Below are 72,089 nucleotides of genomic sequence, written 5' to 3' on the forward strand. Positions count from 1 at the left end.
TATGTGCTTATGTTCAGTATATTTTTACAACTTTAACTAATTATAACTACACAAATGCTTGCCCATTTAATTCCAGAGAGAATTGTTGCAGTCTTTAATACAACATGACAAAGAAACAAAAACAACAAAAACACAGAAAAAGAAAAGGTGAATGTTTGGGCCTATAGTTCATTTCAGTCATTGGTTATTTCAAAGAAAACTCCTACTGGAACCCCTTCACCGCTGAGTTATGCACTTTTCCCGTGTTTTTTCGTTCTGTGAATGGATTTCAGTAAAATGACCCTCAGGTGAGGCTGAGGCTCCGCCCCCAGCAGAGCGAACGCTCTGATTGGCTGGTTCGAACAGCGCTGCCCACAAACATCCAGCAGCAGTGGCGACTCTGGAGAAAATTAGTGGCGAGGAGTCATTCACAAGTCAACATTTCCACAAGGAGTAGAAGTTTTTCGTCAAGAGTCTGCTTCCTACTCAGCCGCTGGTAAGTCTGAAACTGTTACTTTCTTTGTCACAGGAAATAAATAAAAGAAGGAAAATGTATCCGAAAGTTTTCGCCTGTGCAGAGGTTGTCTGCGGGTCCTCCCGAAAATCTTTGAGGGAGCCTCGTGGACTGTGCTAACACGGTTCCGAGTAAAGCGCCGTTATTTTTCCAGAACCAGAGAATATAAACTGAATTATATATGGGTTTTAATAGGTCTCTGAATTAAAATAAAATATTCAGACGTGTTCCTGACTGTGTCTATTTTGTATTATTTTGTTTTTTTGTTTGTTTAGAGAAAATTCTGTTTTTGAAGCACACGTCAAGTTTGCTTTTTAAAAGTTGGTTGCCTAATTTTTTTTTTTATTATCGTAGTTAACTGTTCGGTAGGACAGTTGCTTTTCTCTTCATACAGACTGTAATTATGTTTTGAGGCATTTTCCAAACCATTTCGCATCCTTGAACTGTAAAGATTCCTCTTGACAGGTCTGTGCGTGCTGATGCGGTGTGTGTGGCGACGCCTCCCGTTATGGAGCAAGGCCAAATTTAGGGTGGGAATAAATAGTTAAGAGGATTAGCAGTTTACTAGTGCATATCTAACCTAGGAGACTGTGTATGTCGAGGTGCTGCAGGGGTAGAGGCTGAAGGCGATGATGTGTTTGTAGAGGTGGGTGGATCGATATCAACACCGGTGTTGGTATCGAAACTAGCTTGATAGGATCGATACTTTGTTTCTATCCCCTAATTCAGTATGTAGCCAGCTGACCTGTCTTAAATAATTACATATTTTTAAAATATATTTTTTGGAAATGCAAAAATACACTTCAAACATACGTTATGTAAAATGTCTGAACTTTTTGTGTTGACTGTAAGTTCTGTTTTATTTTAAGCCTATAGCACGTTTAGACATAAGACGTTGATCCAAAAATGTGTGCAGAATGTGGTGAACCTGGCCCTGTATTTATTTTGTATTGGATCGATACCAACATTTGCAGTATTGCACAGTATTATGTGTTTGTTGACAGTAGAGTAATATAAAGAGTAGGTTAGATTAGCGGCTCTCATGCAGCTGTTTTTGGATCAAAGAGCGCCCGCTGTGCCCGCACAATGAAGAGGGAGTACTTTTACATGAAGTCTCGGGTCCTTGACAATCCTCCTTTCCTGCTGGAGGAAGAGGGATGAAGTAAAAGACCTGCAGGTGTTTCCTGCAAAGAGTGTAACAAAAGGGAAGGACCATTCACACATTGCACTGTAGGTGCTGGCAATCAGTTCATGGTTGTTTATTTTTGTCTCACAACAACAAGACTTTTTTCTTTTTTCCCCTGCTGCCTTTAGCTCGTCAGCCTCAATAACAAAAAAGAGGCAGTCTTTATCTGTGGCTCATGAATATTTTAGCATTTTATAGACAGATCCTATATAGTACATCATATCTGTTAATCTCACCATAATTGCTGGGTGTGAACATGCCGCTGGTTTGACCTGCACAGTCCGTTTAGAAAGTGACTTCAATCATTAGGATTAGCATCAGTGATCAGGTTAATGTACTTGTTGTGCCATGTTTAGATCTATTCACACTGCTGCTATTCTTAGATGCCCAGATGAAATCCTGTTATCAGGCTGGACTTTATCCAGCATCTGAAAGTTGAGCCGCGCAATCCAACTGTTAATGTAGTGCTTGTTTAAAAAAACAAACAAAGGGCTTCTATTTTTTTGCTCCTCGTTGGACTTGTTGAAACCATTACTGTTCTTGTTAGCTGAAGTCTGTATAGTTGTCATCATTGGTGCACCACGTTAATGAAGGGAAAAAAAAGTAATAGTTTTATCTCAATTTTGTTCTTTTCACAATCATTGGGGGCATTAATTTTGACTTGAAATTAAATTTGAATTATTTGCATAGCCATGCATGAACCCCAAACTGCTATATAATTATCACGTTATGTTTTTGCATGGGAAATGCATCTTTTTAGTCCCCCCAGCTCGGTCCAAAGAGGTCAAAGCTCCACCAACACGTGTAGCATGAAGAACAGCTTTATTATTTGACCAATGCATTTCAGCCTGTGTCCTTAATCAGGGTCAAGTTTCTGTAGTATGTCTAAATTCTGGTGAGCACTGCAAAAGGGAAGGGAAAAAAAAACAAAACGTCTCCACCTTGCGGTGGTATTAAGCATTGCAGTAGAACCACAAAAACTATTAAAACTGTCCGACCCCGACCGGCAGGTCCTTTGTATTGCATGCTTGTCATTAATTGCGCTTTACAAGTTGTTGTTGTGGTTTTGTTTGTTTTGGTTTTTTTGTTTGTTTGTTTTGTTTTGGGGTTTTTTTTTTCTTCAAGACTTGAATTGGACTCACAAACGCTTACCATTAATCACATCATTATTATGGTTCGGCTTATCATATTCTTATAGTTTGGGGTTTGGGGTTTTGTTTTGTTTTTGTTTTTTAGGTTGTGACAAGTCCACGCCATCCGAGGCTGACATGTAGCTCTCGCTGTCAGATGTTCCTGGGCTTGTCTCGTAGCTGGGTGTGCTAAGAAAACATAAATGCATGGCGTCACTGATAACGTAATGGAACACTTTTCTATCTCATAAAAATTCATACCTGTGTTTATCATTATTATGGAAGACGTGATATGCCCCACCCCTACCATAATCTAAGCTTTGGTATACTCTGCTGGAGGAGACCAAAAGGAAGCAAAAAGGAGACTGATGACTACATTTGTTTGCAAGGTGGCCTCAAACACAAATCCAGATAATTTCTAATGTTGATTTATGTCTGATAAATGTGTAAATATCCAAATGTTTGAAAATGCGTATATGAGTGGTGTGTTCACAGGTTTCTTTGCTGAAAAATTGCTAATCCACAACAATTAAATGGCTGGTTTTTGAAGTCCTCTAGAACAGAGGTCCCCGGGCCACGGACTGGTACCGGTCCGTGAGTTGTTTGGTACTGGACCGTAGGAGTTGAGGCTCAGGTGTGAAATTTATGGTTTTCAGGGTTTTATTGGTTTTAAACAATAAAAAACAATTTTTACTTTTTTTAATCGTTTTTATCATTAACTCCGTTTCCCTGGAGCTTTTCCCGTGTGTTATGAATAAATCTTCCTTTTTTGGTACTGGTTTTATTTTGTTGTATTTATTTGAGACACCTTATAGGCCGGTTTTGTTGAACTTGTTGACTACTTTTTGTTTAATTTGATTATATAAAATGTTTGTGGTTTTTTTTTTAAATTTTATTTTATTTTTTTATCATTTATCAAGCTAAATGTAACCTTCCCTTGTCACTGTGCTCTCATCTAGACTGTAATCTGTCTCCAGATTGACAACAATACAGTGGCTCACTTTGTTTCAGACATGGCTGTCGTTGGCCTGCTCTTGATAATTGAGTGCACACATGAGCAGCAACCTCATTTCCAGCTATCTTCATAATCACCATCTGCTTGATCTTTGGCATCAGGCCTCATGTTTTGGACCTGCCAAGGCTCCCTGAAGCCCCTCATCCCCTTCCTGTAAGCTATATCCTAAATAAATGAGGGCTAATCCAAGATTTCATTACCATCTCTATTGTGTCCACACACGCAGCATCTCAGCCCATATGTGCCCACAGCATGTTTAACTCATTAAGGCCTGCTTTGTCTTGTGTGTCCATTTAAAAAAAAAAAAAAAAAAAAGTAAAAAAAAAGTAAGGGATGCTGGTGTTTGATAGGTGGAGGTCTGTAAATGGTGCAGAGTGCAGCTGACATGCATGCATTATTCATAGGTAGTGTTTAATATCCAGAGTTGTTCAGTTGTGCAGTAATTGGAATGGTGGTGGGATCAGCTGGAGCAGCAGTTAACCCATTAGTGTCTGCAAGAAGAACTTCATTGATGATTGTCTTCAGATCTATTAAAAATCTACAACTACTTGGTCCTCGGTTGAGAAATTATTAAATGATATTGTTTGTAAGGTGCCTTTCTCTAAAAATATTTAATTCCCAATTACATTGTTTGTAATTGGTAGTAATCTTCTTTAAGCCTCTTGCAGCTTTAGTGGGTGCAGCGTAGCTCAATGTGAACTTTCACTACGCCTGCTGCACGCTCTGATTAAACACAGGGCCCGCCGGTATTACTGCTTTCTAGCATGTGAACTGTCTGAACAAGGATGATCATTTGTTAGTAAATCTGTTTTATCAGATAACAAAAATTGTCTTGTTTCAGTTGCGCCGTTTGGGGCTCACCTAAAAATGTAACTTGGTGTGAGTTATCTGGCTTGGGACGGGCAGTAGGAGTGTCGGGGCTGGTGACCCAGTGGGCAGGCTATACTATATAATATAACTGTAGGGAACACAGACTTTGAAAAGGTGCATGTTTATGATGTATCTGAGAGGGAACTTTAGATTTGTATTTTTTTTGTTAAAATTGTGTACATACTATAGAAATCTGGAACATTCAGCACTCTCTGAACTAGCTTAACTCAATAATTTCACAGTTGAGTTAAACTCATTTGACTAGTTCATTTTTTTTAAATGAAATGAATAAAGGATCAGCTGTAAATAAAGTTTTGTTTTAATGTATAAATTAATGTATAAACATTTAAATATACTATAAATGTAAATGTGTTGTAGGCAAATCATCTTGCATTCAGATGCTGTAGCTGCTTCTTTTGTTTTTTTTTTGTTTGTTTTTTTTTTTTTTTCCCCCTCCTGATCAGTACTTCCACCTCATCTTGGCACCAGTGAGGCTCATTATGTTAAAGGTGCCCCAGATTTTAAAAGCTTCATGCCCCCTTAAACTGATTTGTTACTGAACAAAAATGTGGCTAATTAGGCTGAGCTCAACAACCACTCGACCTTTTACATCTCTCTGGCCTTACTCTGTGAAGAATTGATAATGGCCAAGATGGATGTTTTGGGCTATAGGGACTTATCTGAACTGACCCTGATAAGGCCTGTAGCATAGCAACACTGAGGCGCTGTGTGTGATTATTGACAGATGTCGGACACGGCAAAAGATAATGGCTGTGTGCCTGATTTTTCATATTATCAGTAAGGAAAATGATTAACATGTTTACAGAGGAAAAGCTGAGTCTGAGTCTGGCCACATTTCTGCAACTGTTTCCTTCCAGGTTTAACTTTCAGTACACAACGTCACATCCCAGGTCACTATTAATTCAATGAACTCATGGTGTTGTGCTTGTTCTAGCATTCACTAATAAATCTGTTTGGCTCTCTATTCTTCAACTGTGGTTGAATTGAAGAGGCCAGTGTAGTTGGTGTACACGTGAGGTCAGCAGACACAGCTCAGAGTAGGGATCTTGCCAAGTGTGGTGCATTTTAAGTGTTGCCTTGCCTCGTTAAACACTGGTGATTGACGCAGCCAACTGACGGCTGATGTCACATAGGAACTTAATTTAAAAAAACAAAGTAGACTGTGAAATTGGGGGAAAATGTCTGTTTGAACTGATGTTTGAAGCTTTGCAGCTGGTGTAGAACTTGGTTAGAGAGGGGGCTTGTTGCATTTTGGTGAAATCGGAGTCTTGACCAAGAATATTTAATTTATTTTTTTTTTAGTAGCTGTTAAAAGCTTAAAGCTCACTACAGATGAACAGAGTTGTTTGTCCTACAGCGGCCACTATAGGTAGGATTATGCACTTGAATTGGGAGCGATAAGAAAACAGAATTCAGAATCAGAATACTTTATTGATCCCTAGGGGAAATTATTTATTCATACTGCAGTCTGCAATCTACCGATCCCTAGTGGTGGTATTTTACACAATGTACTAAATAATGATGTGGAAGTCGGAAAGGTTTTTCATAAATATGAGATCTTTTTGAATAACTGAACTTGGTGTGTTTTGGATAAATACATGACTGATTATATCTTTTGTGGAAAAGTTTGACTCCTAGGATGATTTTTGTGGTATTCCTCAGTATTCCTCTTTATTGACCTAGAATTGGCTTCCATAATTTTCTTCAGTGGTCAAGGTTGTGGAAAGCTGGGTAAAAAGCCTGATCCTGAGTCAGCAGAAAGGGGTTTTGAAATCCTACAGTTGACCTGGTAACATGTATTGAGCCATGGATTAGCATCAACAAATCAAAATGGATTGGCAGGTGGCTCCCACTCATTTGAGCCTTTAAGATGGGCTTTGCTCCCACTGACTCACCTCTAAGGAAAGGCTGCTCCAACGAGGACAAAGGAGTCAAGTCCAAGAAATGATTTAATCCAGCTTGAAAGGGGACGAGTCTTTTTACTGTGGAAAACCACGATTAGCAAGCCCGTACAGGCTGGGGGGAATGGCTTTAGACAGAATAGTTTAATTAAAGATGTAGGGCTCAGTTAACTCACAGACTATTGAAGTATATTTACTTTTTCATTCTCCTCAACTGAATGAATTTCCTTCTGAACACCGTGCAGTTGGGCCCCATCTGTAATGAAAAGGAGGGAGGCCAGGCTCCAAATGAAATGCTCCTTCGACAGGGTAATTAAGTCCAGACACAAAGGGCTCAGCAGGAAAGAGTTTAATAGGGGAGGAGTTAGTATTCTCTTGGGGTTAGTCGGGTCCAGCAGAACTTCTTTGGACTGCAGGAAGGCAAGGCCGCAGAGGGTTCACTGGCCCACAGCCACTTCACACTGTGGGTAAAAAGGACTGGGATATTACTCATCTATTCTCTCTGCTGGTGGTATTACATTAAACAGGGCATTGCTTTCACATTAAAAACATCTTAACTAAAACGATGTCGAGTAGAGGGGGATGTCCTTGTAGAGGGGATTTCAGGTTTCTAATTTATAGAAGGCCTGAATATCATAGAAACAAACTGGCTTGTATGATTGGTATTACTGGTATTGGTCTGCTTCAATCAATCTCTATGGATGTCCAGGCTGACGTCCTGATTAGACATGTTAGCACGTTGGAGAAAAGAAGGTATGTGGCATCCATAACACATTTTTAATTTTTTTTAACACTGATGGACTTAAGTCATGCACTAATGAGACATGAGTTTTTCTACATCTCAAGAGATCCCTCGAGGACTTTTGGAGTTCACATGGCTAACTTTTCCTGTATCTTTACCCATGTTTACTCCATTTCCACCCCCCACCCACCAACACGTACACAGTGTCATATAGTGGAAAATCAAAAGGACATCACCTCCCGAAACATTCTACTTTTAACTCATTACGTAATCCGCTCTCATTTCTGTTTTGCACTTATGCACGGGTGATCGCATGAATCGCCGGAGTGCTGCAGGCAGCATGTGTGCGCCACGTGCTGTGTGTGTTGTGGTGACGGAGCGTCGTGGAGGTGGATGCGCTCTGCTGTCTGGAATAGCGTTGATCCTCTTAAATGATTACTGGCTGCGACTGGAGAGAGGCGATCTGTGTTGGTAACATGCGGACAGATGCCTCACCCCCACCCTCAACAAAATGTGCACACAGCAGCTATGTTGAGTTTACGCTGCAGGGAAGCTCCAGCTAGGAATATTTCCTTTAAGTCCTATTAAAGTCTGAATATTACACATTGTCTGAAACTGCATACACACTGAAGACTGCAGTGGTCATGTAGATGGACCATCTTGAAAGAGCTTCTTTCCACCCCGAGGGAGTCAAACCTGTAACAAAGTTTTTCTTACTCATAGCTAAGGCTGGGCCATATCATACTGTTCACGGTAATACTGGTATAATGCTGGGCAACGATAAGAAAATGAAATATTGCGATAGACTATGGGTGAAACGCGCATGCGCAGTGCCTTTGTTTTTATACGCACATGGTGGAAAAAGCATGGCGGCGACGGAGAATGAGAAGGGCGAAAGTAGGGCTGCATGATTTTGCATAAAATGAGAATCACGATTTTTTTGCTTAGAATTGAGATCACGATTCTCTCACGATTTTCTTTTCCAATATAAATATTTATTGCACTTATTAACTGCACATCAACTTCGTAACAGTTGAAACTGAACATAAAAACAATAAATAAACATAAAAACAATAAATGCCTCACATTTTGTGGTTGCCGCAAAATGTTGTACTGCTTGAAATTCCTCCTCCACCGTTGCTCGACACTGCATGTATAGAGCAGGTAGTGCAACAATAGAAAAATAGTTGCAGGACGGCACTGTGTAGCGTTTGTCTAGGGTGTTGATCATTTTCCTAAATCCCTCGTTTTGCACAGTGTTGATATATCTTTGGTCAGGTGATAAGTAATAGCCTCCGTAATTTCTTTGTGCCTGCGGGAGTTCGAGGGGTATGGGGAAGCGCTGTATAAGGTTCCCGTTATTGATGTTTGGGTGGTTGACCGGGACGAATTTTCTCCTGTCACTTTCTCGTCATCCCTGACGTGTTCTCCGTTGTTTTTTCCCTGCCAATTTGAGCATCACGGCACAGCTTCTGTATCACGTGGTATAAGGCTCCGCCCTTGTCATTTGTTGAGCAGGAAGAGTGAGCGCTTGTTTTCATGCAGATTACGTCCCGGATCAAAATGCGGTACAATCGTTGTCGTCTTTTTTTTTTTTTTTTTTTTTTTTTTTTTTTTTTTTGAAATCGTTGTCATTTGGAAATGAGATCGCACATAAGTATGAATCGAGATCGCGATTTTCTAACGATTAATCGTGCAGCCCTAGGCGAAAGCGGATCATTGAATGAAATGGATGAACCAGAATTGGTTTGTAAAAATGCTGCAACTTCAGTGGTGTGGAACTGGTTTAGCTTTCGACCGTCAGATACACAACAAAGCACTATTTTTGGTAGAGCATGCTAGCGGGCCGTCGTTATTACAGTGTTTTTTGGAAAATACGGCACACTTAAAATCAATCCTTTGATTTTTCTGAAAATCGACAGTTCCCCTTATAATCCTGTGTGCCTTATGTATGAATTCTGGTTGTGTTTACTGACCTCGAAACGATTTTATGTGGTACACGGCGCTCGAAAATCTGTCAAATGTTTTAGTACGACTTTGGTAAGCTACGAACCCGCACCGCTTGATGGATTGTCGGAGCATTACGGCTATCGTAGGCAGGAGCCTCACGGAGTGATACATACTGTGCTTCAACATAATGTTACCGTAGTGTGTGTGTGTGTGTGTGTGTGTGTGTGTATAACCTCTTTCTAAGTTTTGTGGATATTATACATGGTTATGCTGAGGATATGTCGGCCAATTTCCACTGGAAATGCCTTTTGGTTAAACTGTCAGCAAGGAATTTGCATTTGCACTGTTAAATTTTTATATAACTTTAATGCACATTAAAAAAAACAAAACAAAAAAAAACAGCTGCTTGTTTAAGTGAAAATACATTGATGTTTTTTTTGTTTTTTTTTTTTGTTTTTTTTTTGCACTAATAAAGTTGTGGAGTTGTAAAGTATTTTGTCTAGTGTCAATTATATTGTCAGTTATATCGTTGTCGCAAATTTTCAAATGTATATCGTGATAAATATTTTTGGTCATATTGCCCTGCTCTACTCATAGCTAGTAAAACAGGTTATACAAACAATCAAACCTGAGCCAGAGTTTTTTGTTTCCCTAGTTTCCATGTTCTCCCTGTGTTTGCGTGAGTTCTCTCCAGGCACTCTGGCTTCCTCTCACAGTCCAAAGACATGCAGTTAGTAGGGTTGGGTTAATTGGTAATTCTAAATTGCCCGTGATAGTGAATCTGAGTGTGCATGGTTGTCTGTCTATATGTTAGCCCTATGACAGACAGGCGACCTGTCCAGGCAGTACTCTGCTTCTCGCCCTAAGACATCTGAGATATGCTCTAGCCCCCCTGCGACCCTGAAATTGATAAGCGGAAGGGAATGTATGGATAGACAATTTTAAGAGCCAGGATATTGAAAAAATCCTGTCGACAAGAGCTGTAAGGTGATGAAGACGCATTCCATATGGATTGAAGAGTGCTGATGTTGTTCCCTTATGTTTTCCTCTTATCTAAATGTGAATAGGACATTATCACCAGCCTGAACTAGTCCGAGATTGATAAAATTGATCCCAAATCATTCCTACCCTTAAGCTTTACCCCAATGATAAGTATACTGTAGCAAATGCACTAAATTATATGGAAACGCAGTTTCAAGAGGGGAACAGACCGGGCTCTTTTTTTTTTTTCTCCCCCTCAGACGACCTTGGAGGAATGTGCGTGGTAGTTCTCAGTGTCATAGAGTTAAACACTGCCCTTTCTAGTGTGCCACACCAAAGTTCACCATAGTGAAACGTGCTTTGTCTTCGCCTCCCCATTTTTTGACTTCAGCTCTCGCCCTCCTCTGTGCTTGACATTTGACTGTGTGTGGGTGCCTTTGGTCTCTACAGGAAATCGTGCTCTCAGGCTCTGCTGGAGCCCCAGATGCACACAACTGGAGTCCAGAGCCAAAGATTTGCCCTTTGTCCAGTGTTGTTGAGCGTGACCCGTCACGAATGCATGTATGCTGAGAAGAAGCAGAGCCATTCTGGATCTTTAGAACTCTAAATGTCGCCATGTTTTTCCACTGCCTCTGGGTATTTTGCTTGGTACCCCTGAGGTTATGTCCAAACCGTGCTTTAAAAGACTTCACTGAAATCCTCTTAAGCTTGACGTAGATGTCACAAATCATGCTTCTCAGTGCTCTCTCTGACCTAATCTGTCAATTATTGCCAGTACCCATACTGCAACTGTCACACACATTCCCCTGAACTTTATCTCAAATCTAAAAAAAAAAAAAAAATGTTGTTTGATCTTGAGCAACACCAGGAATTACTCTGAGCATGTTGTGATATCTTGCAGAGAATTAGACAATCTACAGATGCTGTGGCAAGTCAACAATCTGGGTTTGATTGTCAGTCAAACACTGAAGTCCTTAGAATGAAGCTACTTGAAACAGCTGTGTCAGACCAACATCTGGGCATCTCATCCGATGACGTCATGTGTTCTGCTTTTGCCGCCTTGAAGTTTACTCTCTTTGAGGCAGTTTTCTTGAAGCCCTTTCTACATGGATGCCAATGTCATTTTCCTTTGCACCTGCAGCCTAACAACTGGAGAGGTTCTTACTGTTGGCCTGCCTCTATCCTCAAACACTCTGCTGGGTACTGGCTTGGAAGATTGTGTGGATGCTCTGGTGGGACAAGCCTGGGGGGGTTAGGGTTAGGCACCCTGATTGGAGAGTTCCTCGTTTGGTTACTGGTTTTGAGGTGTGTGTGTGGTAGGGAGAGTGGCAAGCTAACAAAACAATGGATGCTTTGTGAGAGGGGTCCCACCGTGACAGGATTGTTGGGGGAGGAAGCAAGGGGGTGGTCAGGGCTTAGCGAAGCGTAGCCACTTGATTAGTCAGGGCTCTCCCTTTGCACCTCCTCCCATCCATCTCTCCTCCCACCCTCCCTCCTTGTCATTCTCTCACTGCCCTTCCCTCCCCGCTAACTCGTGGAAGCAGAGACGTTGGAGCCGCTCTGCCCGGACACATCGCAGGGTTTTCGGCTCGTCATTGAGGATGTGTTTTGGAGGTTGATCAGAGTTGCTTGCTGCAGCATCTTCCCTGACTGTCCGAAATGTTTGTTGTTCTCAGGTAAGTTGTCTCGTGTTGTCATCCTTTCTAGTCCATCCCGACCTGTCCTTGGTCGCTGACTTGCATTTCCTATCCCCTGGGCTGCAGTTGTGGTATTGGGTGACTGTGCACAGCACTGTCGGGCTGGCTTCTGATGAACAAATCATTTCACTGTCAGTTGTAGCGGTATTTTTATGTAAAGCTGCAGGAATGTATCTTTTTATGTCAGTTTTATCAATCTGTCTATGACAACATCAGTGGAAAACACCAGAACAGTGAAATACTGCAGTGTAGAAGTTTCACAAACCCATTTCACTTTCCATTTTGTGGTGGATATAAGCTGAGGTTTGTGTGTCCAAGGAGAATGTAGGGGTATCGTTGGTGTTGACAGACTATTGCCTCAGCTGCGTTGACCAAATTGTCAGTGTTATTAGGATCTCCATGCTTGGGATTGCTTTCTCACCCCACCCACTGTCTTTCTTTGTCAAACACACACACCCTCGGGGACATTGGAGGGTCAGGGTAATCCCTCACATCCTGTGTGGGGAAAGATGCAGAGCAGCACTCCATCACTCCCTTTGTGAGAAAGTTTTATTCCCCCTAAACTCATTGCATGTCCTGCAAAAACAGCATGGACCTCCTTTTTAACACAGAAGGTCGTTTGTGGTTTATATCTTCTTTAACTTCCTTCTGCTATTTAACTCAGCACAGTCACATTTGGCTTTCCTGTCTAATTCGTTAATAAAACAGGCCCTCTGTGACTGAGAGATGAAGGAAAGCTATGAAGATTAAGTTTGGGAGAAGAGCCACATGGAATGGACTTTATGAAATAATCAACATGTGTCCAAATGGAGCTTAGAAATCACTGTTCTCATATGGCTCTGCCTTGTCTCCAGAGTCCGCGTGTTCCAGTGTAGGGTTGGCCAATAAGCAAAATTTATTGATTATAGTGCTGCACCTTCATTATTTGTATTGATTTATTTTTTTTTGTACAGTCAATGAAATGTCAGAAAGTCCTGATTGCTAACAGCACACATTATCTACTCTTAAACTGATTTTTTTTTTTTTTTTTTTTTTTTGACTCACCAGCAAGAAATAGCAGCTCATGATTGGCTACATTGCCATTTCCACTTTGGATAAAGTTTGTAATGATGTGGTCATGTCCAAGGTTGTCATACACATGAAGCGGTAGTATTGGCAATACTTTCACTTGATTTTAACCTAGCTAAATTACCAACTGTGTAAATTCTTCCAGGTAATACAGAAATTGTCATTTTATCCTCACCTTGCTTTTGCTGTATGGGGGTTTGCCAAAGTACTAATTAAACAAGTAGTCAATTGATTAATTGCTTGCATCATTCATAAAAATTACATGCCAAACTTTTTCCAGCTGTATTTTATGTTCATCAAATTAATGGATGCAAAGATGTCACTTTGGTGTTTGGGAAACTGTGATTTATTATATTGTTATTTTTAGGCTCATCATTAAGCAGGTTTAGCAACAATGAGTGGCTGTCTAACTTGCAGGTCTTGTTGGGACACACAGTTTACATGTAGTGAAATGTGCTGTATAAATAATATTAGCTTACCTGGTTTTTACCCTGCTCTGAATATTAGTGCAATTTTTTTTTTCAAACCCTCAAAGTTGGATAAATGAAGAACATTTTCCCCCTCTGTACGAATACAGAACGCCATATGTTCTCAGAATGAGTTTCATGGTGGAACCAGTTTTTATAGAGAAAGCGGTTAGTCATCCACCTCACACTTGTGCAGCATTTCTCTTTGCTGTCCAGCAACACCAAGGTCTCAAGACTCTTAAGTGGATACCACTCCCGCTGCTGTTTCAAAAGAAACGCCTAAAAAGCATGTCTTTTCATGCTGTGCTAAAGTCGTCTAATCACCTCCAGATCCATATTAAATGCATCAACATGTTGTGTTTATGCAGGAGTTGGCTAAAACGGTGAACTGTTCCTTTAAAACTCCCTTAGGTAGCTTTTAATCAGATACCCTGTGCATCTTGATTAGCAGTTTTCAGGAACGCAGATGCAGCTCTCTGGAATTTCTTGTTCGCATTCTTTATGTAAAAGGTAAATAAAAACAGCACAAGGATTTTTATTAAATTGAAAATGGTGCAAAGACAACACAAGATGTTTAAACACATTGTTCTTATTAGAATTTGATGTTACGTTTTGCACTGTTGTAACTTTATTTAGTCTGAGACCTGTTTCTTTTCTCTTTTTTTTTTTTCCCCCTCATGTTTCTACAGAATGAAAAGGGGAATCATCTAGGATCAAAGCAATGGCTGTCCAGGCTGGCATTCAGGTAGGCTCATCCCCCATCTCAAGTCTGATATACATGAAGCTCACAAACACATGGATGTTTAGTTTCAGTTTAAACCAGTGCTGTCCTCATTCTGGGCTTGTACAGCCGCTATATATTTTAGCACATGCTGTAGGGCTAACTTGATTTTGAGTCCTTATCGTAGCGCCCCCTTTGGGCTAGTCAGAGCCTCAGTGCCATGCTGAGGGAAGAAGTTCCCACATACTGCACGTTGTGGTGTTCAAATTAAAGAAGTGCAGACATCTGTCTTTCCACTCAACAACTGTGGTGAGCCCACCTGTGTTGCAGCATGCCATCTTGTTTTTGTTATGCATGTCTGACGTTCCACTGCGAGGACCCTGAGGAGTTTCCCTGCACATTTTTAAGGGGGAGTGGGTGGAATGCACAATGGTTTTTATATATTTGTTTTTTTTCTTTCCCCCTCTCTACCCCTCCCAGCAACGAAGTGTTACCCATCCTAAAAACCAAAACAACACATGTATCATATTACAAATTTGTCACATGGCAGCACCTCCCTGCTTTTCTCTGGTCTGGAAAGTCCTGGCTCTCGCCGCCCGTCTTGGACTGAAGATATGCAAAATATGTATCTCAGTGCTATGTGGATAACATGTGGCAGGAAAGCTCTCTGGCTAATGCCGATGTGTTGATGAGGCTTTTGGGAGCTGTCGATGAACTGCGGTTGGATACTGCAGATTAAGAAAAGATTACATTACTTAGGTTTGCCTGCGCCAGATAATATTCAGTTTCCTTTGTAGTTTATGTAGCACAGTCTCTTTAAGTTTTCTTTTGTTTTCCCCAAATAATGGTTTGGTAGCACCAAACTATAATCTCAGTGAAATTTGGAATGTAAAAAAACAAGCTGGGTAAATGAGAGTATAAAGGAAAAGATTTTGCTTGCCCAAAAAATGCATCGGTTGTTCACATGTGAAAGGAAAGTGTTTCATCCTTCTTTTTTAACTTTTAACTTGGATTATCAGACCTTTAGTAGCATCTCAAGCTTCTTCAGTGCCACAGAGCAGACCAAACAGCGACCAAACAGACCAACGTAGATGGAGAAGAAGGATATTTAGTGGGTTTTATTTTCCAAATATCAATCAGTCACGCTGTGAGGTTATTGATCCGTATCAGATTGTAGTGATGATGCAGACTGTAACACTGCAGCGACTTCCACAGCTCGACTCAGAGCTTCACTGCCCATGTAGAGCACCGTCACATTCGATAATCGGTCACACACTGACTGCTCTGCTCACTCATGCTGAAGATGTTATTCACTCATGGAAGTCTAAGCGGCATATGCGTTCATCTATAATAGCGTCAGTACAAATGCAGTGATTATCATATGTAATGTCTGAGGCTTTGTTGCCCCTGAAATCTCTTGTGATAGTAGCTCTGGGTTAAAAATCACACCAAGATAAAAATAGATGGGTTTTTAGCAGAACTTTATCTTTTTGGTATTTTCCTATCACGTAAGAACACAAGTCAGAAACTGAGGCTTTTTTTTATTCTGCTTGTAATGAATGAGTGTGTATATATATTTTTTTTTAAATGTATTTTTGATGTTTGATTTTTGGGTGTGCACTGAGAACAAAAGTAGCAGGGGGGGCAGCAACATTAGCTTGAATTTGTAATGACCATAGTCACACTTTTAGCTCTGCTTTGGTCTCCACCACCTCCTGAGGGGCGAAAAAATATCAAATTCCTCAACTGCCAAATGCTCAATATGCTGGTTGTTGCTAAAACAGAAAATAGATTAGCAGAAATGACTACAATCACTAAACAGACATAACAGACAGGAAAAACCTGAAAAACTTTGGTAAGAGGATAATGGTCACCTATAAACTCAACCAATCAGAAAGCTCGTGTCATTCTGAAAAGAACAGAGTGACTTTGTTAGCTTAGCCTAGCCAAACCAATCTGCTGTGGGTTAGTTATAATCCTAAAGGGTTTAAAGGTCAGTCAGGCCATGGGAAGTAAGGAAAACTGTTACATTGGTAAATTATCCTAAAGATCTGGTTGAGCTACACAACAATTATCTTGATAACGTTAGTTGAACATTGACAGAGTTCAATGTTCAACTAATTTCTTGTTTTCAATGGACGTCTTTTGCATGAGTCATTGAAATAAAGATTAAAAAAAAAAGTTTTGCATTCACGTGACTCTTTCCTAGCTCGGTGTGCTCAGAACACTCCATAAAGACTCTTATTCACCCATTTACACACTGCTGCCATTGGGAGCAACTTGGTATTTAGCATTTTGCCCGAGGACACTTGGAGGTCAAACCACAAATGGTTTAATCAGGGGACAACTTCTTTTACCACCCTCAGGATTAGTTAAAGAGAACACATCAAGATATTACTAGATGGAGAGAGATGTATAGATGTATCTCAGTGTTCCCCTTTGACCTTCTTACTATTTGCTATTGTTTGAGGGAATTTAATTGCCCTTGGTGTAAGTGGCTTAAGGTAAGAGTATCAGAAACTGGTAATTCAAGTAATTGGCAACATACAGGCACAAAGCCCCCCCCCCCCCTTTTTTTTTTTTTTTCTTTTTTTCTCCCCCTTTTGGATTACCAATACGCAATCCTGTACCTAATGAGTAAATAGAGAAGGGTTGTTTGGGGAGGGGTCAATGTTGAATTCCTCTATACTCGCCTTCATTAAGCTTTAAAACCTGAATGTTCACTGAGCCTGCATACAGTCAGGTGCAAGTACTAGTTTGAGAAGTGACGTAAAAGGCGCTGTGCCGATTAGAAATGCTGCCTGACCACTGGGGATAATCCAAAGTTGCACTACGCTGCATGTTGCAAAAAATAACATGCGTTGTTGTGACTGTAGAGAACACCGCAGGCAGGTTAAGCTTCTGAGCTGTTGCGTAATCAGTGTCTTTTGAAGCGAGACAACCTTGAGACAGCGGGACCGTTCTGAACATCGGGCGTTTTGCCACTTTCCCGTGTTTTTAAGCTCCTCAACACTTTGGGGTCAAAGGTGATATGACATGGACGAACATGGGGCTTTATCACAGGAATGCTATCTCCCCTCTCGGTTCAGACAGATCCACTATCACCAAAGGATTATTTACATCTACCCTCATTCAGGTTTACCTGTACGAGTCTGTTTTGGCTCTTCCAGCTCTTCAAAGTGCAGACATTGGAAAGCTGCAGGCACATCAGCTTTCAGCAAAAAGAAATGTGATGATTGTTAAGTTAGAAATAACAAGAAAAGAGGTCCTGTTTTGGAGGTGGGTTGCAAAGTGGCTTGTATGTAGGCTAAAGCCTCAAATAGCACCTCATATGGCATCATTGTATCATCTAATTTAATTGATGCATGGAAGTTCATCAGCTGAGCCATCAACTTGTATGAGCTGGCACTGTTCCAGCTGAACCCAACTTTATGACTCGTCTAACACTGTGAGATCAGATGTGATTGAAATCTCTCACTCTACAAACAGGATTCAAGTTGGATGTTCGAGATGTATGGGAAACGTAGGCTATGATGGTCGTGAATTTTGACCCTTACTGGTTTAAAAGTCAGAAATTCTGGGCCTCTGCTGCTTTGATAAGCTTGTCTCTTGAGAATCCCCCAGCTTAATGGCTGTGCCGTATTAAATCACCGGAGCAGAACCTCAAAGTCAAAATGTGATTTGCAAAAATGGAGGGCACACCGCATGATTGTGTTTTTATGCAGTTAATCTGTATAGGAAGAGCGTGTTTGTTTTGTTTTTTTCCCCCACTTTTCTCTCTGGAATCCTCATTATAAGGCTACATATTGACATTGAAGGTTAAAGACCAAGTTCACACAGTCCTAATAAGTTCTTAATGTCTTATAACCTAAAATGAGGTACCATCATAAACCCAGTTCCTTGAAATTCCCTTTTCTAATGTAGTTTTATTTACTATAAAGATAGCTGCATCTTGCCAAAGACTTGCTAAAGATTCAATATCCCTAATTCAGTGCTTCATTGTTTACAAGACTACTCGAAGCTTGCACATACAGTATCCTGAACAGTGTCTGGGATAGCTCAAAGTATCAGTACAAGCCCATTACTGTATAACAGTCTCTCTGTTCCGCTGCCCGGAAGGTTTCCTGTTTGTGAATTAGCGTTTGCTAAGCGAATGCAATTCATTCAAGGCCTCAACAAGACTGCGGTTTGTTTTAAGCACAGTGGACTCGTGTCCCCTTTTTGCTCAATGGTATGAGATGGATGCAAAGATTAAAGACTGTATCCTAGACAGATGTCAGCATACAGGGTAGGAGGGGGGTGGGGGTGTCATCCTGAAGTGAGTTATGTAATGTCTGGACGAGCTGTCACGGTGCACATCTGCTGCTGGTTTCTAGATTACATGGTCGGCTGCCTGTAAACAATCAAAAACTTAAGAACAAAATGGGGTAACTAGTTTGTGCACGTGCATCACACACACACCATACAGACCACACACACTTGGGGAGAAGAAGCTTTAGCTTTGTCTTGTGTCTTTTACGTGACCACATTGCTAATGCTCTGACAATCAAGGTTAATGCTATACACAGATGACTTTGCAACCCCGTCAGATGTTGTCTCAGGAATATTTTCTTTCTCTACTTTCTTTTTAAAGATTTAGTGACTTAAACCAGTGACTAAAAAAGTGAGGGAGAATGAAAAGGGAGTGTGTGACAGAAGAGATGAACATGACGAGACATCACTGTCTCGAGCTGGGGTCAGCAGCTCACTCCAGGCAAAACATGTATTTATTTATTTTTATCATTTTTTCCTGACAGACCTAAAGCAAATAATGGCTTTTAGTTAGACATGATATCAATTAAAGTAAAACTGAAATGCACAAACTGATGATGGAAGGTTTAAAAACAGGTTGAGCTTCAGTGGATCTGTTGGAGCGTGTTGTGTGGAGTGTGTGTTCACAGAAGTGAAGTGTGTTGTGACGGCATCCCTGACGCGTCCTCTCTGCATGGATGGCTCCCATAAATTCCCCTCATTCTCTCAGTGCTGGGCTGAATGGGTAGGTAGGCTATCATAATGTTGCAGAGAGCCGGTTGTGGAATGATTCCTAATCTTTAGTCGTTTTTCAGTGTTTTTTTAAAAAAAAAAAAAAAAAAAAAGTCTGTGGACTTGGTGTTTTCACAGACTGTGTGCTGACTGAGGCATGCTCAGACTTATCTTTTCCATGAGGAGCTGTGTTATAATATTTTCTGTGCGTTTGTTTGAACAACAAAAGCCTGGAGGTAAAGGGAGTAAAAGAGTCGGAGAACAGGTAGCCTACCTGCTTTCAAACAGGACAAACTCTGCTCTGCTGTACCTCTGAAGTCCACTTGTGTTGCATTCAGCTGATTGGACATGACTTGGAAAGGCACACACTGTCAATACAAGACTCGATAGTTTAGTTTGTGTCAAAGCACAAACCAAGCCCTGACAGTTGGCAGTATTTAAAACCGTAATCTGTGTTCTTGATTTTATTTAATTGTTTTTCCTACATGTGCGATTCTTTGTTTCCAGGTGTGGTTTGGGGAGAAGTTTGACGCCCCCTCACTGAGCCCCAAGAGCCCGCGCAGCCCATTAGTGCAGCGGCACGGCCCCGGCCTCACAGACGTCTTCCAGTATGACCAGTGGCTGGCGGTGCGGCACGAGGCCACGCTGGTGCCCATGCAAGAGGACCTGGCCATATGGCTCACTGGCATGCTGGGTAAGCATCAGCTGTTCTGCATCACTTTTTTTTTAATTTTTTTTTTTTTTTTAACTTTTCCAGGCGTATTGTAGAACCGTGCCTGTGTCCAAACCTGTGCGTTTGGGAATTAACAGCTGACGGTTGCATGTGAACAGTTTCCACCCCCAGGCTAGGAAAGTACTGAAGCGCTATTGACACGGGTTTCCCATGTAATTGGATTTGAATGCCGCTATTCCCAACCAGCTCATAGCAAACCACTGAAACCACAGTGGAACCAAATCTTTCATTTTGTCTGTGTGTGCTATTCTACTGACATCTATTGTCTCTTTTAGAATATAGGAGGAAATCAAAGCTGACTGGTAACTCTGTTGTTGCTGAATATGTTTGTGTTTTCAGAGGCAGACTTTGAGTTTTCTCATGAGGAATGTGGGCAGGTGCTGACACTAAATGTAAATTATTGGTACCATGACCATAAAGACCCACATTATAAGATTTGTTTTAAACTTTTGACCATTGATCATCAATCCTGAGAGGCTGGACGCTGCAGAAGTAGGTGGCAAACGGTGGGTAAAGTTCCAGGCCTCGGGGGCTCACTGTTGTTGGTGGAAAATAAACTTTTTCAGAGCAATCGTTCTCACTTTGCAGGACGGTATCGTGGATTTTGTTCCCTTAGTAGCCTTTGTAGAGTTGCCTAGAGCGGTGATTTTAACAATAAAGGGTCGTGGGAACGCTATAATTCCTTCAGTAGGCTCTTGCTGAAAAGCTGAAGTCTTTCAGTGTGGTATCTGTTTAAACAAAAGGACAAACAACAGAGGGAAAGGGGGGGGGGAGGCTTTTGTTGTGTGAATGTGAGCTTTTCAAAGAACTGGAAAAAACCAGGTAAGGTAGGCTGTTTTTGCATTGAGCTCGGTTACTGTGAGTAGCGATTATTCTGTAATTTAGAAAATATAATAAACTCCTCTCTCTTTTCCAGGAGAGGAGGTGAGAGCCGAGGTTTTCATGGAGGACCTGAATAATGGTGTGAAGCTGTGCAAGCTTATCGGTGTGCTGCAGACCAAGATCGCCGAGAGCTGCCCCTCTGCGCTTAGCAAGGTGAGTCACACGGCTCAGCTTCCCTGCTCTCACATGGGGAATGTTTGGGAAGACCTATGAACGCCCTAAGTATGATGAAACTAAATAAATTTCCTGGACATACAATCCTTTGTGCCATGTGTTTGGTACACGTTTTAATAGAATTTGACCAGATTATATTCAGACTGCAGGATTTCTGTGTATTGAAGAAACTCTTTTCCTTCGTTTGTTTGACATAAATCGCCTCGATGTCATGGTTTGTAATGATAAAGGTTTACTTTCTATCCCCATGACAGCTGTTTCCTACAAGGAAGATAGCATGCAAGCGGGATGCCTCTCCAGGCTCCTTCTTTGCTCGCGACAACACCGCCAACTTCCTGGCCTGGTGCCGACACATCGGTGTGGAGGAGACCTACTTGTTTGAGTCGGAAGGCCTCGGTAAAGACCTACAACACACTGCAGCACAAACCAACAACAAGCTGCTTGCTTTCTGTGGTGGAGTCCTGTTTGTAGCCATGTGTTTGTTACCTTTTAGAAGTAAGAAATCTTTCAGTTCTCTTGTCGTCTATTTTTATACAAGCTCGTGCACTGCAGCTTGAACTCTGACCGCCATCTGACTTGCACTTGGGCCAGATTCTGGGCTGTTGAGTTACCGTAAGAACACAAAGTAACTCATTAAAATTCTTCAGTTATTAAACAAAAAGCTTTGTTCTCAGTCTCAAACTTTGGCACAGGACAAAAATGTAATCTTAGTTGATAAAAATCTTTTAATCCGGGTGATTTAGATGCAACTATGTGAACACACAACATGTTTTCTATCAGCTGACTCCTGCTTTTGGATTAAAAACCTTAGAAAAAGGTTTGAGTTTTCCTGCACGCTTTCTTTTTTCACCTCAGTGTTTTGAGGTTTGTAGATTTGTACTAACTGCTATAACATATGTAATTATCCTCAACTTCCAGTGTTAGGCTTCATGTTCAGGATGCTAATGGGATGAAAAGGACTAGATCCGGGCTGTAAGTTGAGTCTGCTCTTTAAGCTGTACTTCTTAATGGTTTAATAGGATCTGTTGAGGAGAGCAATCACTCTGAGTACTCTCTATGGGAGATCACTTCATTACAAATAAAAGGTTCCCCAGCAAACTGGATTGGGGTGATTTGGAGCACAGCATGTGTACATGTAGATAAATGTTTTTGTTAGTGCCCTCGAGTGACTCTAAAGTTATGCTCGCCGAACCCCTCATCGTCTCCTCGGGGAATAATTAACTTTAATGTTGCTCTCGTCGCGTCATGTTTTGGAGTTCAACACGTGAATTCACTTTGTCGCTCCTGTTCTGTCTGCTTCGCCCCATCCAAAGGGAGCAGGAGCGTCAGCTGTTGTCGTAACTAATCGGCTTTGTTTTCCACCTTAGTGCTGCACAAGGAGCCTCGACAGGTTTGCCTCTGTCTGCTGGAGATCGGTCGCATCATCTCCAAGTAAGTCTTTAAACACCGAAGGCACTTTTAGAGGGATTAGAAATGGTTTAAGATTGAATTTCCACTGTAATCTCTGTGCGTCTCAGGTACGGCGTGGAGCCTCCTGTGCTGGTGAAGCTGGAGAAGGAGATCGAAATGGAGGAGACTCTGCTCTTGACAGAGGAGCCGCCTCCGGCGGTTAAAACCTTCAGCGTGTGCTGCCAGCACGGCGGCCTCTACCAACCCGGGGTGAGTTCAGTGATGAAACAAACTGAAACAAACATGATATGAGGTTTTTCACCTTGAGGCAAAATCTGTGGCCTCCTTTAGCAACGTTGCTGTGTTCGGAGCACGTGTCGTCTGGATTATGATCCTGAAAGGTTGCGTAGAGATGAGGAGAAGATGTTTGGGAATTTAAAGCACACATTGGCGTGAGGCTGCTGAACATGTGGTATGTGTGCAACTGCATTGATGCTGAGCCAAGATGGCGCCAGACTGCCATCGGCACCCCAGAGGGTGCATGACGCATCACAGCCGACCATGTGATGCTCTGTCGCCACTCGAGGTCACGTGTGACGGCAAATGACACGTGACCTCCAGGCTACACATGTGGGCCGTCGTACATATGTACTCGCAGTGGGTGGAAGTGGTCCATCTCACTCTGCCTTACTGATGGAGATTGAGGGTGGTGTTAGGAGGGTTTGGCCCTCTGTGTGGTTCACTGGGTAAAATGATGCACCAACACCGTCACAGTTGATAGTTTTATTCCCAGAGGAGATGGCTGTGCTAAAAATAAACTGCACTCGTTGAAGTGGAAGGCACTTTGGATAAAAGCATCCACAATCCCAGTGTGTTTATTCCCAACTGAGTCTGCCCATTACATTTGAGCAGCAACAATCAGCTCTTTGTAACCTGTGCTGCCTGACAGGTGCCTTCATCACCCGGTCATTGGTCTTATCTTTAGAGAAATTTTAACATAAAGTTGACGTGTTGGACTTCAGTGACACAGAGGATGTAGTTAGTGGATGGATTACTGCTCGCTTAAGCAAACGTGAGGTCATTAAAGTAGGGTGACCATATTTTGATTTGAAAAAGAAAGAGAAAAAAAAAAAAAAGACACTTGGCCTAGTCATGAAGAACTTTAATAATACTGTTTGAAAATGTTAACATATTTAAACGATGCCTTCTCTGTGCGGTTAATGAATGGTGAAATAAAAAATAACATAGGCTTCTACAAGTCAACAAGTGCAAAAAATATGAGCGTATGGGCTCAGGTAGAGGCAGCTCTGAATAATTGGTCTGCAGCTACTTTCTCAGCTCTTGTGCTGAGCTGACATCAGTTTGGCCTTATTTGATCATCTCAGTCACAGTCATGGTGATGAGATGGGTCTTAAAAATACTGAGCCAGAAGAGGGGCAGCCAATGAGGTGCAGCTATTTTCTGGATCACTTCAGAATCTTAAAAAAAAAAGCCTTTTCTATGCCTTACAGTTTGAGAGTTTCTACTTTAGAGATGGATAAACCTAAGGTGCTTCCTAATTACCTTCTACTGTATCTTTCCCTCCCTCATTTAGGAGCATGACATGGACAACCCACCCTGCAACTGCTCTAACAGAGTGTCCATCGAGTACCTGTCTGAGGGACGCTACAGACTCGGAGATAAGACCATCTTCATTCGGGTTAGTATGAACGCACACTGCAGCTGAGGTGGGCAAATGCTAAAATGAGTGGTCTTTGGCTGTTTCAAGTATGTACGGTGGCTGTTGCCAATGTGTGCATCCCCTGGCAGTCGCAGCGGCTTTAACTGTAACTGAACATGTAAGCTCATTAACCAATTGTGGCTGGATGTGATGACATTATAAACACGCTGCTGTCCAAAGAGCCAAACTACATCTGTGTGTCTGCAGTTACTGAAGGACTTGTTGGTGTTGGACTGTCCAAACTGAAAATGAGTGAATTTTTACAGCAGCCCTTCTTCTGCTTTGTGTCCTCAGATGCTTCATGGCAAACATGTGATGGTGCGCGTCGGTGGCGGCTGGGACACCCTCCGAGGTTTCCTGCTGAAATACGACCCGCTGCGGGTGCTGCAGTTCACCACTCTGGAGCAGAAGATCCTGGCCTTCCAGAAAGGCCCCCCAGGCCTCGGGGGTCATCATGGGAGTTCAGCTCCTCCTCCTGACATGGACCCGCTCGCTGCTGTCACTGATCTCATGTCACCTTCATCCTCCTCTTCATCTTCTTCTTGTTCTACCTCTTCCACCTCTTCAACTCAAGCCTGTAAGCCAGCGTCTGTGTCCGCCGTAGGTCAGACGTGTCGGTCCTACAATGCCTCTCCAGCCTGCACGCCCACAATGCCCAGGAAGGGTTCAGTGTGTGCACCTAAGAAGAACCTCCAGATGACTGGGTCTTTCCCCAGGAAGCCTACCCAGCTTCCTCTGCCTGTGACCCTCAAAGGTTACTCCTCTAAGCCCCACGCGCCTGTGGGAAGCACTTCCAGGCAGTCTCCTAGCCCTGGGTGTCAGGGTAGAGCTCTGACTCCTGCCGCAGCTCCATCACCTGCTGCTGTGGATCCAAGCTCCACCTCCAAATTGAAGCTCAGACCACGACCTCACTGTGCCTCCTCTCAGCCCAGGAGCCCCGTCTGCCCTGAGCCATCCTCCAAATGTCCCAAACCCTCCAGCCCCAGCACCTCTCCCACCTTGGTCCCAGTGCTGCGCCCTATCACTGCAGCAGTACAGTCAGCTACCTCTAAAGACGCCCGCCCTCCATTGGGCGCCAGTCAGCGCTCTCGTCTAGCACAGCGCTGTCCTGGCTCCTCGGCTTCGCGCCTCCGTCTCGAGGCAGTGAAGCGAGCGAAGACGGCCTCAAGAGCTGCAACTCCAACTCTCAGATCAGCAACAACGACCCCTTCACAGTCCCGCACACCCACCCCCTGCTCACGGACAGCCTCTCCAGCACCGGCTAAACCTGCCTGCTCCCTGCCAAAAAGCAAGGAGGCAACGGTCAAAGCTAAGGGACCGGCCCTCAACAAAGCAGCCGCCACCCCCTCACGCAGTACTGCCGACTCCCCCGGGCGGGTCCCAGGGGGCAACTCGGGCCCTTCTGCTTCCAGCAAAGCCAATCAGAAAACAGCAGTCACAGCTCAGAGGGCAGGGCGAAAACAAGCAGCCGCAACTAACGCCATCAAGCCGACTCTAAAACCGGAACCCGCCCAGGCACCGCAGAACTCCTGCCCCAACATTAGAGCTGTTAAAACAGAGCCCAGCGTCAGGAAGAAGGTCCCACAACTGAAAGGGAAAAGCGAGGAGCCTTATTTTGAAATGAGCAGTAAGAGGAGGCAGAAGACGTAACCAGCAGGCTGGTAGGCACTCAGCTTTGTGCTGCAGAAATTGTCAATAATCCTCATGAATTGTCATTTTTGTCTAGTTTTTTTTTCTGTGTTATTTAATTGTCTTTTTATATTGTGTTTTTATTAATCCAAAAGGGTCAAAGATGCATCGTTTGTGTCATCTTTGTTCCGATTCGGATGGAGGGAACCCAGGTAAGGCCACTTCTGCCCCGTTTTCCTCAGCAGGTTACCAAAGTTGTGACATTTTATTCCCCTCGGTGAGAATTCTCGTTCCACTGGTGAACAGTCTGACCTAGAGCTTGTTTTATTTTGTATAAATATCTAGGTAGGAGGTGACATCATTATGAACAATCCTCCCTGTTGTGTGCCTTCATCAGAAATCCCTTGTTTCTGAGTGGCATTAGAATGTATTAGACGTTGGAGGGTTAAAGTTGTTTTTTTTTTTTTTTTTTTTTAATATAACTGATGACAATTGCACAATACGTATGAGCACTCATAACTGTGGGTAGTCAAAGAAAAGCCCAAGTTGATGAACTACTGATCAAACGCCGCTCTTTCAGGCACCCTGGAGGCCGACATCATTTTGGAGCAGAGTCTACTTGGTATAGATTTTTTTTTTTTTTTTTTTTTTTTAAATATATATATATCTATATGAGACTTCTAAATCTCTTTTGTGTGTATTAAAAATCTAGTTTTCTATGTGGTGGTGTTTGTGTGTTATTTTTATATATGTAAACTCATTAGTAAGGCTTTTTTTTTTTTTTTTTTTTTTTTTTTTTCCCTTGTTTGGCACTTTACAGAAATGTTTTTTTTTTTTTTTTTTTCACATTTTGAATGTTGATTCTGTCGGTCTTCTCCTGTTTCAGCTACTTTTGGTCATTTTGATTAATAAAAGTGGTTTCAATAAATCTTGGCTGCGTTGGTGGTTTTTTAATTATATACACGTTTTACTGGTGCACGATGCTGTGAGATTTGGTCCTCTAAGGCTTTTAAACTCTGAATACAAAGCTAAGTGTTTGGCAAGATTTGTTCCAATACTACACTCTCCCCTCACTTTTGGTCATTTTTGATTTCTGTCCTCATCAGTATAAAATTTAGAAAGATCTTTGTTCCCAAAACTTGAGGATACAGGTCTAATTTTGTTTTAGAGCTGTATTCAATTCAATTCAATTTTATTTATATAGCGCCAAATCACAACAAAAGTCGCCTCAAGGCGCTTTATATTGTACAGTAGATAGCACAATATTAAATACAGAGAAAAACCCAACAATCATATCATATGACCCCCTATGAGCAAGCACTTTGGCGACAGTGGGAAGGAAAAACTCCCTTTTAACAGGAAGAAACCTCTGGCAGAACCAGGCTCAGGGAGGGGCGGGGCCATCTGCTGCGACCGGTTGAGGTGAAAGAAGGAAAACAGGATAAAGACATGCTGTGGAAGAGAGACAGAGATTAATAACAGATATGATTCGATGCAGAGAGGTCTATTAACACATAGTGAGTGAGAAGGTGACTGGAAAGGAAAAACTCGATGCATCATGGGAATCCCCGGCAGCCTACATCTATTGCAGCATAACTAAGGGAGGGTTCAGGGTCACCTGGTCCAGCCCTAACTATATGCTTTAGCAAAAAGGAAAGTTTTAAGCCTAATCTTGAAAATAGAGATAGTGTCTGTCTCCCGAATCCAAACTGGAAGCTGGTTCCACAGAGGAGGGGCCTGAAAACTGAAGGCTCTCCCTCCCATTCTACTTTAAAATACTCTAGGAACAACAAGTAGGCCTGCAGAGCGAGAGCGAAGTGCTCTAATAGGGTGATATGGTACTACAAGGTCATTAAGATAAGATGGGGCCTGATTATTTAAGACCTTGTATGTGAGGAGCAGGATTTTGAATTCAATTCTGGATTTAACAGGAAGCCAATGAAGGGAAGCCAAAACAGGATAAATATGCTCTCTCTTCCTAGTCCCTGTCAGTACTCTTGCTGCAGCATTTTGGATTAACTGAAGATTTTTCAGCGAGTTTTTAGGACATCCTGATAATAATGAATTACAGTAGTCCAGCCTGGAAGTAATGAAGGCATGAACTAGTTTTTCAGCATCACTCTGAGACAGGATATTTCTAATTTTAGAGATGTTGCGCAAATGGAAGAAAGCAGTCTTACATATTTGTTTAATATGTGCCTTGAAGGACATGTCCTGGTCAAAAATGACCCCAAGGTAAAGCTGTAGTCATCACAACATTTGAATGACATACTCTACATATAGCTATTGTGTACAAATAAGAAATAACGTGATGCAGCTGTTTTGTTTTGTTTTTTCTATGTAACAAATACCAGATATTTTTTATTTTTCTTCTTGTTGCAGTCATGTACCACTAACTCTGATTATGTCATTAAAAGACGCCCTGGACAATATAAAAAGAACAATTAGCCTGAGGTCATAACGTCAAAACTGCCAGTGAAAGTAGAACAGCTCTCCTTTGCTGCCCTCTAGTGGCTCTAATGAAAAACAGCATGGCAATAGAGCTAATTTTCATGCTACAAGTCCCGTTTATTATCAGAAATATTTGCAATAAAAGCTGTTTAAAACAAATGCCACCATGCTGGTAAAAACAGAACATCTAATTGTACCTGCAGAGTCTTCTTCTGTAAGCACACAGAAACCCTGAATTAAAACCCTACACTATAAAAACTGAAGCTCTCCATCCCAAAAACTTAATTCTGTTCATCTGCACATGTAGCTCTCCATGTAAAACTTTTCACACTACGAGCACAAGGACATGTTACTTTTCCTGTGTCGATGACACCAAACACAGCAGAGAAATCGCAGTTTAAAAACTGCCTTCGCTTCTGCTTTTGCTCAAGAGACAGGACATTAGAGTTAACATTAGAGTTAATGGTCAAGGGACTCGGGGCACTGGGGCTCCTAGTTTTAATTATGTGAGTGTCTGTGCTTTGGAAAGGCAATTTTCTTGGAAGAGTACAAACATTTTATACTTCAAACTGCAGTTTGAAGTATAAAATGTATGGTTAGACAAAGAATTGTGGGAGTATAAAAGCTGATATTTGAAAAAGAAAAGACCCCAAATTCTTCAGTGGTATTTAATTTTTTTTAATTTATTATTTTTTGTAATGTTTAATTCAACTTTAATTTATATGACTCCTAAATGTGGCAATAGTCTCTTCACCCTACAGTGTGACACAGAAACCCCTAAATCAGACGATTCCCTTTGAGCAGGCACTTTATGACGGTTGGAAGGAAAAAACTCCTTTTTTCAGGAAGAAACCTTCGGCTGATCCAGGGTCAGGGAGGGAAGCTATATGCTGTGGGGAGAGGATGACTGCCAAAGATGTCTTCCTCTTCCTAAACAGAGTTCTTCCTCCCTGCTATCACCAGCTGCTTTCTCATAACGTCTTTATCTAACAGTGCAAGAGAACAGTAGTTGTAACCTTGTACCATGTAACTAAACTGTTAAATGGAAGTTTTTCCTTCCCACTGTTACAAAATGCTTGCTCATAGATCACCTGATTGTTAACTTTACGACATAAAGTACCTTAAAGTTGCTGTGGTAATTTGACGCCATATGAATAAAACTAAATTGAAATATATAATGACTTAGCCACAAAGTTAGCCACTAAAGACCTGTATGAGCTACACCTGTATGTGCAGCTTATATCAGCACCATGGACAGAGCTCACCCTTTTAACTGAGAGGCCAGGAAGAGGAGACTACAGATATATGCATGTCTCACATATAGCAAACCTTTCGACACCAGAATGAAACAACAGATGGATAAATCTACATCTCTTTAACAATCTTTGCATGAAGTAAACCTAAAAATGTTCTTGAGAAAATGTACTAGTTTCATCACTTCAGTATTGGCACGGTATGAAATGAACTTCAGCTGTGACAAAATATATCTAATAATATATAAATATAATATATATCTCATTTAGAAAATGAGCTAAAATACAACAAGAACAGAGAGGAATCGTCTTTACTTTTAGATACATCCCACCATGTAATAATAAACCACATCATAGTGATTAATGATTCCTACATTTCCTGCTGTTTGTGTTGTGGGGTTTTTTTTGTTTTGTTTTTTTGTAACCTTCACCAATTTCATTTCTAACAGTGTGTTGTGCTACAGAACCTACTTCTCACCAATTCTGATCACTGTATTTTTCAGAATGAGTAGGCCTTTGTTCAATGACTCTTGGGTATTGTGAAAAGAGGAATCAGAGGTATGCTAACCACAGCTAAGGATGAAGGTCAGAAACATGAGGGAAGAAAGAAATCGTCAGAGCACCTTGGTTTGGAGAACGATCAGACAAGAGATACGTTCTTACCTGTAGGCATTTATTAAATATCAAAACACATTAAATTACAATTTACAACTGACCTTATCTTTTAAAACAGATCTAGATGCCATTTAAAAAAGTCATGTGAACAGTTCCGAAATCCTAACAAACTCCTGTTGGCTCATAGGTGAAAGGGTTCATCAGCTGTCTCATCAGTAGTCTTCAAGCTAAATGTGAAGCCATGAGAAAAGTGGCACAACAGATTCACAGGAAATCAACCAGCACCATTAAAGCGAGAGGAATTTAAAAAAAAAAGAAAAAGAAAAAAAAAGTATAAAATCCAGTGTGCAAAGTACAAAAAGAGTGACAGACTGCGTCTAAGACCCAACCTGACATATAGACACAGACAAACAGGCACACACAGACACAAACATGCATTCCCACCCTCATGCACACATATACAAATACTCAGCACTCACCCAACGTAAAGATAGACACAAATGGACATTGTACACACAATCACACTCCCCAAACACACTCTATACCCCGGGTCCAGGTACCCTCGCCCCCAGAGGGGGAAACAGCACCTAGACCCAGGAGATGTTACCCTTTTCCCCGGGGTGGAGGCAAGCAGACCGCCCCGGCTCCGCAGCAGCAGGGAGGCCCTGCAACCCAGATCCCAGTTGGACGGCCAACACCTCCTCCCAGTTTTGTACATTTTAACACAATTTAATACCCACATTTGTGAAAGAAAAGCAAAACACTTTTTTAAAGTCTGTAACAAAACCATCAAATCTGATAAAGGTTAAATGCTGCAAAAGAAGAATGGATTGGAATCAAAAAATACATATCCTAACCTTAATTACTGGGGGAAAATGATGAATGATGCTCATAGTTAGTAAGAAGTAAACTGAGTGCATTTTTTGGACAGGGATTCACTATGTATAATATAATACAGATACATAAAAATACACTCCAAAAATAGAGTCCTTGAAATGTACAAATGTACAAAATATTGATAGAAAAATTATAAAAATGGAGGCAACTTTGCCTATTGTACAATGTATTTGTACAATGTATTTGACAATTCTTAGCTAATTATAGGCCAATCTCCAACCTTCCTTTCATATCAAAAATCCTTGAAAGAGTAGTTGTCAAACAGCTAACAGATCATCTGCAGAGGAATGGCTTATTTGAAGAGTTTCAGTCAGGTTTCAGAGCTCATCACAGCACAGAAACAGCTTTAGTGAAGGTTACAAATGATCTTCTTATGGCCTCTGACAGTGGACTCATCTCTGTGCTTGTCCTGCTAGACCTCAGTGCAGCGTTCGATACTGTTGACCATAATATTCTATTAGCGCGATTAAAGCACGCTGTAGGTATTACAGGTACTGCGCTGCAGTGGTTTGTATCATATCTATCTAACAGACTCCAATTTGTACATGTAAATGGAGAGTCCTCTTCACACATTAAGGTCAATTATGGTGTTCCACAGGGTTCAGTGCTAGGACCAATTCTGTTTACATTATACATGCTTCCCTTAGGTAGCATCATTAGAAGACATAGCATACATTTTCACTGCTATGCAGATGACACGCAGCTCTATCTATCCATGGAGCCAGATAACACACACCAATTAGTTAAACTGCAGGAATGTCTTAAAGACATAAAGACCTGGATGGCCGCTAACTTTCTGCTTCTTAATTCAGATAAATCTGAGGTTATTGTACTTGGCCCTGAAAATCTTAGAAATATGTTATCTAACCAGATTCTTACTCTGGATGGCATTACCTTGGCCTCCAGTAACGTTGTGAGGAACCTTGGAGTCGTTTTTGACCAGGATATATCCTTCAACGCACATATTAAACAAATATGTAAGACTGCTTTCTTCCATTTGCGCAACATCTCTAAAGTTAGAAATATCCTGTCTCAGAGTGATGCTGAAAAACTAGTTCATGCATTTATTACTTCCAGGCTGGACTACTGTAATTCATTATTATCAGGATGTCCTAAAAACTCCCTGAAAAGCCTTCAGTTAATCCAAAATGCTGCAGCAAGAGTACTGACAGGGACTAGAAAGAGAGAGCAGATTTCTCCTGCTTTGGCTTCCCTTCATTGGCTTCCTGTTAAATCCAGAATTGAATTCTTGTATGTGCTCCTCACATACAAGGTCTTAAATAATCAGGCCCCATCTTATCTTAATGACCTTGTAGTACCATATCACCCTATTAGAGCACTTCGCTCTCGCACTGCAGGCCTACTTGTTGTTCCTAGGGTATCTAAAAGTAGAATGGGAGGCAGAGCCTTCAGTTTTCCGGCTCCTCTTCTGTGGAACCAGCTTCCAGTTTGGATTCGGGAGACAGACACTATCTCTACTTTCAAGATTAGGCTTAAAACTTTCCTTTTTGCTAAAGCATATAGTTAGGGCTGGACCAGGTGACCCTGAATCCTCCCTTAGTTATGCTGCAATAGACGTAGGCTGCCGGGGATTCCCATGATGCACTGAGTTTTTCCTTTCCAGTCACCTTTCTCACTCACTATGTGTTAATAGACCTCTCTGCATCGAATCATATCTGTTATTAATCTCTGTCTCTCTTCCACAGCATGTCTTTTATCCTGTTTTCCTTCTCGCAGCAGATGGCCGCCCCTCCCTGAGCCTGGTTCTGCCGGAGGTTTCTTCCTGTTAAAAGGGAGTTTTTCCTTCCCACTGTCACCAAAGTGCTTGCTCATAGGGGGTCATATGATTGTTGGGTTTTTCTCTGTATCTACTGTACAATATAAAGCGCCTTGAGGCGACTTTTGTTGTGACTTGGCGCTATATAAATAAAATTGAATTTAAATTGAATATACAATGTATGAAAAGATCTTTACTGCAGATACTATTATGGCTTTGCAGGTTTTTTCTTTTATTTTAACCTATGTCGCCTCACCTTGAGGTTGGCAAATCTGTCTATCACTTTTTGGTGGTCACCTCTCTCAAGCAGTTTAATAGTTTCTGTTTTGCCTGTCACTGTTCCCTGTCTGTTTTCTTACCTGGTTCTTCCTGACCTTGTACTTTCTCTTCACATTCCCCTCTTTCCTCTCTCCCTCTTTGGAATGACAATCATACACAAATAGATTGTATTCAATTAGATGAAAAAATTACATTAATATGAAAAAAAATACTGTTAAGATCACTAATAAAAAAGTCCTCTCTCAGTGTACTTTCAACCAAAAGGCAAATAACCAAACTACATGTACATCTAATAAAAGATATAAATATTGAAACACTGATCCAACATTATCCTTTATTGACAGATCAGTTGCTCCTGGGTTTAATATCGGCACATGCACATATGACAAAATAAGCAGCTTCTCTCATTCCATTTCCAACCCGTTCTCACTCCCAAATCGTAACATTTTACGCTAGGTGACAAATCGTCAACATATTACGTTTTTGGGCACCCAAGGCGTTCCTACGTCACGACATCGGAAAACTGCGGACACATGAGAACCGTTTGGACTCAATCTACACGTCTTCGCTTTTTCCCTTAAAATCGCTTTAGAAAACACTATTTCACCTCATTAAAGTGCTGGTTAAGGTTAGGAATAAGGTTATAACAACAGCAGGCTACGGACAATTTTAAGTTTTAGATTTTGAATAGGCTATATAACTTTCAATGGGAGCAAGAGGACGGTCAGATGTCGCTGATTTTACTACACAAGGACGGATTGTAGGGTAGCAAACATCGTCGGAAAACACGTTTTCAACACTGCAGGTTACCTGGGTGTTATCTATACTTTTGTTGTTAAAATGTTCCGTCTCAATTAAGTACTGTATGCTTTTTATATTTTTAGTAGTGTGTCACACAAACAGCAAATACTGTAAAAAAAGTAAGAAATCTTTGGGGGTGCTTTGATCCATTTTGGGGGTGCTGAAGCAAAAATGGGCTAAAATCGCCCCTGGTCTGACGGTTAAAATAGAGTGCCAAACCATCCTACCTTTGTGAATGCCATCTACAAGCATACTTTAACAGCTAAAATTAAATGGCAAATCGCCCTACTTTTGTTAATCTGTGCTAAAAGCATACTTTAATAGCTAAAATTTAGTGGCGAACATTCCTACCTTTGTGAATATGAGCTAGAAGCATACTCTGACGGGTAAAATTAAGTGCCAAACCATGCGACCCTTGTGAATGTTACCTACAAGCATACATTAATGGGTAAAATGAAGTGGCAAACCATCCTGGCTTTATGAATATGAGCTACAAGTATACTCTGATGGGCAAAGTTAAGTGGCAAACCATCATACCTACTTAAATTGGTGCTGGAATTACTCTGTGACAGCAGAGATGTGCATAAACTACTTACGGTAGGACGTTTTGCCAAAGTAGGATGGTTTGTCAGAACACCCGTCAACTCTGCTGAGCTTAAATGGAATTTCCCGCTGCCTGATGGGATGTACCACTGTGAGAGGGATGCTATGGAATAGTCCATGTGGTAGTATCTTTAATTTTCCGCTCGACCATAAATCAATGGTTTTTCCACGTGATTGTTGTCACATTGTCAACTATAAATAGATCAACAATCAACGATAACAGAACAACAGTGAATCAATGTTATTTCAATGTCAGGTTTCATCAGTATTTTAATGTTTTTTCAACTTTGATTTTGAATTGACATTTCAATCCTGACGATTCTGATGGATCAGATGAAAAATCAACATCAGTTCAATGTCTCCTTGCGATCAACAACAATTTAAAATGCACAATTTACAGTATGAATGATTTAAAGTGACCTTGGAGTGATTTAAAGTGACAAGCGTAGCAGCTTTTTTATCCTATTGTATATTTTATTCTATTTTATTCTACTGTATATAGTATTCTATTTTTATTCTATTCTGTACAGTTGTGTACTGTATTTATTCTTATTTTATTTTATTCTAATTGTCCTTCATAACTTTTGCACTGTCCACTTCCTGCTGTGACAAAACAAATTTCCCACGTGTGGGACTAATAAAGGTTATCTTATCTTACCTTATCTTATCTTATCTTAAACATGATCAGAGTTCTTGAGAGTAAGGATTGTCCATAAAGCAGCATCTGCATTACAAAAGCAGTGCTGGTATGTGGAGTGCAATTGAGTTGGTTGTGTGGGTGTGTGTGGTGGGGGGAGTGGGAGAGCTGGTAGTGAGTTCAAGAGTCTGATGGCTTGTGGGAAAAAGCTATCTCACAGTGTGGAGGATTGGGCCCCGATGCTGCGATAGCGTATGTGTGATCCACACAGATATGTGGTCACAATTGTGAGTTAAGTGTCGTGATATATGGAGATTACTATGCATGTTTTATTTCGCTGGTTTATTGGTGTAATTTAAATCCACAATGTCATGTAAGTTTCCTGTTGCCAGGAGAGTGTATAACACTTTGGACAGTAGGGGGCAGCAGCGTGCTTTGGGAACTGAGTCGGGTGCATAGCTGCCGTAAGTTTTCCATTCTGGCAAGACTGACCAGGCGAACGGCAGCGTGTCTCCTGTGTTCACTTTCTCTCCTGTTTTACAGGATCGTAATCTGGCTACGCGCCCACCATAGTGGGGCCTGTAACAGATTTCTGGGGGTCGTCCGGGATCTACGGTGGCTGAGGAGCACGTCCGGCTGATCCAGTGATCATTGGACCCAAAGTGACGGTGTTGCTAAAGAGGGTGGGACCGGTAACGCCACCAGGCTGCAACAAAAGTCATGTCAGGCGACGAGAGGAGAAGACTCAGCTGGTCCATCAAAAAGAAACTCTACCAGCTAACGGCTGATGAAGCATACGACATTGCAACTCACCTTGACCCGGTGGCTGAACTGGACTCGGAAAGGCTGAACAAGGACGATGAGGAAGGTTGCATTGAGTACATCACTGCTTATATGAACAGCTCTACACTCCTACAGCTAGAAGATGAGGGCTTGGTCATGTTGTTATGTTTACAAGACACTCTTGACTTGGTTATTACTAACCGGGATAAGGGTAGACCACCCCCCAAAGATCTGGCTAGTGGTGAAGGGACGCCTGTGATGCCACCAGCCAGTAATAATGTTAATGACAAACATGTATCTCCCATGGGTGGCTACGCTCCCGAAGTGGCAACCCCCAACCTTGACATACACCAACTGCTCACAGATTCAGGGGAGGGGCAGAACAAATCTCACAGACACAGCATCAACGCACCCGACCCAGAGAGACCGCAGCGTAGGACGGGTAGCTGCGGTCACATCAGCGGGCCTCGTGCCACGAACTCACCACCAACTGACATCAGACATCCACTGATTCCCCAGCAACACCAAATGGCTGCGGGAGCACTGCCTGCGCCAGCCCACGAGAGTGTGATTGCCCTTCGTGACCTGCCCCTGTTACAGAGGAAGGAATTCAAAATACATGGTGGGCAAATAACTGATACTGCATCGGACGTTAGTTTTAACAGTATCTGCAAACAGATTGATGACGGTCGCAGGGAACAACACACAGATGACGACATAATTAGAGGAGTCCTACGCGTAATCAAGGGTGGAAACGTTAAAGACATGCTTGTGAACAATGAAGACCTGACAGTTACAGAACTGAAAAGTTTCCTACAGTCCCATTTGAGAGAGAAAACCAGCACCGAGCTCTTCCAGGAACTGATGTGTGCTAAACAACACGAGAACGAATCTCCACAGCAATTCCTGTATCGCATGATCGGACTGAAACAGAGAATAACGTTCACATCCAAGCAGGCAAGTTCAATCATAAAGTATGATGCCTCCACACTCCAGGGCGTGTTCCTGAACGCAGTTTATCAAGGCATGGGAGAAAGGCACGAGGACCTCAGGCGGGACCTGAAGCCGCTCCTTGCTGACCCCACTGTTTCTGATGAAGCTCTCTTAAGACAGGTTATCCAGACCATGATGGAGGAAAACGAGAGAAAACGCAGACTGGGGCGTAGCACCAGCCGGAAGTTCACCCAAGCCCACAGCACAGTTGCAGAGCCAGAGGGAATGACTGGCGTTGTGGGCGAGACTAGAGTCAAAGGTAGAGACAATGTAATTCAGAGACTGAGTGCTCAGGTCGAGGCTCTAACGGAGGCAATGGAGACACTGAGAAAGCTCACTGCTCCAGCCCTGGTGCCCGGGGCTGCCCATCAAATTGTCCAACAGGGTGCCTCTGACAAGACCAAATCGGACAGAAAGACACAAAGATTATATGGGTGTCCACAGTGTGTAGCCCAAGCCAGGCCAAGCTGTAACCACTGCTTTTCGTGTGGAGAAGTAGGCCATCGTGCTATTGGCTGCTTGAAAAGGAATATGCAGTCGGGAAACGAGTGCCGGTCAGGGCTGAGGGGCAACCCCTGACCAACCCAAGGGACAAATCCCAGCCCCACGATGCCGCAGCACTAGAGCTAGGAAAGAGGGACCAGTCTATGAGCTTACAGACGGGTAACCACCTACCCCCACCTGAGAAAGTTGCCCCACTGATTGGCCGAAAATCCCTATTGAAATGCAGCATGAACGGCTATGCAGTGACTGCCATGTTAGACACCGGGGCAAATGTGAGCATCATAGACCACGTCTGGAAGAACAAGTACCTACCTGAAAAGGAGATCCGCCCACTGAGTGAACTAATGGATGAGGAACTCAGTGTAACTGCTGTCACGGGGGAGGCAGTGCCATATGATGGGTGGATGGAAGTGGTGGTAAACCTGCAAGGCAACAATGATCCAGATTTATCCATTAGAGTACCTTTCCTAGTTAGTCAGCTAGATTTAGAAAGACCATTGGTTGGTTTTAATGTCATCCAAGAACTCATCAAGAGTAACGAGAGCAGACCCAAAATCATGTCCATCCTCGTCAACCTGCTGACTGGTGCCCTAGAGATCAACAGTGCAAAGGCAGAGGCTATTATAAGCTTCATACAGACCAAACCAAAAGTGGAACGGAATGCGACTGTAAAGGTGGGCAGGAAAGGTGCCACTATTAATCCTGGTCAAGTAGCGTATATTAGGTGTGGAGTATCTTTAGACATTAGTGACTCTAGCCCACTGGTACTGTTTGAACCTAACCTAGATGACACACCACTGTTGCCACTGAGTATAGGTGAAGGGCTATTGGCAATCCAGCAGGATGAGAGACCCTTCGTGAAGGTACCAGTTTCCAACCACTCTACCGAGATGGTGGTCCTGCCCAGCTCCACGGTCCTAGGCACCATTGAAGCCATTGATGGAGTAGTAGGAACAGGCAGCCCAAGCGGCAAGCACAGTCAAACCCGGGGCAACACCGACCCACCACCAAGCCCCATGAGTGACCTGCCCCCTACTACACTGTGGCACCCGCCAGTGGATGTTAGTCACCTAAGTGATGAGCAACAGAGAAAGGTGAAACAAATGCTATACGAGGAGTCAGGAGCCTTTGCTTGTGATGACGAAGACATAGGGTGTATTCCAAGCCTGCAAATGTCCATAAATTTAAAGGACAACATCCCAGTACAGCGAACCTATGCTGCAGTGCCCAAACCCCTCTACAAAGAGGTTAAAGACTACATCCAAGATCTGCTTGCCAAAGGGTGGATAGTTAAATCAAAGTCACCGTACGCAGCACCTGTCGTGTGTGTCAGAAAAAAAGATGGAACATTGAGATTATGTATCGATTACAGGCTTTTAAATCAAAAGACTGTACCAGACCGCCACCCACTGCCTCGCATCCAGGACCTCATAGACACACTAGGAGGCCACAGCTGGTTCACCATCCTGGATCAAGGCAAAGCCTATCACCAGGGCTACATGGCAGAGGGATCCAGACACATGACAGCATTCATCACTCCGTGGGGTCTCTATGAATGGGTGAGGATCCCATTTGGGCTGTCCAATGCCCCAGCCGCTTTTCAACGCAGCATGGAGGAGATGTTAGATTCCCTGCGTGATAGCTGCTGCATCCCTTATCTCGATGACATCCTCTGCTACGCAAAATCTTTTGATGAGCATGTCGAGGGAGTACGTCAGGTCCTGAGGGCTCTAAAAGCCCATGGTGTCAAGCTTCGGCCCACAAAATGTGAGCTGTTCCGGCAGGAGGTCAGGTATGTGGGGAGGCTGGTCTCAGCTGATGGTGTCAGGATTGACCCAAAAGACACTGAGGCGATCAGGCTGCTGCAAGAGAAAACACCAAATACAGTGGGTGAGGTGCGGAAGCTGCTTGGGTTTCTGAGCTATTACAGAATGTACATCCAAAACTTCTCTAGCATTGCTAAGCCAATCTACGAGCTGCTGAATGTGAAAGCCGCCCCAGCAGTAGCAAGTGGAAAGCTCATGAAGGGAAAGGGGGCCCAGTTGCCATCAAAGACACCTATTGTGTGGACAGATGAGCACCAGAGGATACTAGAGCAGCTGTAGGAACACTCTGTCGCACCCACCCGTGTTGGCGTATCCAGACTTTGAACTCCCGTTTGTACTCCACACAGATGCCTCTAAGGAGGGACTGGGTGGGGTGTTGTATCAGCGCCAGGGTGGAAGAATGAGGGTCATCGCTTATGGCTCGAGAACTCTGTCCCCTGCTGAGAAAAATTATAACCTGCACTCAGGGAAACTGGAGTTCCTCGCCCTTAAGTGGGCGGTATGTGAGAAATTCAGGGATTACCTGTTTTATGCACCCCATTTCACAGTCTATACGGACAATAATCCCCTCACCTATGTGCTGAGCACTGCAAAGCTTAATGCGGTGGGCCACCGCTGGGTGGGTGAGCTGGCAGATTTCCGGTTCGATGTCAAGTACAGGCCGGGGAAGGTGAACATAGACGCAGATACATTCTCCCGGTTCCCACTTGACATCGACACCTATGTCACAAAGTGTATGGAAGAGCTCACGGGAGAGGTTGTCCGTGCTGCCTGGGAGGGTTGTGAGTCAGCAAAGACAGAGGACGTTGTATATGTTGCTGCCCTGAGCTTAACATGCCCGGAGCCACCTGTGAACGGGTCACCATTTACAGTCTGTCACAGTGATCTGGTGAAATCACAAAGGGGGGATCCTGCTATCAGCGAATTGATCAAACTGAAAGAAACAAAAACAATAATAACGAATGATGACAGAAGGAGAGCCAGCGGCCCTGTGAGGAAGTTGATGCACGAGTGGGGAAAGCTCAATATCGAAAACCAGCTACTGTATCGCACGGCAGGACAGCGGAGGCAGCTTGTGCTTCCAACACAATATCACCCCCTAGTGCTGAAACATCTTCATGATGACCTGGGTCATATTGGGGCAGAGAGGGTCATTCACTTGGCAAGGGACCGTTTTTACTGGCCTTTTATGAAGAGGGACATTGAGGCGTACGTGACCAGGAAATGCCCCTGCATTAAGAAAAAGAAGCCGGTCAAACAGATCAGAGCCCCGATGGGATCAATCTCCACTTCTGCGCCGCTTGAACTGGTGTCTGTGGACTATATGCACCTGGAAGCCAGTAGGGGGGGCTACGAGTACATCTTAGTAGTCATCGACCACTTCACCAGGTTTGCTCAGGCCTACCCCACGAAAAACAAGTCGGGAAGGACGGCGGTGGAAAAGATATTCAATGACTTCATCCCCAGGTTCGGATTTCCAAGGCGGCTACACCATGACCAGGGCAGAGAATTTGAAAATGACTTGTTCATGGCCTTACGACGCCTGGCTGGGGTTGCTCACTCAAGGACGACACCATATCATCCACAGGGCAACCCAGCCGAGCGATTTAACAGGACGCTGCTCCAAATGCTAAGGACGTTGGAGGAGAGGGCGAAGAGCAACTGGAAGGAGCACCTACCCCAGATAGTGCATGCCTACAACTGTACCAGGCATGAGGCCACAGGCTTTTCACCCCACTACCTCATGTTTGGTCGGCACCCCCACCTCCCGGTAGACCTAATTTTTGGCCTGTTAACCAGAGATCAATCTGAAACACCTCAGAGTTATGCCAAAAAGTGGGCATCACGGATGAAGGAGGCTTACCACATTGCAGCTGAGAACAGCCAGCACTCCAGTGCAAGGGGTAAGAAGTATTATGATCGTCACATACAGAACACAGTCACTCTCCAGTCTGGTGACAGGGTCCTAGTCCGTAATATGAGTGAGAGGGGAGGACCTGGAAAATTGAGACCCTACTGGGAGCAAACTGTGTATGTCGTCAAGGAACAAGTGGGTGACAGTCCCATTTACAAAGTATGCTCTGAGGCAGGTGGTGCTAAAACCCGCATACTTCACAGAAACCTCCTACACCTTGTAAATAATCTACCTGTGGACTTACCTGACCTGCAGAGGGGGCCATTGCCATCCAGAGGGGCTCGAAGGAAAAGGAGTGACCCTGCTGTGGGACATGACGGGATGGAGACGCCCGAAAGCAGCAACTCGGAAAACTCAGACAGTGAAGCACCCAGAGTGCAGTACTGGCTCAGAGTATCACCACAGGCACAACGCCAAACAAAGAATCTGAGACCAATGCGTCAATCCCAGAGAAATATAGAAGGAGCCCAGAATGTCCCTGGAAAACAAATATACATGCCACGGTCAGGAGGTGATATGGCAGAGCAACCCAGAGGCACTTCTCCTGAAAGAGAAGTTGAACAAGAACAAGGTGAAAACCAATCTGCAGACTGCTCTGTTGCTGATCCAGAACACCTTGAGGCAGAGGAGTGTCCAGAAACAATGACTGAGGGTGATGAGGCTCGACCGCTGACTCCTCAGGAAGCCACAGTGAGGAGATCCGCCAGGGGCAGGAAACCCCCTCAGGTTCTCACATATGAGTCCCTGGGCCAGCCATCTTACCGAGCACATGGGTCACTTAACCCTGCTGGACTTTGTACAGTACAGGCCCTGCCAGTCTGGGGAATGCCACCCCTCGCTGTGCCACACTACATCCCATACCAACCATTCCCCTGCACGGTCGTGCCATACACAAACCCATATTGATACATACACTGACAAAATACCTTCGCTCTGAAATACGAAGATCAAGAACTGTTTCTGGGTGAGCGAGTTAAAGTGTTAAGAAGTATGAACTTTTTGTGTATTTTCTTGAAATGTCTGGAGCCATCTTTTTTTTGTTTGGGAGCATGTGATCCACACAGATATGTGGTCACAATTGTGAGTTAAGTGTCGTGATATATGGAGATTACTATGCATGTTTTATTTCGCTGGTTTATTGGTGTAATTTAAATCCACAATGTCATGTAAGTTTCCTGTTGCCAGGAGAGTGTATAACACTTTGGACAGTAGGGGGCAGCAGCGTGCTTTGGGAACTGAGTCGGGTGCATAGCTGCCGTAAGTTTTCCATTCTGGCAAGACTGACCAGGCGAACGGCAGCGTGTCTCCTGTGTTCACTTTCTCTCCTGTTTTACAGGATCGTAATCTGGCTACGCGCCCACCATAGTGGGGCCTGTAACATATGCTGGATGAAAGGAGAGAAAAAAGTCCATGTGAGGGGTCAAGCATGATGCAGGAGGTCTTACTGATGCAGCACTTGTGGAAGGTGTCCTGCAGCAGAGGGAGAGATGTTCCAATGATCTTGGCAACTGCTTTAACAATCCATTGTAGCTAGCTGAGATCGCCGACTTTGCAGTTACTGAACCACACGGAGATGCAGCTGGTCAGAACGCTCTCTACCCCTATCCCAGGAACTCGATGCTGTTAACAGTCTGTACCGTGGAACTGTGGATGCTGAGTGGTGTGTGAGATGGAGAGTGTCTTCCTGAAATTGTGGTTTTGTCCACATTCAGTGACAGGTTCCGTCTCCAGCCTTGGTAGTGCTGTTCTCATATTGTTCTTCTGTCACTGTGAGTACACCTTGGATGGTTCTGTGAAGAAGAGCTGGTTTACTCTCCTGCCTTCGATCTCTATGGTATAACTCTTCAAGTGGTTGGCTAAGGCTAAAGTTTCCAAGGCCTCAGGTATGGACAGCTTGCTGTATTTCTTAGGCACCTTTATTGCACCTTTCCACGGCTCTGACAGTTGGCTAACTTCCCTCCATGCTACCTTGATCTTAGATTCTTGTCTCGTTCTCTATGAAGGGTACTGCTCTTTGTGGCTGTTCGCCTTGTAGCCAAATATCTCACTGATTACTGCTGTTGGGGTGTAGATCAGCTGGTTGGTTCCAGTAATGGTCACAGTAGGTATTGTAGTGCTGTGCCGTAGTGCTGCATTCACACGTTCTAGCAGACCTTCAGTGGGTACTTCACATAGTCTTGGTAACGTTCAGGTTTCCAGCTTGATCCTATCTTTCAGGTAAGCTGCTCTCACACAGTGGCGTGTCCAGCGGGGTGGCCTGGGGGGGCACAGGCCACCCCCCCCCCCCCCCCCCCCCCAACCAGACTGGCCACCCCAGGTTCCACCCCGAAGCTAAAACAATAAAATTCAATCAAATGTACGATTATGTGTTCACAGTGAAGCTCAGATATCGGCTTCTGCACTATGAGCATCACGTCAGCAAAGGAAGGAGAGCCAAGCACGAAAGATGGCACAGCAGAAAACAATTTTTCGGCGAAAGAAAATGAGGAGAGAATAAATGTCTCGGTAAGTAATATTAAGTTTGTTGAGTTTAGTAAACTTCGGTGAAATTAGAATACCAAGAAAAAAAATAACATTTAAAGAATTATTGCAACCGTCGAATATTTCAGACAGTAGGCTACTGGGGGGAGCTAACATAAGACTTATGAGTTATAAGATATAATCCAAGTCGTAACATTGCTGTATGGAGCTGCAGATTTGGTTGCAGGTTAATACTGGCAGTGTTACCATGCCAGCTGACTGTATTTCATCATCAGCCAGTGTTGTTCTTTATACATCAATATTACCAAAGTTTACCATAAGGCAGCACTTACACTGTGCGGTCTAGCTAATTTCTCTCATTACTTATTCTATCTGCCAGCTCCATGTTATGAATAGAGTGTAAATCACCCCATGAAATGGCTGCCATGTTCAATGCAGGGATGTGCAGTTCTGGTTCTCAAGGCTCCTGTCCTCCCGGTTTCAGATGTTTCCATACTTCAACACGGCTGATTTAAAGAATCATTTACAGACTTGTGCACAACTAGGTGTTTGGGGATTATTTGATTTGAAATGGCTATGTTGGTATAGGTAACATCTAAAACGTGCAGGATAGGGGTCCATGAGGGCCAGCATAGCGGGATTGCTCCTAATAAAGTGTACAAACTTTTCATAAAAAACCCTTGCTAATGTGGTTTGGAACATATAGCACTGATATGTCAAAAGCTTCATCTGTGAAACAGTGTGAAATCTTTTTCTGAAGATGCCAAACAAGCGCTAAGACAACCCCACCGAGTCCAGCGCGCAACACAGATGCTAACATGGCTAACATAGCCAAAGTATTGGACGAGCTTAAATCACTGCGGTTGGATTTTGGAGCTAACTTGGACAGCATCGATGTGAAACTGACAGGGATGGCAAACGCTATGACTGCACTGGAAAGTAAAGTGTCGGAGGTAAACCAAGACATATTGAACCAGGCAGCTCATATCGAGGAGGCATTGCAGGCACACTGAAAAAACAAAAACATCACTGAACTCGGCTATCAAATGAATCCTACTTCTTGAAGCCAAAACAGATGACTTGGAAAGCCAGGGAAGATGAAAGAACTTGCGCATCTTTGGCATAAGAGAGGGAGCAGAGGGGAAACAACCACTCTTTGGCGTGTTCCAAATTATTATGCAAATTGTGTTTAAGTGTCATAAAGATTAAATAAGTTATTTTTCAATTAAACTCATAGATAGAATTATGTCTAAGGGCTCTTTGGATGATTGAAATCAGTCTCGGACACCTGTGATCATTAGTTTGCCAGGTGAGCCCAATTAAAGGAAAAACCACTAAAGAAGGATGTTCCACATTATTAAGCAGACCACCATTTTCAAGCATTATGGGAAAGAAAAAGGATCTTTCTGCTGTTGAAAAGGGTGAAATAGTTTGAATTGCGTGAAATGCCTTGGAAATGTAATGAAAACCTTAGATATTTCACGAAAACTTAAGCGTGTTTACTATAATGTTAGGAGAGTCAGAGCACACACGGGTTCGTGCAGATAAAGGGACAATGACGAAGGTTTCTGCCAGACAAACACATCAGATTAAGAGAGCAGCTGCTAAATGGCCATTACAAAGCAGCAAACAGATATTTGAAGCTACTGGTGCCTCTGGAGCCCTGCGAACATCAAGGTGTAGGATCCTCCAGAGACTTGCATTTGTGCATAAACCTTATATTTGGCCAAACCTTAACCAATGCTCACAAGCAGAAATGGCTGCAGTGGGCCCAGAACTACAACAAGACTAATTAACTAATCAAACAGTCTTGTTCACTGATGAGTGCATTGCAACCCTGGATGGTCCAGATGGATGCAGTGGTAGATGGTTGGTGGACAGCCACCATGTCTCAACAGGGCTGCAACGTCAGTAAGGAGGTGGTGGAGTCATGTTTTGGGGCAGAATCACGGGAAGAGAGCTTGTTGGCCTCTTTAGGGTCCCTGAAGGTGTGAAAATAGCCTCTGCAAAGTATGTGGAGTTTCTGACTGACCACTTTCTTCCATGGTAGAAAGAGAAGAACTGTGCCTTCTGCAACAAAACCATCTTCATGCAAGACAATGCACCATCTTATGCTACAAGGAATACCTCTGCATCATTGGCTGCTATCGGCATAAAAGGAGAGAAACTCATGGAGTGGCCCCCGTCCTCCCCTAACCTCAATCCTATTGAGAACCTTTGGAGCATCCTCAGTGTTGGGAAGGTTACTTTTAAAATGTATTCCATTACAGAATACCGAATACATGCCCCAAAATATATTCCGTAACGTATTCCGTTACGTTACTCAATGAGGGTAACGTATTCTGAATACTTTGGATAACTTAATATATTATCATGCTTTTTACAACTACGTGAATGTACTATTGCTGTGTGATTTATTACTATTACTGAAGGTCTGCGGCTCTGAACCGTAGTAAAGGGACCTCTGACTAATACGGCGGGTTCCGTGTCGGGCTCATAGCTGAAAAATAGCTTTACTTTGTTCTGTGGGTCAACTTTGCTTGCGAGAGACAGAGAGAGGCGCTGAAAGGCTGCTCCAACTGAACTGTTTTCGGAGGAAAACACGAACACAGTGTACAGTCGAGTCTTAATAGCTTACTTACAACTGGGCTCGTCAGGCACTCTTTTTGGCTGCAGTGGTTATTATTATATTTACATGCTTCCAGCTCCCGTTTTTGCTTGATGACAGCTCGTACTTTTCCACTCTCCTTTTTTTCTCCCCTCCTCTTGCTCACAGACACATAACGTGTATGGCAGTCCATTCTCCCTGCAACACAGACTACACTGCCCATGATGCTACATTCTTTAGAGCCATGCCTGTAGCATTCTGCCTATTAGCTTAGCACAACAACAACAAAAAGGCGCTCTCTCACCCAGGAAACACACAGTCGCAGAGAGAGAGAGAGAGTCGCCCTGTAACCATGGCAACCATAACGCTGCCATCGGGAACAACAGAACATAGCTGTCAAACAAAACCCAAACAGTCCTGACCCGCAACAATATGAAACAGGAAAGTACCGCCGTGTAAACCATTTGTTTCAACAAAGTAACTGTATTCTAAATACCACCTTTTTAAACGGTAACTGTAACAGAATACAGTTACTCGTATTTTGTATTTTAAATACGTAACGGCGGTACATGTATTCCGTTACTCCCCAACACTGAGCATCCTTAAACAAAAAATATGAGGGTGGGAGGCAGTTCACATCCAAACAGCAGCCCTGGGAGGCTATTCTGACATCCTGCAAAGACATTCAAGTAGAAACTTTCCAAAAACTCACAAGTTCCATGGATGCAAGAATTGTAAAACTGCTATCAAACAAGGGGTCCCATGTTAATATGTAACTTGACCTGTTAAGATGTTTTTGATTGAAATAGCTTTTGATTTCAGTAAAACTGATCTACTAATGCTGCAAATTTAACAAATGACCATTTTCAATTCTCTACAATCTTTAAAATGTTTTTAAACTCTGTGTGCGTAATAATTTGGAAGAGTAAATTTTAAGTTTTTTATTTTTGAAAAACATAGTGTTTTCATTGGGAGGTTTGTTCAGTAACATTTGAATTATACTCTAATGATTAAAGACTCTAACATTATGCTGACTGTTATTTGAATCGACTATTTGGGAAAATCAGAGAAAAATATAATTTGCATAATAACTTGGAACTGGTGTATTAATGACATGCTACCTAAGTGGCTGGGGCTAGCACCTAACAAGTCATTCACACTGAACGAGGGCTTCGCACGCCAGCCTCCGTGAAACGTGTTGGAAGTTTATTTCACCTTACACTCGGACCAGCGGCCGCCTCGGGTCTCTCCTCCTCCTGACTCCCATCACCTGCTGGCCTCTGTGGAAGCTTCGCCATAGCCACCAGCAAACAACTGAGTTATTTTTACACATCTGCCAGCATCTGGCCAATCCTCCACCTTTCATTGTTTATACCATTACAAAAAAATTTAAAAACAACCCATCGGCTCATAAAAACAAAAAATCACCATCGGCCTACCGGCCATATGCCCGATGGCCAGTCCAGCTATAGAATAGGGACAGTGAGAAAAGGCAATTAAAAAAAAATTATCTGGATCACCTGTTTAGAGAAGAAAAAACAGATGAGAAAACATCTCCAAAAGTTGATTCTGTTCATCTGGACGTAGTGTTTTGTGGGAGAAACGTTTCGTCACTCATCCAAGTGACTTCTTCAGTCTCAGCTGACTGCAGGTTTCCCCAATCTTATAAACAGTACATTTGCATAATGACTGAAACCAGCCCATTGAAAGAACAATGGGCTGGGAGGTCAAAGATGAGAAAGATGAGAAAACAAGCAACATAATAAACAAAATACCATCACAATAATCTAGCTAACAGTAAATAATAGTAGGTACTAAATATTGATGTTATTGTGCAGCACGCAAGATCGACACCGCACAATGTGCTTTGAGGTAGCAGTCAAGAAAGGTGTAGTTTGTGTCTGTGAACACTTGTCTATACACCTGTGTGCACACCTGTGTGGAGGGAGCCGAGGATGTGTAGGGAAGGAAGGCCTGGGGCCCATAACAGCAGCACAGCCAAGCCCCACACAACCCGGGGCAGCCAACCCGGCCCCACCCCAGAGAAAACTGCATCCATCCCATTATCCAATCATCTCCCAGACAAAACAAGACAATAGACACCCAGGTTGAGTTCATTCTCCACCTCCACTTTATCTCTCCCCCACATGCAGAGTGAACTCCTGGAGAGCAGAGAACTCCTGCAAGGATGATAACAACCTCTCCACCAGTTGAAGAGCCCCCAAGGCCGATGCACCAGAGGCCCCCAGCACCAGGGGTGAGCCCCCGTGCACCCACCTGCCCACAACTCCGGTGACATAACAACCAGGACCCCAACCCCCAAGGCGCAGCCAGAGCCCCAGCTTGGAGGCGGAGCACCCGAAGCCCCCACGCCCGCCCCGGACCCACCCAGGGGCAGCCAGGCTACCTACCCAGGTCCGCCAGCACAGACCCTCCCCAAGCCCCGCTGCACGCAGCCACAAGCAAAACACCATCTAAGAGCCACCAGAGCCCCTCACCAGCTCATGACCACAACCACTTGGTTAGGCCCTCCAGGGAAAACGTCCCTAGGGAATCCCCAGACACCCAAGCCCATCCCTACCCCCACATCAACCACAATAGCGAACGCGGGACCGAACTACGACCCCCCATCCCCACTAGGTGATGGAGCCGATCAAAGGAGCCCAGAGGGATTGATCTAATGTGGTGGTAGAGGCTGTATCAAGACTAATGACTGCAGAAAACATGGACGATGCGTCAGCACCTCCTCCCATAGTGCAAAAATGAAGCCAAAATACCACACTTGTGGAGGCTGCAGTCTTGGAGCCAGAGTCTGCACAGCAGTGACTTGAGGTGGAGTGACTGTGTCATGTTCCCATCCACACACCCGCAGGACGGGGACATACTCCCCTACACTTTTTTACGTAGCCTGGCTGCTCCCGTTTATTTGCTGATGGGTTTACGGCAACTGACGACTCGTTCAATTAAGGTAAATACAACCATGTCACTGTTATGAAAAAGACACACAGCTTATCATCTTATAATTCTAAAGCATCTAAAATCACTCTGTTTTTAATTCGTTTGCAAGATTGGCTGCTAGCATACGCAATGTGTTGGGGGCTTCTTGCTAGCTAGTTAGCGATGCTACACACATGTTACTCTAATAGTCTGTATTATTGAATGATTCAGCACTCCTTAGGTTTTGTTATCCATTTTTAGAAAGCGATGAGGTCAGCTGCACACTCCATAGAGGCCCAGAGTTACTGTTAATATCAAAAATATAATGCTGTCCTTTGAGATTTTAATATTTAAGACTGTGAGTGTAATGGATCTAAAACTGTTTAAATTGTCAGAGCCCTCTACAGCCTGGTAACATGGAAACCTAAAAAACAGCAGCAGAGATTTACAGTAGTGTAGCCTAATTTGTTCTTTTCATTTAATAATAGAGTCCATATTATATCAACAGCTACATTCACCCGGGGGAGAAACTAGTGAGGGACACCATGAGGACTGGCCCATGAGCTAGGTTTCCAGGGTCCAGAGGTTTGGAGAAACTTCTTCCCTTTCTTTCATCACAGCTGTCCTGTGCCAGACGTTCTCTTGACCCACTGATAGAGGCATCATTTAAGAAACACCAGGAAGACTGAAGCTCATCGCATTGATAAAGCAGGACTCATGATCTTCACCAGCAGCTCCCTCACAGGGAAATCTTCAGCACTCCTCTGTAGGCCCGCCCCAGAAGATGGATAAACCCAGCATTTCATGAACAATGTGATGGAGACCTTTGGTTTGTGTAATGTTATAAATACTCGGATACTCCCCAGAGGCTCCGGACTTTTACATAAAGATATTATATTCGGTCCAGTAGAAAGTTATATATTTAAAAATATATGATCCTCTCTGGTTACTCTGGTATGAATAACTCTGAATTACTTTATGGTAAATAACACACTATCTGTAAAAAACTGTGAAAGAATTCCAGATGACAAGTTTGTAGTTCAACATACAAGTGACGACCTTTGACCTTCATCAGGTTTTATTTAATTGTGTCAGAGAAAATCAAATGTGCTCTTCATGCAGCTGAGTACATCAAGTGTTTAAAACAGAAGCTGTGCTGGTCTGAGATCAGCAGCTCTCTGAAACACCAAACTGAGGTCCTGTTAATGCTGATATATAGTGACACAGTTACAGGGGTGATTAATCCTTTTGACTTTGTCTTTAACTTTATCAGTAAAACAGCTGCAGCTTTCACTGACAGCACATGTACCTTAACCTTTGTACTGTTTTCATCAGTTAATTTTGCAGTTAACATGTGAACATGTTGGATGGACACTGAAAACCATGTGGGCTGTATTCATTTGTGTGGTTACATCATTCAAGCTGCACAAGAAGCTGCCCAAGAAGCACAAAAGAGGGGAGGCTGGAATGTTACATTTCAGACACTTTGATAAGTCTTCACATATCTCATGCCAAAACTTCTGAACTGGTGGACAGAACAAAAGAGCATGGATGTAATTGTCCAGTGTATTGCGTTGACAGCGTGAGCAGTTTTTGGAAGACGTAAAGCCCATCTGGAACATCCAATGACCTGTATAGTGCACTCTATGTAGTATTTTGTATTGCATTAATTGCAGACTGGGATTTCTAGTCGATTGAAAGGTTTTAAGCATACCTGAGACCAGAAGTTTTGTTCTAAGCTGACTGATAAATCTGCTTCCCATTTTGCAATAGGAAGGGATATTGATTCATCTATTTTAGAAAGTGTTCTGTATATTTTGGACAGTAACTTGGGGATTTTAAAAGTAAGAAATTATACCACACTTGGTGGTGTTTGTAATTCAACTTGACTGGTTTTAAATTCCTTTTTTACTATGGATTTAATTGTTGATATTCTAAAAACCATTTCTTGTTGATCCCATGTTGTATAACTAGTCTTTCAAATGGAATAAAGTCTGTTCCTTCTAACATATGTTCCAAGTATTTAATTCCTTTATAACTCCAATCTGGGAAGTTAGTCATATTGTTGTTTTGTAATATGTCAGGGTTGTTCCAGATAGGTGTACGTTTGCATGGGATTAATGAAGACTCTGTCAATTTTAGAAACTCCCACCATGCTGTCAGAGAAGAGTTGATGTTGATGCTTTTAAAGCATTCATGTCGTTTGATGTTTGAGCTGATAAATGGAAGGTCTGAAATCTCTAGATTATTGCATAGTGCCTGTTCTACATCTAGCCAAGGCTCGTCTAAGAAGGTGTGTTTAAACCATCCTGAGATGAACTGGGGTTTATCTTTCCAAAGGAATTTAGAAATATACGACTGTAGAGATCTGAACCAATCTTGTTATGGTTTACTTGGGATCACTCAAAATAAATAATTTATTTTTGGTAAGACCCTCACTTTTATTGCAGCGACCCTTTCCATGAGTGATATGGGTAGAGATTTCCATCTAGCCAGATCGCTTTCTACTGTCTTTAGAAGTGGGATGTAGTTTAATTTAGTTAACTCTGCAACTCTGCAAGCGTAGGAGAGACATTACTACCTAGCTATTTAATCTTTAATCTACCCCAGATTGCAGTGGGGTAGAAGAATAAATACGGAAGGAGCAATTTATCATAAGAACTGTAGATTTTGACCAGTTTATTGAATAATCTGAAACTGTTGAAAAAGAGTTTATCAATGCAATTAACCCAGAGAGATTGGTTAAATATATAAGTGAACTTTTACATCCATACATTCCCAGCAGGTCCCTGAGGTCATGTGACCAGGGCTTGCTGGCTGTCCAGCACACGAGGCTGAAAACAAAAGGCGACAAAGCTTTTGTAACTGTGGCCCCCAGATTGTGGAACTCTCTCCCTTTGAGCCTGAGATCTGTGGACTCAGTGGTCGCTTTTAAAAAACAGCTAAAAACTCACCTTTTTAAACTTGCTTTTGGTTGATTTTTATTTTTAGGTTTTAGCTTCTGTGAAGCACTTTGTGATTTTTATCTTGAAAGGTGCTATATAAATAAAGTTTTACTTACTTACTTAAGTTTTGGAGAAAAAGCAAAACATAATCTACATAAAGACTGATCTTATGGTCTACATTCTTGCATTTTCCTTGATTTCCTGCAACATTCTGTGGAATACAGGTGCCAGAATTGCCCAGAATTCTATGAAGAATTCTGCAGGAAAGCCGTCTGAACCTGGAACCTTATTATTGGGTATACTTATCAGGGATTCCTGTAGCTCTCCTGGTGTCAGTGGCATATCCAGTGCCATTGCTTGACTGTCTAGTAATTTTGGAAGAGTTATGTTGTCAAAAAACTGTTCAATTTCATTTTTAGATTAGTTTATTTGTGGTGAGTATAAAGTTTCATAGAAATCCCTAAAAATTTTGTTTATTCTTTCATGTCATATCTTATGTTCCCATATAAATCTTCAACAGCACCTATAGTTGTTTTGTCTTTCTTTTATTTTTAACTGGTTAGCTAAGAATCGACCAGATTTGTTACCGTGTTCAAATTTTGCAAGTGAAGTCTTTGTACTAAGAACTATGTTTTTTTTTTTAAATTAATGATTTCATTTAATTCTAGTTTTGTTTTGTGTATTTTGTTCAATATTTCCTGGTCTTGGTGGGACATGTAGGCTTCTTCTAGGGATTTGGTGTTTTTTTCTAGTTCCTGAATATTTTTGCTTTTTTCTTTCTTTTTATGTGACGAGAAATACATTATTTTACCTCCCATCACAGCTTTCTCTGCTTCCCAGACAACAGATGCTGATGTTTCAGGGGTGTCATTAAAGTCTAAATATACAGTCCCCTCCTTTAAAAAAAATTTAATAAAGTCTTCATCTTTGAGCAGTGATGTATTGAATCTCCAGTTTTTACTTGGTGGAATGTTTTTCTTATGTAATTAGTGTTAGAGATACAGGAGCATGATCGCTGACAGCTATAGAGTGAATCTCAGTGTCTGAAATGTCACTCAGCAGTGAGCTGCTGAGTAAGAAATAATCCAGACGACAGTAGGAGTGATGGACATATGAGAAGAAAGTATATTCTTTACGGTTGGGGTGAAGGGAGCGCCATGCATCGCAAAGCTCAAAGTCGCTCATGCACTGTTTTAATAATTTGTGGACTGAGTTCCTGCTGTGTTGAGCCTGTCCATTTCTTCATTTAGTCCAAGTTGAGGTCACCTCAAGAACAAGTGTGCCATCTAGCTGTTGAGAGATTGGACTAAAAAAAATGAAAACATGAGGGATCATTAACATCTGGGCCATATACACTTACAATACATAGCTTTTTGTTAAATATAGATAATTTAATGATAATGAATCTACCCTCTGGATCTATAACTGTATTGAGTACTGTGAAATTAATATTTTTATGTATTAAAATTGCTACCCCCCTTTGTCTAGAGTTATAGCAGGGTGAGAACACATTAGGAAACTCAGGTGTTTTAAGTTTACACCCATGACAGGCCTGTGAGTCTCTTGTAATAAAACAACATCTGCCCGTAGTGTTTTGAGCTGGTTATATATCTTTAACCTCTTTTCTCTGGTGCCAGCTCCATTTTCATTCCATGTGACAAACGTTAGTGTGCCCATAGTTGTGTATAGCTAATGATGCACGCTGGTTGTGATGCATAGACGGGTGGGGAAAATGGGAATACATCATTTGTTTGTAAACAGAGAGGCAAAATGTGTTGCAAGATGCTCCATAAGTCTGACTATGTGTGAGCATATTAACTAATATAAGCAACCGTGTATGAGCTAGAGTGTGTGCGTCCTATATGTCTGTGTGCATTGTGAGGCTGTTGCGAATGTGCTGCTGTTGAGTGCATGTATGTGTGCGTGATTGTGTTGTGTGAGCGTGTAGAAGTAGACAGTGTTGTTTGTGGCTGCATACAGAAACAGGTGATTGATGCGGTGAAAGAAAGGAGAAGAAAATAAGGAGAAGGGTGAGCTGGAGGGATGAAAGAGAAAACTGAGAAAGTAAAAATAAATAAATAAATAAAATAAACCAGATACATTGTAATTAACATATTGAAAGAGTGACGGTGTTTTATCTGTTATGACATCACATTGAATTAGCAAATTAATATAATCTATTGTTAATCAATTACAAATCTTAATGGGAGAGAGTGTGAAAGCCAGTGAGAGGAAAAGAAAAAGGAAAGTAAAGTGGATTCTTATTTGGAGTGAAGTCAGTATAGCCATGCAGTGATGCCAGGATCGCGGTAAAGCTGTCCGTGCACGTACAGCCGGGTCATGGCGATGACAGCATGGGAGCCCTTCTGGATGAAGTCCTGCTGGATTGGAAACAGGACCTTGCATTGTTCCAGGATCTCTTTGGGGAACTGGTCATTCATGCTGAAGTCCGTTCCTTTCAGCTCCCTGCCGTGACTCTTTACCTGCTCCTGTTTGAAGTGGCCGAATTTGGCCACAATAGGATGTGGTCTCCCGGCCCCGGTCCTCTTAGGCCCAATACAATGGACACAGTTGAAAGTGATGTTCTTCAAGGTGTCCTCTGGCAGCTTCATGTGGGTTTTAATGGAGATTCTTACCGTTGCTTGCCGGCAGATTCTGTGATACCAGAAAACACAAAGTTATCTCTCATGCTACAGGCTTGTAGATCCATTACAGTCTCTTTTATTTTCTGTGTTGAGCTTGGTCACATTCTTGGTAAGACACTTGACCGACTCCCGTACTGTGGTGCTTTCAGCCGTGAGTGATTCTCTCAGGGATTTAAATCCCCAGTGTAAAACCTCCACCAGGGACAACCTTGCATCGAAGCTGGACAGTCGTGTGTCGATTGACTCCAGGATGCCTGCAATGTCTTTGTTGACAGGCGATGTTGTGCCAGGGAAGTCTGCCGGGCGACTTCTTCTTTTCAATGACAGGGTCTCATTTTTTGCCGGGGAAGATGCGCTCTGGGCCTTCTTCATGACTATATCCTCAAAGCACCGGTCAATGTAATCCTGGAGAGCGTCTAAACTCTCCCCGCTGTCCTCCAGGGTGTTGGAGATGATTAAGCAGATATGGTTAATTCTATGACAATTGAATGGTATATTTGGAATAATAGGAGCTTGAAAAAAACTTTTGTTAAATTCTAAGCTACCATTTGCTTTCTTTCCGCCAAATCTCCGGTGTCTGACGACATGAGTCACTTACCTTTCCAATCACTTATCTAAGTCCGAACCATCTCTTCTCAACACCTTAAGAAACTGAAGATTAGTGAGTTGTAAAGGACAAGTTACTTCAACAGCAGGTTGAAGTAACCTGAACTCTTCCACGGCATGCATTTTTAATTTCTCTTTGATATTTGGACATATTGGGGCCCGATGAATGTAAAAACAAAGAATTGCCATTATTGTTTTTACCTTATTTTTGTTTTTAAGAAAAATAAGAGCCACATGTGAAGATATTTGTTTAAAATTTTGATAGAACAGTAGCGGTATAATATCCTTGTAAGTGGATATCAGGCCCTTGTAGAGCAAAATCGAGTATTTTGGTCTAAATAATCTAAAATGTGATGTCCACATATGTGGACGCCAGGTCCTAGGAGGTTAATAAAGTCTGCAACACGATCAGCTGTGGCCAAGCTTTTAATTACTGCATGCAGGAGAGCTAAGACACATCAAACATTATAGTCATGAGAGCTCTGTCCTTGGGACGTCTCAGCTCCACTTTTATTCCCTCACACACAACTCCATGTATCTACAGCTGGGCAGGGACGATTTCGCACTATCTATGCTCCAGGAAGCACCTGGCACTGGTCTCCCTAGGTGTCCTGGGGTTGGTATAACAGTATTGTGATTAGCGATCATGCAGCAGTATCTCTAGAAGTTAAATTGGGTGAGATTGACTGAAGTGTAAAACAATGGAGGATGCAAACATTTTTGCTAAAGGACCCAACATTTGTTAAATTTAGAGAAACTTGCATTGATAAATATTTTAAAATAAATAAAGATGAAACCAGAGCTAGTATTAGATGGGATGCATTTAAAGCTTATATAAGAGGGGAAATTATAAGCTACAGCAGTAACAAGAAGAAGCAATATAATCAAGAATTATAATCATTAGAAAGCCAAATGAAATCTAATGAAACTGTCATGGTCTGTGTGGCAGACCGTGGTGATATGGGGGAAATTGGACCCAAACGCAGGACTTGGTGCAAAGAAAGCAGTGCGTTTATTTACAGTGAGGCAAATATTACATAACAAATGGACTGATTCTTATATAGCGCTTTTCTACTCTCCCAGAGTACTTAAAGCACTCTATACAACATGCCTCATTCACCCATTCACACCAACTCATACAAGCACTTCTAAACACAAGTGCAAACTAATCTACATTCAGACACATTCACACTCCGATGAACGCATCGGAGGGCAATTTGGGGTTAGTATCTTGCCCAAGGACACTTGACATGCAGACTGGGGAAGCCTAGGATCGAACCATCGACCTTCCGATCAGTAGCTGATCAGCTCTACCACCTGACCCACAGCCACCCGAGTTCCCTCAACTCCCGTGCTGTGTCTTCTTCCCAAAAAGCCTGTGTTAGTGCTCTCTGCTCCTGTGTCTCTGCACTCCCTGTGCTCACTGCTCTCTCTCGTCCCACACTCCTCCTGGGGGAAACAATAGAGGCAGCCGTCAAAACACTTAATTCCAGCAGGCATACACTCACTGAACTTTAAACTATGCTAGAAAACTGACATGGCATCTCATACAACAATCCCATGCAGAGGAGCTCTCAGCCACACTGTTAAATAGCTCCCCAACGAGGCTTGATCAGCTCCAGGTGTGTGATGAACTTCAGGTGTGGCCAGTCAGTTGGCAGGGCTACACCCACCAGGCCTGAAGGTGCCTGTCACAGCCGCACCCACACACACAACTGCCTATACACACACAAGCATGGACATGAGAACAGCAGCACAGTGCAGAAAAACACATAATATAAAAGGAGTCATAACTGCTCATGGACCCTGGGCTGCTCAGACCCAGGTCCCTGACAGAAAGAGAATTTTACCAGAACAATGATCCCACTAAACTACAAAATCTGACTATTCTAAGTGCCAGGTATGACAAATTAACAGCAGAGAAAGTGGCATAAAACTTAATCTGGACCAAACAATCATTTTCTGACCAAGGAGGGAGGGCAGGAAAATTATTGGCTTGGAGGATAAAAAACATCCAAGCAGAAAAAGCAATTACTAGCAGAAAGTCTTAATCGGGTATATGTTCAGAGAGTTTTATAAATCTCTATGCAAGTCAGAATATATGGGAAAGAGAGAAACACAAGATTGTTTAAATGAGACGAGGCTAACATAATAAGACGTGTCCTCAATGCACTATATGTGAAAAACAAAGGTAAAGACACAGTGCTGTTACCACTAGATGCATGCCAAGCCTTTGATAGAATACCGTGGCCTCACAAAATTATCATGACCGCAACAACTGTGAAAAGAGTTGGATGGACATCTGCAAATAACCAAGGCCGACCGGACGACATGAACATGCTTTTAAGCATCACTTTATTGCACACACTATTTACACTTTTCTCAAGGTTGCTGTGCACACTTGACTGCAGCTCTCCCGCTGCCAGCCGCACACATCACCAACAACATGATAGGATCCAGTTTATCCTTTTAACCCGGATGCCCTGCAGGAGTGTACGCCTAACCTGCAGTGGCACCGCTAACCACAACCACCCCCTAATTGCTGCTCGATTGCAGCTGCCTGATCTTTCCGTTTTTTCAAGACAGTACAATTGGTTAGATAAGACCTTATAACCACACACATGTTGTCTTTTACCTGAAATTCAGTACCATTAGAACTGTGGACAATACTGTGCTACAATTAGAGATAAGGGCTATTTGCTGATCATGAGGGTTCAAAACTTTTTTGTCCCCATTTGGCTAAAAAAGTGTGGCTTCATCTTCCTTGTGCTGGCTGTGTTTGTCCTAATCATCATGGTATATGTCACGGACATTCTGGAGGTAAGGATTTGTTTTTTTATGTATTTATATAAGATAAGACATGGGAATGGGACACACACATATGCAAATTAAGATGAGTGTATGTGTGTGACCTACGTGCCCAGGTCAGTGCAGTGAAAAAGTTGCTATTTTTAAGGGAGTGACAAGACATAGAAAAACAATAAGAAAAAGACAGAATAAAATAAAACTAAAGCTTAATATGCTAGGATAACAACAGAAATATGCATCAAAACACAGCACTGCCAAACAGAAAATTACATACAGGCAAAATAAAAGCAGATATCAATCATCTCGGCAATAAGATAACAAATCAAATTAAGAATTAAGAATAACAACAAAAACAAGAAGCACTCCAGCGACCTCATGCAAGGCAGCTTAGCTCTCGGCAGTATTTACTTTTTAAGGAGTATTCAATTTCCTTTATGTATTTTTTCAATGCACTTTAAGAAATTTGTATTACAGTAAAAATCAATTTTTGCAGGATTTTCAATAAACTCCTCATTATGTGGGATGCACAGTAGTACTACTACTATCAAAACATCAGTGCCAACATTAGTCACACGATGAATTTTTCATTATACAATGTCAACAATGTTTGTCTGATGCATTTTTGTCACTGCCAGACTCCCACACTTTTCAAGTTTCACAATAAAGTGAACAACACCAAAATCATCCATCCACCCACCATTTCCAATGTTACTCCACCTGCTGGCGTGTGGTACAACTTCTGCAAGCTAAAACCACTCTCCCCTAAGGAAGCCTTTGAAGAAGACCTCTTGCTACAGTCCATCGCTTGGCCTGGCACTCCGCCTTTACAATCTCTTTCCCTGAGGAAGTCCAGTGACCCAGCCCACAGCATCTTCAACATTCTCGGAAGGATGGGAGGAGGACAGTGGCAAATAGGGGATAAGCTGGAGGTTATTATCAAAATGTATGATTTCCAGGGCCGTCCAAAGAACTGTGGGGGAGACGTCATACTCGCTCGCCTACACAACCCAACTCTTGGTGCAGGTGTAGCAGGGAAAGTAGTGGATCATCTCAATGGCTCCTACTCTGCTGTATTCTCTTTACTCTGGGAAGGAAATGCACAGGTTGAGGTAATACTAAATCTCATCACGTTAAATGCGATTGTAACTGTTGTAAATTTGTGATTTTGTCAAATTCCCATCTTTTTTTCTAAATTAAACAAATGAAGGAATACATTTCTTCATCTACATAGTATAAAATGATGCATTCCTCTGTCTCTGAGTAATGGCTGTGCTGAAAAACAAGTTGGACTAGAACATGTGTTTCTTCTTTGTCTCCCCTTTTTCCTCTTCTTTGAGCTGCATCCCTTAGGGATTGGCACAGCAAATCATCTGCTTCCTTCTCACCCTATTCCTTGCATCCTCCTGTCACAAATCACCTCCTCAACTCAAGATTTTGTTAAAGTTGTCTACCTGTAATGGCTCTTTATAAATTAATCGCATTAAAACCCTCTCTCATTGTCTACTATTTTATCCAGCTTAGCCTGAAAAATTCCTTTTTTGTCTGACATCCAACTTGCGGGACAACATTCAACATCACCCTTTTGATTTACAACTTTTAACTCCTAATCCTATTGGGCAAGCTCCTCATCTCCACATAGGGCTTGGCAGGGGCGTAATTTCCAGAGGGGTTAGGGGGGTTATGACCAATGTTCCCTCTAAGCTGCGCACGTGCGCAATTGCGCACTGCTGGCCCGGTCGTTGCGCACAGAAAATCTGAGTTGCGCACAAAAAAAAAAAAAATCTAACCTGAATTGAAATTAAAATTAAAACTTCAAAAATTCTGTTTTAAAGTGTTCGTCAGTAAGTGACTGGCTGCTCCCGTATGGGATTAGAACGATGCCACCTTATCCCATAGTCCAGCCAATAATGTGATTCACATTCGTATATACACAGCTAATCAACGTGGTTGACAGGCTATGACAGCGTCCTTATGTGCCGACACCGGTGTTTTAGCTAGCAAAGCGGCGTGGCTGATGTGGAGAGAAGCCACGTTAATGACAACGTGTACAACCATTGGAGATGTGAGCAGGACAGACGGAACAATTGACTGAAAAAGTGTGGACTTTATACCAGTTTTTAAATTGTGTTGATAGGCCACGTAAAACCAGAGTTATGATAAAAAATTTCTGCAATGTTTGGTTTTCTTCCTGAATAATATCGTTGTTTATATTTACTGCGGGAAGAAACGGTAAAAACGGCGTTTTATAAGGAAAACCCTGGAAAGCAGTCTCCAGCTGTGAGCAAAAACAACCTCCCCACCCGTCCCCCCACAGCCTTTCCTATTGGTCGAAAAATGTACCATGTTGACCAATCAAAAAATGGTATGGCAAAGTGGCATCTAGTTGTTAAGAAACGGGGGGAAGTTTTAGGAGTGACGGCGGTGTTTTGAGATGTGAGAGATTTGAGACGTTTAGCGCAAATCTTGTGTAGTTATTGTGTAGTGTAGTCAGTAGTTTTGTTGTGTGTGTCAGAACAATGAGGCGACTGCTGAATGTTACAGGTGTTACAGGAGTGATACATCTCCTGTTGTCAGGCCTGCAGGTATCAGGCTGCTGTTCTCCTTTATCTCATAGTGGACAGAAATTATTTTCTGGAGTGGCACAAATAATTTGTGTGGCATCAAATTTGATGCAGAACAGCTGATTGTTCTGTAAATAGTTTATAATGTTTATTTAAAAACGCCTTGGCTGCATTTTAAAAAAAAAAATTGCTGCAAAAAAATTTGTTGTTTGCCAAACTGAGGTATTTTTTTGAAGAAGTAACTATATAATTAATTGCCCAACATTGGTCATTATTTACTGTATTTTGCAGACAGAGTTACAGGACTCTCTCCCAGACCACAGACTCATACTCATAGTACAAGTCAGAGCTTTATAAAAAGAAGAAGAAGAAGAAAGAAAGTTGTGTTTTCAAATTTGGAGTTCAAGTTATTTTTACTTCCAATAGTGTTAACATACATGTCATGAACAAGATTTTTTTACATTTTCATTGTAAGTGGGCTAAAGCAGTTAATTAAAAGTAGTCTAACATAAATGTAAATGCTGTAATTTGATTATTTTAATAAACCATGTAACTTGGATGGATTAGATGCTGGCGTGACCACAGTGCACACGTCTGATGTCGCTCACAGTGGTCCAAGGGACCGCTCAGGGAGTTTGTGTGATCGCTCAGACACATGAAAAATTAGAGGGAACATTGGTTATGACCCCCCCCCCCCCCCCCAATAAAATTATGAATTATCTTGCATAAATAGGCTGATGATTTTCTTTACTCATTTCAGTTATTACCAGCAAAATAGTTGCATGTTTAATCATCTGGGATTTATTTATTTATTTAGACAGAGATCTTGACCCCCACAATATTCAGCACAAAGTTACGCCATTGGGGCTTGGTGTTTCCAAAGAAATGATTAAATAAAACCTTGCTTTCAAGTGAAATATTTTGTTTGAGTCTGCTTTTGGGTCCACCTCTTTCCTCTCTTGCCATCTCGGCCTTTTGTGACCATGCTACTCCTCTTTTCAACAATGTAGTTTTCTTCATCCTTTGGCTATATCTGTTGGGCTGTCATCATCTGTAATGCTGTCACTTGAGTTTTCCTTAACATTTTCTGTTGTCATTTCATCTTTCCATCTCACTTTCGCTTCTAATGTGCTCACATGTTGGCATGCACAGCATGTTGTACATGTTGTACATGTTGTAGCACAAGCATTAGCACATATGATGCAGCTGGCTACTCACACTCTATGCGTCATCTAACATTACATAGCTGTTAGTCTATTTCTGCTACATGACTGGTTTGGTGTGGCAGTATTCTCATTGTCATTTTGTTTGTCAAAACATGGATGAAATTAGTTCTGTTGACTTTATATTACTCATGTCTCATATTCATGTCAAAAAGTTATTTTGCAAGAATTATTTTTGTTGTTTTGTCACCTAGCCCTAACTTCACAAAACTAATCCTATTTAGTAATTCAGTAATTCTACATTTTGATATTAGAGTTTGAAGCTACCTACAGTGCTCCTAGCTTTGTGTCTCTTCCACCTGGTCTCTTGCAGATGCAGTAAATATACCTTATACCTATATCTTTAGGAACTTTTTTGTATTAGTATTGTACTTGTACTTTTGCACCTTGAGAACTATTAGCTGTAAAGTTTTGCATGCCTCAACATGCAGTATGTCCTTATAACTTTGATGAAACTGGACTGAAAAAACCCCCCATCTCTAGCAGATGAATGGTATCTGAGTGTCATGTAATTAAGAAATAGGAAAAAAATCCAGAAAGACCTGACGCAGGCGAGACGAGATGCATCTTGCCCTTTAGTTGATTGATCTACTGTTCACTGAAGTCTCATCTCATCTTTAGAAGCCAATAGACAAGAATTGGACTAAAAATCAGTGGTAACAGATCTAATGAAGTATCAAATCTGTCAAGGCTAAGTCTCGGGCTTTGATTCAAACTAGTCAACTTGAAGTATCTGTACAGATAACACTGATCCAAACTGCAAAGCAAAAACAGAAAGCAAGAGGAGCAAAACTACACTACCACACTGCAACAATCTGGCATCAACCATATCAGCAGCCACATCCTGAACATTTCATTTGTTACTAGCATCCAAATGGATGAGTAGTACAGTAGTAGTAGTACATTGGTAATGAAGGGTTAAACTATACTTCAAAACTGATAGAAGTTAAACTGATCAGACCAGGACTTCCACTTTGTGGTGCGTGGCATTTTTCAGCCCGAGACGTTGCCATTTGGTTCAGCCCCGTTTCTATCTGGTAATGCTATTATCTTGGTTGGCAGGTGACAAATCAAACCCACCATTATCATTTTTACTGAATGTTCATCTACTATATATGATTCACTCCACCATTTCATCCTCGAAATCTCAAAGTAGACTTTGTTGGTCTTTACTGCTACTACCTCAAATGAATCGTAAAATTGTATGCCCACTTTGATAAAAATTTATCTGAACTGAAAAAGTGATTCTCTTTCCTACCAGGTAATACTGGTTCACCCCAGTGAGGCAGTCACAGTGCTGGGCAGACTCACCAGAGAACAGCCGGATAGAGTTTTTTTCAAAAGTCAGTTCCGCTCAGGGAGCGTCAGTGAAACTACCACCTGTAATGTATGTTTGCGTCCATCCCAGCAGCCTGTGTGCAACTACACTGAGCTGCATACAGGTCAGCAGTGGTTCTGCTACAAGCCAAAGAAGCTCAGTTGTGATGCCAGGATCAATCACTCCAAGGGGGGATTTAATCAAAACATCACCGTCATGGAGAACAAGCTGTTTCAAAGGTATACATTATCTATGTTGTATGTCTGTAGTGTGAGGTTTACGGAGTTATAAACAGTAATAATATCTGTAATATAGTAGTAATAGTATAATAATAATAGTAATATCTGTGTACCTGGATCCTGTCTTCTAAAATAAAAATCCTTAAACATTTTTAAGCTACTCAACAGAATAATAGACAATAAGTAATTCTTCACTGATACTCTTGGTAGTGGCCACCCAGCAAATGTTAACCCAAAAGAGAAATATTGGCCTCTTCAGCTGCTGATTCATTGTGTTCACCATCTGTCAGTAAGCCAATTAATTTTATAAGCAACCATATTAAATAGATTTTGATAGTCACTGGTGTTTAGCCAGGGTGCACTTTGATTAAAACAGTTTCCTACTCTTTTTAATAAAAAACTCTGATGAGTGATCCAAGTGAACTGAAGCTGTAATTCAATAAAATTTTAAAGATGAAATCTGTCATAAAAAAAGAACTGACATTTTTTCTTGTCAAATTTAGACACTATAAAAATAGAACTAACTTTTTTATTTATTTTTTTTTTTTAATTAAAAGCTTAATTGTATTAAATTGTAACATCATGGAACACAAATCTAAACAAACAATCATATGATGAAATTAGCATATCAAAGCATTACAGTCCATGTTAAGGAAAACTCAAGTGACAGCAGATTTAAAAACAAAATCACCACGAGCTCATCATTGTCAGAGCCGGGATAGCCAGTGTGTTTCCAGAGTGGACCCAAAAGCAGAAGACTAACATGTAACAAAACGTGTGCCGTTTATGTGGCTTCCTGGTTCCCCCACTGTCTTCCTGTCAGTTATTTTCAAGCTTTACTCTTCCCTCCATAACTGACGTATCTAATCTCATTAAAAAATCTAAGTCATCCACCTGTTAACTTGACCCTCTCCCTACTGTGTTAGTTAAAGCCTGTCTTCCCTCGTTAGCACCTCTCATAACCAATATTATTCATTCCTCCCTGAACACTGGAATTGTTCCTAAAGCACTGAAAAAGGCTTCTGTTATCCCAATTCTCAAAAAGCCTGGTGCAGACCCCAATAACTTTGATAATCTTCACCCTATATCAAATCTCCCCTTTATTTCAAAAATTCTTGAAAAAGTTGTCGCCGCCCAGCTTCATTTACATCTCAATGACCATAATCTCTATGAACAATTTCAATCTAGTTTCCGCCCCAATCATAGCACAGAAACTGCTCTGTTAAGAATTACCAATGACCTTCTGATGGCAGCTGATTCTGGTCTCCTATCCATTCTCATCCTTCTTGATCTTAGTGCGGCGTTTGATACCATTTCTCACAATATGCTCCTGAACCGGTTAGCTTCCATTGGTATTAGTCATACCCCCCTTGCCTGGTTTACCTCCTATCTCTCAGACCGCACTCAGTTTATCTAACTTAAATCCCATTCTTCTACTTTACTCTTTCCTGTTTCTGCTGGTGTGCCCCAGGGTTCAGTATTGGGGCCTCTTTTATTCATTATTTATATGCTTCCTCTTGGTTATATATTCCGAAAATATAATATAGATTTTCACTGTTATGCCGATGACACCCAGCTCTACCTTTCTTCTAAACCCAATTCATCCCTCCCACCAACTTCCCTCTCAGACTGTCTTATTGATTAGATCCTGGTTCTCCTCCAATTTCCTCAAACTTAACAGTAATAAAACTGAAGTTTTACTTGTTGGTACACCATCTATCTTAACCAAATCCCACAGCTTTTCCATTAACATTGAAAATTCTCCCACCCTTCCCTCCCCTCAGGTTAAGAGTTTGGGTGTCATACTTGATAATACTCTTTAATTCCAGTCTCACATTAATTACATAACCCGGTCTGCTTACTTTCATTTACGTAATATTAACCGACTCCGTCCCTTCCTTACCCCCCATGCTGCTGCCATCCTTGTCCATAGTCTTATTACATCCCGTATTGATTACTGTAATTCCCTCCTATTTGGTCTCCCTAAAAGGTCCCTTCATAAACTCCAACTTCTTCAAAATTCTGCAGCTTGGGTCATAACCCGTACTCCGTTAAGTGCTCATATTACCCCAGTTCTTCAGCAGCTTCACTGGTTGCCCATAGAAGCCAGGATAAATTTTAAAATCTTACTTCTTACATACAAGTGTATCCATAAGTCTGCTCCTTCATATTTGTGTGACCTGCTCCATATCACCACTGTTTCCCGCCCTCTCAGATCATCATCTGCTATTCATCTTACTGTTCCGTCCTCACACCTTATTACTACGGGGAACAGAGCTTTCAGTCGCTCTGCTCCCTGGCTCTGGAACTCTCTTCCTCCTGCACTAAGAAATATTGACTCCCTCTCTGTATTTAAGACACAGCTCAAAACACATCTGTTTAAACTGGCTTATTCGCTTTAATGCTGATTTTATCTGTTGTCACGCTCTGTTTTGTAATTTTAACTTATTTTATGTATTTTATGACTACTGTTCCTTTTATTAATTGTGTTTTTTGCTTCAGAGTCTTCAATTAATTCAATACAAAATACTACATAGAGTGCACTATACAGGTCATCGGATGTTCAAGATGGGCTTTACGTCTACCAACAACTGCTCACACTGCCAAACCAATTCACTGGACAATTATATCCACGCTCTTTGGTTCTGTCCACCAGTTCAGAAGTTTTGGCGTGAGATATGTGAAGACTTATCGAAGTGTCTGAAATGTAACATTCCAACTTCTCCTTTAGTGCGTTTGTTGGGCAGCTTAGATAATGTCACTTCAGAAAAGAATATAGCCCACATGGTTTTCACTGCCCTATGCATAGCCAAGAAAACAGTCCTCATGAACTGGAAAAATAAAAATAATCTTAATTCTAACCAGTATAGAAATTATCTATTAGATTACATTAGTCTTGATACAGCCTCTGCCACCACATCAGATCAATTGCTCTGGGCTCCTTTGATCAGCTCCATCACCTAGTGGGGGTGGGGGGTCATAGTTTGGTCCCACCTTTACTGTTGTGATTGGTGTGGGGGTAGGAACAGGCTTGGGGCGTCGGGGGGTTCCCCAGGAGCATCTTCCTTGGGGGGCTCAACCCGGGGTAGCGGTCATGGCCAATTAAGGGCTCTGTTGGCTCTTAGGTGACGGTTTCCTCGTGGCTGCGTGCAGCGGGGCTAGGGGAGGGTCTGTGCTGACGGACGTGGGTTACTGACCTGGTAGCCTGGCTGCCCCTGGGTGGGTCCGGGACGGGCGTGAGGTTCTGGGGGCGCTCCGTCTCTGGGCTGGGGCCCTGGCCGGGCCTCGGGGGCTCGGGTCCTGGTTGGTGTGTTGCTGGGGTTGTGGGCGGGTGGGTATATGGGGGCCCAGTCCTGGCGCAGGGCGCCGCCGGTGCATCGAGCCACCTGGGGGACTCTTCAACTGGTGGGGGAGGTTGTCACATCTTGCAGGAGCTTTCCTCTCCTCAGGAGTTCTCTCTGCAGGAGGGGGAGATATAGGAGAGGTGGAGGAAGATCTCAGCCTGGGCGTCTATTGTCTTGTGTAGTCTGGAAGATGAGTGGATGATGGGGTGGGTGCAGTTTTCTCTGTAGTGGGGTCGGGTGGGCTGTCCCGGGCTCTGTGGGGCCGGGCGGCGCTGCTGCACTGGGCCCTGGTCCGGATGGGCCTGGGCCCCCTTTCCCTGGCGGGTTGCAGAGCATGGGGGTGCCTACTGGGGTCAGCGGGGGAGCTGGCCCCAGGGAGGGGTCACTTGCCCCTCCCTTTCTTCCCTCCCCATCTCCAGCTGCCTCCCTCTTCCCGCTCCACCACAATCACCCACACATGCAGGGCCTTGGGGTAGGGGTGTGTCACCAGGGTGCAGAGGAGGCATCCCCCCCCTCTGTCCCCTTCTGGCTGCCTCTGCCTCAATTTTATCTCACAACTTAGACATTCACATTACTCACACTCTCATAACACATACATATAGGATCTTGGGGGTGGGCTCACAACACGGACTCCAAATTACCATCAGGGTGTACACCTCACCCCTGGCGTCGTTGCCCACCTCTCAATTTTAAATACACGTAGACATTGAGGGCTATCAGGAGGGGCTATGCGCTTACCTGCTGCTCTCTGGCAGGTAGCTCCATGCCCTCCTGGGTTTTAATTGCACCTTAGAACACATATACATCAACACTACATATGAGCGGGTAGAGGGAGGTTTGGAGTCTTCTCACACCCCCGGTCTCTGCGGCCTGCTGGAGCGGGGGGGCTAGGAGGAGGAGTTGGCCGTCCGACTGGGGTCTGGGGTGTGGGGCCTCCCTGCTGCTGCGGAGTCGGGGCAGTCTGCTTCTCCCCACTGCAGGGAAAAGGGTAACACCACCTGGGTCTGGGTGCAGTTTCCCCCTCCAGGGGCAGGGGTACCTAGACCCGGTTCTTAGAGTACGCTTGGGGAGTGTGATTGTGTGTACAGCGTCTCTTTATGTCTGTCTCCACGTTGGTTGAGTGTGGAGTAATTGCCTATGAGAGCATGAGGGTGGGAATGGATGTTTGTATTTGAGTGTGCCTGTATGTCTGTGTCTATATGTCAGGTTGGGTATCAGACGCCACCTCTCTGGGGACATCTCAGGCCCTCCAAGGTTTGGAGGCCTATCTCCCCCCACCACTTCCCCTGCCGGTGGCGGACGCCCTCAGACATCGATGCGTTGGTGGTTCTTTGTGTCCGGGGGTGGGCGTCCGGGTACACACCGGCTCACTCCTTGGTGGCTGCTTATCGGGGCCTGGAACCTGGGGCTCGCTCGGGCCACTTCGGGGGTGGGGTGCCCTCGGCCTCTCGGCCTGGGGCTCGGTCACTCAGGCACAGCTGGCTGCCGGCGGAGCTCACGGGCACGTCACTGCAACCCCCCCTGGCTTCTGCTCCGCGGCTGCTGAGTGATCCCTCATCTGGGACTCTCCTCAGCTCTTTCTGGGACAGTGGCGCGGCTGCCCCTCTGTTGGTCTTCCTTGGTCTCTTGTGTTCTGGGGGCCTCTGGATGTCTGGAGTTTTGATCTCCTCCATACCTGCTTCATGCCCTGGAGGATGGGACTGTGGCCCCCCACACCCTCTAGCAGATCATTACATTAAGGAACCTTTTAAATACAAGCGCGCTCATGCTCACAGGTGTACACACAGGTGATCACACACACAAACTACACCCTTTTTGGCTCCTACCTCAAAGCACACTGTGCGCTGTCGATCTTACGTGCTGCACAATAATGTTTAATATTAAGTATGTAGTGTTATATTCCCATATATCATTGTGATGTTGTTTATTCTATTACTCTCGTTTTCTTCTGCTTGTTTTCTTTTTTCTTTCTCAACAGGTGATCCAGGTGATCGATATATGTATTTTTTGTCTGCTTATTTTGTTGGTTTTTGTTTTTTGCCCTTTATCCCCGTCCCTCTTCTCCGCTGTTTTTTTTTTTTTGTTTGTTTTGTTTTTTCCCCCCTCTTTCTTTCTCCCTTTTCTTTTCCCCTGTCCCGTATCTAGCAAGTAAAAAAAAAAAATAAATAAAATAAACAATAAAAGGTAAATCAAATGGACCATTACGGCAAGGCTGGGATGGTCCATTTGGTAAAGTAAATCCGTTGGGCATCTTTCTTCGCCTTTAGACAATAATTCTGATGGCAAAAGAACCAAACGGGACAGGTTTTAAAAAAAAAAAAAAAAAAAAAAAAAATTGTGTTTTTTGTAAGGTGACCTTGGGTTTCTGAAAGGCGCCCTCAAATAAAATGTATTATTATTATTATTATTATTATTATTATTATTATTATTATTATTATTATAGGAAATAAAGCCACAAAACAAAGGCAAGGGGTACTGGGGCAAAACTAAACTAGAAACTAAACTGGGAACAGCTAAGACTAACTATGAAAACTATGACATGAGAAAATGAACATGAATCTGAGTGGGAGCATAAAAAAATGAGACTTGAGGCAAAGAAAACATGAACATGAACATGAACAGAAATATGAAAAAACCTAAGACCTAACCTGACATGACATGACATGAAGCAATACAAACAGAGGACCCGACACTGAACAGAGGGAGACAGAGGACTTAAATACACAGGAAGGTAATGAGGGAAGTGGAAAAACCTGGGGAAACACGGCTGACACAAACAAACATGATGCAACTGGGGAAGCAAAACTAAACACACTGAACATGTAAACAAGACTTATAAAAACAAGAAACATGGAGAGACATGAACTGGGACACGCAAGCTTAACACAAGAGACAGAGAGAGGGAGCGAGAGAGGGAGAGGGACACAGAGGAGAGAGACACAAGAGGAACTTACATAGACGAGGAGATAACACACGACAAACAGAAAAAACCTCATAAACAAGGAGACATAGGTCAAACATAAACTAGACTAAAACTAAATCCTAACTAATAATAACAACACAAGAACTTAACATATTTCCAGTACAACATAAGAAATCAAAAATACAAAATAAACTCAAAACGCTGAGCACAAACCGCACACTCTGACAGTCATAATATGCAGCTTATCCTTGCATGATTATGATTAGGGCCATAATTTATTGGGAAAAAAACATTTTAATAGCTTTTCCTGCACAGTGGACATTAAATCAAATATTCAATTTTAAATTGAAGTACAAACTTTTAGCTGTAATTAAGGAGGTACTACAAAAATTTTGCAGTAGGGTCATTCAAAATCATTTTTGTCATAATTTTGCAGTTACTGGATCCAAGCATCACCAATAAAAAGTTTACAAGAGCTGTTTAAAGAATGAATAGAAGTGACAACAGGAAGGTGAACAATCAAGCAAGAACTGACACAACAAGCAAGTGAGTTCAGGAACAATCTGCAGGGACTGGATTTGCAAAGGTGTGGCGACATTCAACTCTGAGAACTAACTTGTTAGACTTGGCAGGCAGGTGTGTAAGTCATCCGCGAAGGTGTGTGGCGTCACTCCAAGAGTAAAAGATGAATATGGCAGGCTGTGAGCTTCAGAGTCCTTAATGGAACATTGGTAAATTTTCCAGGAAGCAAGCAGCATCTAGGCTGGGAACTAGGAAGCAGACAACAACAACAAAAAAAAAAACATACAGAGGAAAATACTGTCAAGATGGAGAAAACAATCAACTAGACACTCACTGGTACAGTTAGTCCTTAAATGCCAAGCCCTGATAAGACAATATGCTGCAGGTGCGTGCACCCCGGAAAGGGCAGCTCTGTCTGTCGGTGAAGACACATAAAATCCACCTCTCCACTTGAGAGAAAAGAGAAGCATAACTTCTATTTATATTCTCCAGTTTTTCAGAGGCCCAAAATTAATCGGACAAATGACCAACAAGCAGGTCCATACCAAGGTCAGACCTGTTCCCTTAATATTTTACTGCAAATGAAACAGATATAATATCTAAAGTTGATTCTAAGTGTTGAATTCGTAGATTTCTGTGTAGCTTTAAATATGAGACCTAAAGAGATGTCTGTGTAAGTAAGGTGAATTGGGAGTAGCCAGTCTGGTACATTCTTAAAAAGAATAAATGCACTCTCCAGCTCAGTGTGCAGTGTACAGCGCTATACTGTTTCCTCAGATTTAGTAAAATAACATTAACATTTGTGCTTTATCTCAGTGGTGTCAACTTAAAAGTCTCCATCCAAGCGTCAGGACTTGCCAACATCACTGTATTGCAGCAAAAGAAAGGTAAAGTCCAAATTTTAGCAGCATTATTAATTACTCAATAAATAAATTGAAAGTGAATTTTCTGTTGGCTGTTAATGATATACAAACATTTGTAAATCATTACCAGTGTTGCCAACTTAGCGACTTTTCTTAGCGAGTTTTCAGACCCCCTTAGCGACTTTTTTTCCCAAAAAGTGAATAGCAACAAATCTGGCGACTTTTTTCTGGTGTTATTGGAGACTTATGATGACTTATTGCCCTTACTCTCAACAAGCAGCGGGTGCTGCCGTGGGCACCTCGCTCGTGCAAAAAAGGCTCACAGGCAGCAGGTAGTTCTCACGCAGCAGTTGCTGATGTCAGAGCAAGAGATATTCACCCCTACGCGTACAAACTGCAAATGAATCGCGCATGAGCGAGGCCGCGAAAACAATGAAAACCATAATTGCTACATAGGTAAGGAATAATTATGCAAATTAGGCGATAATGTCAATTAGCGACTTCTAGCGGCTTTTAGGACAGCCAGTAGCGATTTTCCTTACTGAGGAGTTGGCAACACTGATCATTACTTTCTTGTTTAGATAGTGTAGACAGATGTGGCCATAAATTACATGTTCTCATGGTTCCTGGCTCTCAGATACAGATTTTGGGGTTTTTTCTTTAGCTTTGCATCTTGTGGCTATCCATGCGTTTTGGTCCTCTGGTCTCTGACTCAGCATTTTCTGTGTTTAGTCTTTGTATTCTTGTTAATGTTTGCATTCATAGTGTGAGATTCATCATTCCAGGTTTTGGTACTCATTGTAGTCAAATTTGCATTCTCAGGTCTGCTTAGATTTGTTCTCCGGGTTTTAGTTTGCTTATAATTTCTGTTGTTTCTGCTGTGTTATGTTCCTCATGCCTTCTTGAAAAGTCTTTCTGGTTTCCATGTTTGTTTTTCTTTC

At 42.6% G+C, this 72,089-nt stretch overlaps 2 protein-coding genes across 5 annotated transcripts in view; both read left to right on the top strand.

The window, feature by feature from the left end:
• Positions 1 to 363: 363 nt before the first annotated feature.
• gas2l3 (growth arrest-specific 2 like 3) lies at positions 364 to 26,510 on the top strand. 4 transcript variants are annotated; one of them, XR_010096793.1, is made up of 11 exons: positions 11,778 to 11,965; positions 14,211 to 14,266; positions 19,772 to 19,958; positions 20,914 to 21,032; positions 21,308 to 21,449; positions 22,421 to 22,484; positions 22,571 to 22,712; positions 24,037 to 24,141; positions 24,457 to 25,823; positions 25,947 to 26,003; positions 26,372 to 26,510. XR_010096793.1 is itself a non-coding variant. In XM_063500827.1 (10 exons), exons 2-9 carry the CDS (start codon positions 14,243 to 14,245, stop codon positions 25,810 to 25,812), a joined length of 2,139 nt encoding a protein of 712 aa, XP_063356897.1. In that variant the 5' UTR covers positions 364 to 475; positions 14,211 to 14,242; the 3' UTR covers positions 25,813 to 25,823; positions 25,947 to 26,510. The 4 variants fall into 4 exon arrangements, 3 of the variants coding, with proteins under 3 accessions (XP_063356897.1, XP_063356898.1, XP_063356896.1); XM_063500827.1 differs by lacking the exon at positions 11,778 to 11,965 and adding an exon at positions 364 to 475 and having other exon boundaries at positions 25,947 to 26,510; XM_063500828.1 differs by lacking the exon at positions 11,778 to 11,965 and adding an exon at positions 1,074 to 1,139 and having other exon boundaries at positions 25,947 to 26,510.
• A 31,630-nt stretch (positions 26,511 to 58,140) lies between these two features.
• LOC134646714 (NXPE family member 3-like) overlaps positions 58,141 to 72,089 on the top strand; it is a 16,832-nt gene continuing 2,883 nt past the window's right edge. The window contains exons 1-4 of the mRNA XM_063500569.1: positions 58,141 to 58,167; positions 58,791 to 59,264; positions 63,201 to 63,496; positions 71,102 to 71,172. Coding sequence (XP_063356639.1) covers positions 58,141 to 58,167; positions 58,791 to 59,264; positions 63,201 to 63,496; positions 71,102 to 71,172 — 868 coding nt within the window. The remainder of the gene's footprint in view (positions 58,168 to 58,790; positions 59,265 to 63,200; positions 63,497 to 71,101; positions 71,173 to 72,089) is intronic.

Source organism: Pelmatolapia mariae, linkage group LG17 (assembly GCF_036321145.2).
Source record: "Pelmatolapia mariae isolate MD_Pm_ZW linkage group LG17, Pm_UMD_F_2, whole genome shotgun sequence".
Taxonomy (NCBI): domain Eukaryota; kingdom Metazoa; phylum Chordata; class Actinopteri; order Cichliformes; family Cichlidae; genus Pelmatolapia; species Pelmatolapia mariae.

Excerpts from the sequence above, each read along its gene's own strand:
- gas2l3 (XM_063500827.1), top strand. The coding sequence starts at position 14,243 with ATGGCTGTCCAGGCTGGCATTCAG. Across the intron at positions 14,267-19,771 it reads CTGTCCAGGCTGGCATTCAG|GTGTGGTTTGGGGAGAAGTT; the intron begins GTAGGCTCATCC and ends CTTTGTTTCCAG. Across the intron at positions 22,713-24,036 it reads GCGGCCTCTACCAACCCGGG|GAGCATGACATGGACAACCC; the intron begins GTGAGTTCAGTG and ends TCCCTCATTTAG.